The sequence below is a fragment of the Physeter macrocephalus genome, chromosome 17, assembly GCF_002837175.3.
Source record: "Physeter macrocephalus isolate SW-GA chromosome 17, ASM283717v5, whole genome shotgun sequence".
NCBI classification, from domain to species: Eukaryota; Metazoa; Chordata; class Mammalia; order Artiodactyla; family Physeteridae; genus Physeter; species Physeter macrocephalus.
This window is the reverse complement of record NC_041230.1, coordinates 298,513-365,667: the sequence shown is the minus strand read 5'-3', so window position 1 is coordinate 365,667 and position 67,155 is coordinate 298,513. Positions and strand designations below refer to the sequence as shown.

Below are 67,155 nucleotides of genomic sequence, written 5' to 3'. Positions count from 1 at the left end.
GCGGCCACGGCTCACGGGCCCAGCCGCTCCGCGGCACGTGGGATCTTCCCGGACCGGGGCACGAACCCGCGTCCCCTGCATCGGCAGGCGGACTCTCAACCACTGCGCCACCACGGAAGCCCTCCTGAGCATTTCTTATGACCAGGTTGGAGCTAATTAATGTTAGTTCATTAACTCCTGCCTCCATTCTGTGATCCCCGTTTTAGAGACGAGGAAACGGAGGCTCAGAGAGGGTAAGGGATTGGGGGTGGTGGCTACAGACAGCTCCTCGGATTTCCTGCTTGAAAATGGGTGCTTTCCCCTCGTGGTTTTATTGCCACGGGTTGTTGAACCAATGTGAGTCAGACCCACAATCAACAGGGTGAACCCTAACAAAAGTATAATAGGTTCTGAAAGACAGATCGGGGAGGGGTGGGCAAGGGTGGGAACTGGGTAAAGAGCGCTGGGAAGAGAAAAGGAAGAAACTGACCAGAGACCACCCGGCCATCATTTACAGGCATCCCCAAATTCCGCCATCACTGTATCCCGTCAAAATGGAAACTGTTCTCGCCATTTTTAGATGAGGAGACTGAGGCTTAGAGGCTTGCCCAAGGTCACACAGTTACAAGGTGAAGGGACAGGATTGGAACCCACATCCGTCTGACTTAAAGCCTGGGATACAGTGTCAAAATGATCTTGTCTGTCTCCCCAGTGAGAGGACCATGTCGGAGATATCCCCAGAGCCGGGGCACTGGGCCTGGCATGGAGTCAGTGCTCAATACATGTTTGTTCTGGGAAGGATTGAGAGTGGGATGTGTGGAAATATGGATAGGTGGATGGACAGACAGACGGAGAGACAATGCATAATTAGACGGTTGGACGGTCATATAGGCAAACGGAGGGACGGAAAGACGGGAGGGAGGGAAGAAACATAGTGGTGAAGCGATAGATATATGGATGACAAAAATGTTACTGGATGGATGGATGGTTAAATGATCCAAAAAATTTTCAGATGGATAGAGAGATGGTTGGACGGATGACTGGGTGGGCTACTGGAAAAAAAGAAGGGAGGGGGGGAGAGAGGGGGGGAGAGAAGGAAGGGAGGGAGGGACAAATAAGAGGTGAAAAAGAAGGAAGGAAAAGAAAGAAGGAAGGAAGGAAGGAAGGATACATGGAGGGAACGAGGGGGAGAGAGAAGGAAGGGAGGGAGGGACAAATAAGAGGTGAAAAAGAAGGAAGGAAAAGAAAGAAGGAAGGAAGGAAGGAAGGATACATGGAGGGAACGATGGATGGATGGATGGATGAAAGATTGGTTGGATGGGTAGATGAATGGATAACTAGACAGAACAGAGGAGGAGGAACATAGGTAGTAGGTAAATACTTGGATGGATGGATAAAAAGGTATCACAGTATGGAGGATGGGTGTAGGGGAGGGAGGAAGGGAGTGGGGAGGGAGAGAGGGAGAGAGAGAGAACAAGCTGGTCATCGGGGGCCTGGCTTGACCCATCCCATCCCAGGGATTCAAGCAAGCACAGACAGAAGGGCAGTTCGCTATGGCAGAGATCTGTCCCCGCACTGCCCTGTTTGCAGTCCTCTGGACCGGACACCCACTGGGACTCTGTGTGTGCCACTGTCCCCCACCAGGCCAGACGGGGTAACTCACAGCCCTCCACGCAGTACTCCACCAGGTACCCATCGATGCCACCTGCCCCAATCCTATCTGGGGGCCGCCACTTGAGGGTGGTGGTGGTGTCTGTCACATTCTCCACTGTCAAGTGCTGGGGTTCACTTGTGGGCGCTGTAAGAATCCAGGGAAAGGGGAGGTGGGGTAAATGAGGGCTCAGGGGTCAGAGCTGGAGTCACTGGTCAAGAAAGGGATCAATATGGTGGGCCAAAGGTCAGGGAGCAAGGATGTGGCATCACGGGTCATTAAAACAAGATCTCAAAGAATCGTGAGGTCTCCAAGGGCAGGGATAGGTGTCTGTGTGGTAGGTCAGAGGTCAATGACATATTCGGGGGACAGCATGGAGTCTAGGATCATAGAGGTCAGTGGCTGTTGTACTGGGTCAGGAAGAGGTCAGGAGGATGCATGGGGCTGGGGGGTCAATGTCTTGAGTTGTTGGATGAGAGGGGACAGAAGTCAGCGGAGTCAAGGGAGTAAAGGCCAGGGTGTAGGGTTAGAGATCAGTGACGGGCAGGCCCTGGGTCAGAGGTGGACGGGGGCTCGGTGAGGGTGCAGAGCGGCATCACCAATAGGCATGAAGGGCTTGGTGTTGACGCTGGGCTGGGAGACCCCGATGGCGTTGACAGCAAAGACCCGCATCTCGTAGAGGATGCCCTCGATCATATTGGTGGACTCATAGGTGGTCTCCGTGAAGACCTCGAAGTTCAGCTTCATCCAGTGCTGAGAGCCCTTCTTCTTCCGCTCCAGGAGGTACCCTGGAGGCCCCCACAAGCAGAGAGAAGTGGGAAGTCATGGGGAGGCCTGGGGTCCCAGGTCAGTCGGGGCAGTCAAAGGCACATCAAAAGGTCACATGACTCAGAGAGGTCTGAGGCCGTGAATCTTGAGTTGATCTCAGGGTCACAGAGCAGTCAGAGGTCACCCATCAGGGGGTCAGGGATCAAGAAGGGCCACAGGTCATGAATCGGGGCGTAAGGAGTCACAGAAAATCCTAGGCTGTTAGCCAAAGTGAGGATTCCCAGGTTGCTGGGGAGTAAAGAACGATAGGGAAGGCAAAAGGGATTGTGAGATATTGAAGACGGAAAGCCGAGTTTCCGAGGGTGGTCATTGAGAATGCTGAGGACTCTTGGAGGTCAAGGAGAAGTCAGGGGACGGGGGAGGTCAGAGGTCATGGGCACTGTGGCACACGGGCACTCACCAGTGACCACCTGTCCCCCGTCATACTTGGGTGGCTCCCAGACTAGGGTGGCCCAGTCTTCTCCAACCGATGTGACACGCACAGCCTCTGGGGGGTCTGGGACGTCTGGGGAAGGGGAGGCAGGATGGTCAGAGGACACCTCATGGCCTCGGGGAACCGCCCTGGCTCAGCCCCCTTGCTTCCATCTGCTCACCCACAACCCGCAAGAAGATGGTGGCCACGTCCTCGCCGACGGGGTTGGTGACCTTGATGGTGTAGCGGCCCTGGTCAGCTCGCTCCGTGCTCTCAATCACAAAGCTGCTGGTGTCTGCCTGCTTCTCGATGCGGACCCTGCCCTCGGTGCCTGAGAACACCTGAACACAGCCCACCAGATGGCCTTTTTCTACCTCTCTCAAAACCCTGACCGGCCTCCACCCCTCCCCTGCCCAACAGTCTCCAGTGGCTCCCCGTGACCACACAACACACAGGCTGTGGACCCAGCACAAGAGGACCTGCTGGGTCTGCCCCCAGCCTCATCAGCCCCCTGCCACTGCCCTCCTTGCCTCCCAAACACCACCCTTCATTAAAAACACCAGCCTGTCTCATCCCCAAGATTTTGCAAAGCTGATCCCCAGGGCATGCAATGCCTTGACCCACTTCTCTATCTGCTATACCGTTACCCATCCTTTAGAACCCACCCAGAAGTGGCCTCTTCTGGAAAGCACTCCTGGATGCCCTCAGCTGAAAGTGACAGCCCACTTTGACTGCTATGACAGAATCCTCATAGCTTCTGGTACCTCCCTTTCTCTCAGCCCTGATCACCCTGAACTGTGACTGTTTGGGCACGTGTCTGCCTCTCTCCAAAAGTGAAGGCTCCAGGAAGGCAGGGGCTGCATCTGATTCATGGTTGTATCCTCAATGCCTATGCAAGAGCCTGACATACAGGAAACATCAGGGGGTGTTTGCTGAGTGAAGGAATGAATGAAGATTGAGTCAAGTCTATCCGTTTTACAGAAGAGGAAACCGAAGCCCAGAGGAGAGAAGAAAAATTGAACTGTTTCAGGGCCTGGAACATACAAGATGAAAATATTTGTTGGATGGATGGATGGATAAGCGGATTGATTCATGGATAAATGAACAAGTGGATTAATTACTGGATGAATTCGTTAATCAATCAATGAACTGATGAATGGAAAGATGGTTAGATGGATGAATTGATGGATGGCTGGATTGATTGATTGATTGATTAATGGGTTAATGGATGGGCGGATGGGTGGATGGATGGATGGGTGGAGCACTCATCATGTGCTAGGCCAGAACCATGTGGACAAATATAATCTCCAATCTTCAAAACAACCCTCTGAAGAAGGAATCAAATTCCTCATTTTACAGACAATGAAACTGAAGCTCAGAGAGGGAAACCAGCTTGCCTAAAGTCACCCAGCAGAGCTGAGAGGGAGAAGTCAGGGCACAGGGGAAGCTCCACATACCTCATCCTCCTTCATCCAGGTGGCGACAGGAGGGGGCTCCCCTGTGATGGACACGTCCAGCCTCAGCTTGTTTCCAGCCACGACCACAATTGAATTTTCTGAGGTCTCCCCCGAGAAGTCCAGGTGGATCTTTGGTGGCTCTGGTGGCAGAGGAGAGATTCTGGGGAACTTGGGAGTGGGCAGCTGGGCCCTCCCAATCCCCTCCAGAGGATCTCCTGAGAAGCTGGGTTCCAACAGCCACAGAGAACCAGCGGTCCAGGTCCCCTGCCCCTCCGCCCTGAGACCCAGGAGTCCAGGCCCCCAGCCTAAGGACCACAGAAGCGTCTGGCCCCTACCTTGCTTGGGGACGTACTCCACCGTGATTTCTGGAGGACAAAGAAGACTGATGGTTGGGTCTATGGGGCCCCTTATCCCACCCTCACACCCCATCACCCTGGGACCTGGGGGGTTGGGAGGTGGATTCAGGCCCATGACTGTCCCTCCTCCCACAAGCACCTGCTGTCACTCCCAGCGTACAGTGAGGGAAACTTAATCCTGAAGGGGGTTGGGGTCTGGGAGGGTGGATGCTATGGCACCCAGGGGGGGGGAACAAGGAGGTATCGTCACCCAGGAAGTTGAGTTTGGCCGAGAGGGACAGGGCATAGCCGTCGGGCACAAATGTGTAGTCTCCCTCATCCTCAGGGCGGACATCATCAATCGTCAATCTGTGGAACCTAAGGGGAGTGTGGGGGTGCAGGGCAAAGGTCAGGCCAGGTCGCCTGGGGGCCACCACGGAGAAACACGCTCCTCAGCGCGATCCCCGCGCTCAATGCAGTGCTAGTGCCTGGACCCAAATCTCGCTCTGCCCCTTACTAGCTGTGTGACCTTGGGCAAGTCACTTAACCTCTCTGTGCCCCCGTTTCCTCATCTATGAAATAGAGGTGATGTTCCCAATCTACAAGGGGGTTGTTGTACGGCATTTAGAAGACTCCCTGGCACCTGGTAAGTGCCCTGTAAAGCATTAAGATCGGCTCTCAGCATTACTGACACCATCAGCAGGCAGGGACCTTACACAGAACCCAGAAAAAGTCTACGTCTGCCAAGAGCTATTATCAGGAAATCCACAGGGGCACGGTGTTCTGCTGGCATCACAGTGGTTCTCGGCATTCTGCAGATTACCAGGTGTTTATCTCAGGTGTCCACGTGCGACGCTTTGAATTCCAGCCCCGTTTCCCTAGCTAGACGGCCTCCCTGCCAAAGTTGACTGTTTGCAAATATAGTCACAAGTTTCCTGTCCTGTAGCCGTGACCCTCGCAAGGAGACCTTGCCGCCTGTGACCTCCTTTGCCCCATAGGATATAGTGGAAGTGACACTGGGACAGCGCCCAGCCCAGCCCTCAGAGGCCCTCTTCGCTTCTGCTCTCTCTCGGGACACCTGTGTCGGCCACGTGAATATGCCAGGACCGGCCCCCTGGGGAATGAGACGTCCCACGGACCAGAGTGGAGACAGCCCAGTTGACCCAGATGAGGGCCTGAGGGAGCCCAGGAGGATGGCCATCCGAGATCAGCCAGCCTCCAGCCAACCCGGAGACTCACAATGAAATAAACCCTTGTGTTTTATTGTTGTTGTTTGTTTTGTTTCTTGGCAGTCCTGCATGGTTTGTGGGATCTCAGCTCCCTGACCGGGGATTGAACCCAGGCCATGGCAGTGAGAACAGAGTCCTAACCACTGGACCACCAGGGAATTCCCTAAACCCTTGTTCTTTTAAACCACAAAGTCCGCAGACCACGTCCGCAGTCCACTCCGTACCTCCCGATGTGGGACATGGTGATCCTCTTGCTGGGCCGCACCTCGACCCCATTCTTGTACCACTTGCCCGTGACCTTCTCATCGGACACCTCACACTTGAACACGGCCTGTTCTGAGGCCTTCACCGTCACATCTGCGATGCCCTGCAGGACCTCCAGCTGTTTCTCTGGATGGGGAGGGAAGGAGATGGGGCCATCAAACTGCAGTCAGTCCACAAAGATTGGCGAACACCCATTATGGGCCAAGCAGTGTCGCGGGTTCTGGGATTCTGGCCGTGACACAACCCAGAAACAATCTGTGGGCCTCCTGAACTCACGTTCTAGTGGGGAGACAGACAGTGAATGGAACACACATAAACTAATAACTAGAGGGAGCGATGAGGCCTGAGGGATGGCAGGGAGGCCGCAGAAGCCTCCCAGGTAGAGGGCACAGCATGTGCAAAGGCCCTGCAGAGGAAAGCAGGCTTGTTGGTTTGGAAAACAGCCAGCAGGCTGGCGTGGAGTGAGCAAGGCAGACGGGGGAGATGGCCCAGGCAGGACACATCCCGTGGGCCATGGAGAACACTTTGCATTGACTCTGAGTGAGGTGGAAACCGCTGGAGGGTGTTGGGAACATGGCGGGATCTGACTTACATTTTTTTTTCTTTTTTTTTTTTTCCTTTTTTTTTTTTTTTTTTTTTTTTGTGGTACGCGGGCCTCTCACTGTTGTGGCCTCTCCCGTTGCGGAGCACAGGCTCCGGATACGCAGGCTCAGCGGCCATGGCTCAAGGGCCCAGCCGCTCCGCGGCATGTGGGATCCTCCCGGACCGGGGCACGAACCCGTGTCCCCTGCATCGGCAGGCGGACTCTCAACCACTGCGCCACCAGGGAAGCCCTACATTTTTTTTTAAAATTTTTTAAATAAAACAATGCACTTGTATGGCTTAAAAATAAAATGATAAGAGGATGTAGATATAGAGCGGGAAATCTCTCACCCACCCACTTCCAATCGTACCGGTCTCGATCCCTTCTCCAAAGACACTATAGCCAGTTCATAGCCAGAAAAGCAAAGATGTACATACAGTTCATTCCCTTCTTTCTTTCCTTCTTTCCTTCCTTCCTCCCTCCCTCCTTCCCTTGCTTCCTCTCTTTCTCCTCCATACAAATAGTGGCATATTTGCTTCTTCACCTAACAATATATCTTGGAAACCCTTCCAAATCACTAACTAAAAATTGTCCTTTTTTATGGCTACAGAGGGAACTATCATCATTTATCTGGCCTATCAATGACTCAGGCTTTTTTTTTTTTTTTTTTTTTTTTTACTTTTTATATTGAAAATATTACAGACTCACGGGAGTTTGTAAAAATAGCACATAGAAAAAAAGGGGGGGGGAATAGCACATAGAGTCCCATGTACCCTTCACCCAGCTCCCCACAATGGTGATATCTCTCGTAACTGTAGTCCACTATCCAAACCGGGAAACCGACATGGGTCCAGTCCTGTGAACCAGACCACAGAATGTGTTCAGTTTTCACCATCTGACATTTTACAAGGATGACTCTGGCTGGAGTCGGGGTTGAGGCGCAAGTGTAGAAACAGAGAGCGCAGTGAGGAGACTATTGCAACAGTCCAGGGTATGAGGGGGCCGGAGACCTGGGCCAGGTGAAGGCAATGGAGGTGGAGAGAAGTGGTGAGATTCAGGATATCCTTTGAAGGTGGAGCCACCAGGATTTGCTGGTGAGTCAAACGTAGGGTGTGAGGCAAAGAAGGAGCCAGGGACAGCTCCAAGATTTGGGGCTTGGGCAACTTCGAGTGGCGCGTTGAAGCATGCGCAACGCGGCTCCCTGCCCCACCGGGAGGCCCCCTACCTTCCACGATGAGCTCCGCCTCACACTGGTCGCCGTTGGTCATGACCTGGTAGTGACCGCTATCCTCCAGGGTCGCTTCCGAGTGGATGAGGATGTGACGCTTCCCATCCTTCTTGAAGCGGTACATGGCCTTGAAGGAATCCTCCCGCGTCAGTTCCACGCCATCTTTCATCCTGGGTGGAGGGGACAGGAAGGGGGGAAGTGAGGGGCCCGCTTAGGCCAGAGTCTGGATGTCAGAGGCGAGTGAGGGGCCAGACAGACAGTCCTGAGCAGGAATCAGAGGTCAGAAGGGAGATCACGAAAAGGAGGAGAGACAAAGGTTGACAGAGGTGTCTAGAAAGGATGGATCACGGGTGGGGGTTGGGGAAAGAAAGAGGAAGAAGAGGTCACAGGCCACAGGTCTCAGTTGGAGGTCAGGAGACACAAAAAAGGGTCATGGGGAGAGGTCAGAACATGGAGGAAGTTCGGGGTCACAGAGAGATGTCAAATATTGTGGCCTCAGTAAGTGGTGCTTCCCTGCTTGGGCCAGTCCTCCCACTTCACTTCTACCTCCTCATCATTCGAACCTCATCTCAATCATCACCTCCTCCAGGAAGCTTTCCCTGACCTCCTGAGTCCTCTTCTCCTATCAAAAAGTGGTTATAGGGCTTCCCTGGTGGCGCAGTGGTTGCGCGTCCGCCTGCCGATGCAGCGGAACTGGGTTCGCGCCCCGGTCTGGGAGGATCCCACATGCCGCGGAGCGGCTGGGCCCGTGAGCCATGGCCGCTGGGCCTGCGCGTCCGGAGCCTGTGCTCCGCGACGGGAGAGGCCACAATAGTGAGAGGTCCGCGTACCGCAAAAAAAAAAAAAAAGTGGTTATAGCATCAGTTATTGCTCCTCTGCAATATCAATATTTGTCAAAATAGAACTTAGATATTTATTTGTGTGATGACTTTATTAATGCCTGTTTCCGTCTCCAACACACACACACACACACACACACACACACACACACACACACACTCCGCCCCAGCAGTTTGCCAGATCATAAACTCCACAAGGGCAGGTGCCATGTTAATATATATTCTCTCCATTTTCTCTCCAATACATAGAAGAGTGCCACCACACAACAGGTGCTCAATAACTACTTGTTGGATGGGGAATAGATGTAAGAATGGACGAATGGATGGGTAGGTGGGTGAGCGGGTGGACGGGTGGGTGGATGGATGGATGAATCAATGGGGTGGATGGGGAGATGGATGGATGGATACATGAATGAATAGTCAAAGCATGGATAATTGGTTGAATGGGTGAATAAATAACTTAAGGCATCAGAAATAGCAGGGATCAGGAAAAAGACCTGGAAGAGGATGGGATGGTGAGAAGTCAGAAGTTTCAGAAAGAGCTCATGGATGAAGATCAGGATTTATAGAGAAAGGCTGAGGTCTCCTGGAAACTATCGGTTAAAGGTCTGAAATCTTCAAGAGAGGTCCTGGGGCTTCCCTGGTGCCTAAGTGGTTAAGAATCCGCCCGCCAACGCAGGGGACACGGGCTCGAGCCCTGGTCCTGGAAGATCCCACATGCCGCGGAGCAGCTAAGCCCGTGCACCACAACTACTGAGCCTGTGCCCCACAACTACTGAAGCCCACGGGCCTAGAGCCCGTGCTCCGTGACAAGAGAAGCCAGGGCAGTGAGAAGCCCGCGCACCGCAACGAAGAGCAGCCCCCGCTCGCCTCAACTAGAGAAAGCCCGCGCGCAGCAACGAAGACCCAATGCAGCCAAAAATAAATTAATAAAATTAAATTTTTAAAAAAAAGAGAGAGAGAGGTCCTAAAGATCAAGGCTGAGGCAAAGACGCTGTGGGCATCTGTATGGAGATCAGGGGTCAAGAGTCACTTACCACATGACTTGGGCACCCTCTTCTGACACCTCCACTGCCATTTCTACCCGGTCGCCCACAAACACCTGCTGGTCCTCGAGGGGGGTGACAATCAAGACTGGGGGTTCTGTGGGGTGCGGGGCGACAGGAGGTCAGTAGTTTCAGGATCCCCTCCAGAGCCCCACTCCCCAAGCTCACGCCCAAATCCCGGCCTCACCTCTGACAAAGACCTCAGTGAAACACTTCTCATCTTTGACGACGACCTCATAAGCAGCATCGTCCGCCAGTGTACACTTGTTGATGGTGAGAATTCGCTTCTTACCAACATTCTCAAACACGTGCCTGATGCAAAAGTCTCAGCTCAAGCCAGCGCATGGAGGAGATTCTGCATCCACCCATCTATCCTCAGGTCAAGCCACTCCCTCTCAGAGCCACATTGTGTGGGAGGAGATCGATGGTTCCATTTCTAGTATTTACGTAACCACAGCAGAAATACCACCCGTCCACGCATATCCGTCTTCTTCCATTTAGCAGTGACACACAGCGACCCACCTAGAAACTACATTTCCCAGCCCCCTTTGCGGCTGGGCGGGCCGCACCACTGCGCTTGGACCAACGGAATGTGAACGGATGTGATCTCTAATTTTGCGGTGCTTATTCTAGACTTCTCTCCTTCCAGCTTCCTGACTGATAGACACAGATGTGCCCATGACCCGCTTCAGTCATGCAGATGAGGACAACACCGCAGGAAATGGTGTAGCCAAAAAATATGGAACCTGCGTCTAGCCCAATCCGCCAGAAATATCTTTCTCTCTAAATTAATACGTTCTGGGGACTCTTTGTTACAGCAACTTAACCTGTATCTTAATTAACATAATTTTTATCTTATCCAAAATGCTTGTGATGAGAAATTTAGAAAACACAGCCAAGGGGAAAATAATAAAAACAGAACCCACCCATAATTGTATCACCAAGAGATAACAGCTACAAATATTTTGGCCTCTCTCTTTCCAATCTTTTTATATCTAATCTATATGTAGATTAACATTTTGTGAAGCAGAGATGAGCACTATGTTTCTGCACATAACACTAATCTTGAACAGCTTCCCATGTTAGTATAAATTTTAGAATATCTTTTTTAGTGACTGCACAGCACCTTAATATGGAATTGTATGTTTTGGTTATTTGACTTTTTGCTACAGTAGCAAATGCTCCAGTGAACATCCTTGCAGCTAAATATGCATAACCATGATCATGCCCTTACGATAAATACCTAGACTTGAACAATCTAAAGGTTTTGGGGGGACTTCCCTGGTGGTCCAGCGGGTAAGACTCCGCTCTCCCAATGCCGGGGGCCTGGGTTCGATCCCTGGTCGGGGAACTAGATCCCGCATGCCGCAACTAAGACCTGGCACAGCCAAAATAAGGAAATAGTTTTAAAATAAATAACGGCTTTTGAATACACTGCCCTTTTGGAGATTTGCCAATTTACATTCCCACCAATAACATGTGGACCTATTTCCCTATGTCTTCTCCAGCACTAGGTTTTATCCTTTTTTTGGGGGGGGGGGCGCTGCACCCCGGCATGAGGCATACGGGGATCTCAGTTCCCCAACCAGAGATGGAACCCACTCCCCCTGCAGTGGATGTGCTGCGTCTTAACCACTGGACTGCCAGGGGAGTCCAGATTTTATCATTTTGTAAAGTTTTTGCCCATTTAGAGAGAAGAAAGACCGTTGGTAGGTTTTTTTGTTTGTTTGTTTGTTAATATTTATTTTATTTATTTATTTGGCTGCGCCGGGTCTTTGCTGTAGCATGCGGGATTTTTAGTTGCAGCATGTGGGATCTTTAGTTGTGGCATGCGGGATCTTAGTTCCCTGACCGGGGATCGAACCCGGGCCTCCTGCATTGGGAGTGCAGACTCTTAACCACTGGGCCACCAGGGAAGTCCCAAGACCGTTGTTTTGACTTGTGTTATTATTATTGGTGGTGGTGGTTGTGTTTGCAAGGTTGAACATGTACTTAGTGAATTAGCTACTTGGGTTTCTTCTAACTGAATTCCTGTTCTTCATCGCCTTTGTCCATTTTCCTACCGAGGTATTTGCACTTTTCATATGGATGAGGGAGTGCCCTTTCTGGGTTAAGAGTGGCCAGCCTTATTTCTGGACTCTCTCTCTGGGACTTGGATACCCCCCAACCCGGGGACCGCCCCTCTCACATACTTGCTGCTTGGTTTGATTTCCTGGCCGTTCTTGAACCACTTGAGGGGAAGGTCTGGGTTGCTAATCTCTACCACCAACTTGATCTTGTTGCCTTTGTCCACTTGGTAGGCTGGATCCAGCTTCTTCGTGAAGGCTGGAGATCGAGGGATGCAAGAGGGATGGAGCTGAGAGGTTCTTTCTGTCCTGAGCTGTCAAGTCTCCCTCCCCAGACCACCAAGGTCAGGGAGCCTCCTGTGAACTTGGAGGCCCCTGAGAACTGGTATCTCTATTACTCCTCAGATTAGGACCTCCAAAAGATAAGTCCAGGGTCCAAACATCAGATAGCTACGATGCTGGAGTCCCTCTGGGCAGGGCCCATCTCCCCTCAGACCAGCACTGACCTGCACTCTTCTTGACCTCGACCTTGGCCTTCTTGAGCCGCTTCAGCATGCCCCGGAGGTCAGTGATGCCATACTGGAAGGCAATCCTCTCGTACTCGCTCTTCTTTGCCCCCTTCAGGAGCTCCCAAATCTCAGGCGGGATGCCTAGATCATCGTCATCTTTCTTCTTTTTCTTCTCCTCAACCACCTGCCTGAAGGTGGAGAGAACAGGCCGGGGCCACCAGGGAGTGAGGAGGTGAGGATCTCCCTCCTGCCTTCTCCACTCACTTGCTGTGTCACTTTCTCTCTCTGGGTCTGTTATTCCTTATCCTGTCCCACCTGAACCATTGCCCCAGCCTCCTCCCTGGCCTCCTGACCTCATCTCATCTCTTTCCCCTCCAGTCGGTTCCCCACTTGGCCCCAGAGGGCTATTTCTGACCCCCACATCAGATGCCATCCCTTCCCTGCTCAAAACTCCTCCATAGCTCCCCATTGCCCTCAGGAGGAAACCCCAGCAACTCAGCCTCGAAATCACAGCCTCACCCTCCGTCCCATCACACTCCCACAACTATCCAAACCACCCTACTTGCCTTTTCCGGAGCACTCTGGGCTCGCTCCTGCATCCCAGCCTTTGCACGACACCTTTCCCTGCCTGGATGACCTGTCTCCACCTGCTCTTCAATCCTACAAATGCTAGTACCAAAGTTCCCTCCTCCATGAGGCACCCCCTCTCCTGCCAGCATATCAGTTGCCCTCACTCTGAGCTCTCACAAGGCTCTTGTGGGACCTTCTCTCTGACCACACTAAACAGTCTTGGGGGCTTCCCTGGTGGCGCAGTGGTTGAGAGTCCGCCTGCCGATGCAGAGGACACGGGTTCGTGCCCCGGTCCGGGAGGATCCCACGTGCCGCGGAGCGGCTGGGCCCGTGAGCCGTGGCCGCTGAGCCTGCGCGTCCGGAGCCTGTGCTCCGCAACGGGAGAGGCCACAGCAGTGAGAGGCCCGCGTACCGCAAAAAAACCCAAAAAAACCAAAAAACAGTCTTGGTCTGTTTCTGTGTCTGCTGGACCAGACCCATCTTCCCAAGGCAATGAGCGACTCAATGTCAGGGAACCAGTCAAACTTCTCCCTGTCCCCTGATCAGGGCCTGGTAGACGGGAGGCCTCAGAAGATGTTTGATGAGTGAGAGAGAGTGAATCTCTGGAAAGAAGGAAGGAAGGAAGGGAAGGGAACAAAAGAAGGATAGATGAGTGGGTGAATTTGGGGGACATATGAATATCTGGATTGATGTACAGAGCATTAGGTGGGGAACTGGTAAATGGGTGGAGGCGTCCATGGATGGCTAAGTTGATGGATGAATGGGTCAGTGGATGGGTAGGTTGGTAGGGGATGGGCAGCATTAAGATAGGTGGATGGGTTGATGGAGGCTGGCTGGGTATGTGGGTGAATTGATGAGTTGGTGGCAGATGCTTGGGTGAATATGTTGATGGAAGATGCCTGGGAAGATGGTTGGCTGGGTAAAGACAAACAGATGAATCTATTAGTAAATGGAGCTGTTGGGGGTTTGGTTATGGGGATAGTTGAGTGAGCAGAAGGATGGACCCGTGGACCAGCAGATAATGAATAACTGAGTGACTGGACAAGCATCATGTAGAATAATATGAAATTGCCAATATTCAATCATTTTTTACCTACAGAATAGCAATTTCATGTAGATGAGTCTAACAGAGAGCTATCTGGGAGGATGGGTGTGCCGTCGAAGAGGTGAACAGTTGACAGAGGAACGCCTGGCTAGATGGGTAGGTGGATGAGTAGATGGGTGGAATGTTGGGCTCAGTTGAAAGAGAGATACAGGTGCAGACGGATACACAGGTGGGAAGGTGGATGCATGGTAGACAGATGGCTGGTGGGAAGGTGGAGAGACGGGTGCCTCAGTAGATGGGGAAGTGGATGATGCAGTAGGTGGGTGAAGGATGAATGAATGGGTTAATGAACGGGTTGGCTGTGTGTGATGGCCGACGCATGGATGGACAAGTGGGAAGCGGGGGGTAGATGAATGCATATGTGGGCAGGTGGACGGGCGGTGGGCAGGCAGGTGGATGGGTAGATTCGTAGATGGATAAATAGGTAGCTGGTTGCCTGAAGAGATGAGTGGGCAGACTGGTGAGTGGGTGGGTTGATTAGTAGACGGATAAATAGTAGCCGGTTGGATGGATGGATGAGTGGACAGCCTGGTGGGTGGGTGAATGGACAAGTGGATGGATGGATGGTTGGTTGGGTGAACAGGTGGATGAGTAGGTGAATTGGAGCCTGAGTGGACAGGAAGGTGGATGTGAGGACGATGGGTTAAAGGGTGGGTAGGTAGGAGAATTGATGGGCAGACTGTTGGTTGGGTGGGGCCGTGGGTAGGGGTGTGGGTGAATGGACAGGTGGCTGGGTGGGCAAGGAATGGGTAGATGGAGGGGAGGTAGAGTCCCCGGATCGCAGTGGGGAAGCAACGGGGGGCAGGGGGGCCTCACCCACCATCCTTCTCCTCCTTGAGCCCCCATCTCCCCTTTCTGTGCCAGGCGGGGCGGACTCACCTCTTCTGCAACAGGCTGCTGAAATCCAGCTCACCTTTGCCTTCCGGCGTCCTTTCACCCCTGTGGCCATTGAGAGGGAGTGTGAACCCCATGGAGGTCCCGACCCTCAGACTCACCCTGGGTCCCCACTCCTTGCCCTCACTGATCCTCCCCTTCTCCCACAGCTGCCCCCCCCAAGGGACACCCTCCCATGGTCCTTGGCACCAGGACATACTCCTGCCCCTCCCCAGGGTCCAGGGTCACTTACACACGCTTGAAGCTTTCTAGACTCTGCCCAGCGGAGTCCTGATGGGTCGCTGGGGAGAGGCAATGGGGGAAGAGAAGGTGAGCTTGGAGGCAAGGCCTGACCTAAGACCAAGAGCGCCCACCCCGGGCCTGCACAGCTTCCCCCAGACCCCTTTTCCTCCATCTCTTGGGCCAGCACACCCTCTCACTTGGGCCTGGACACCCTCTGCTTGTAGACGCATTTCCCTGGCTGCCATGCGCCACCCTCTCTCAGCGGTCCGTATCCCGCTCACACCTGGGCCGGCTGGCCCTTCTCCCCGGGGCTGGGCAACCTCATTCTCCGTGCCCTCCACGTTTAAGTCCCTGGGCTGCAGATGCCCCAAAACCTGTACACCCTCAGAGTTCCATACACATGCTCCAAATCTGTGTAGCCTCCCATCAATCCTGTAGGCCCTCTCCCTAAACCCGTCCGCCCTTAGACTCCCCTGAAATAAACAGTAGGCGATAAAATGGAAATTGTACTTTAAAAAACAAAACAAAACAAAAAACCTGGGACACCCTCACTTCCGAGCCCTTACTGCCACTTTCTCCAGCTTGTACACTGTGACCCTGGAATCTACATAACTCACCTCCTAAGCTCCACGTGAACATCCCCAAACCCTGAACCTTTGCACCCCCAAATCTACACCTCCTCACCCTCTAAGCCGGTAGATTGTCTCCCCAATTTTGAACAACCTGACCCCTGCCTCTGTGCTCCATCTTCCGAAAACCTGTGGCCCGCCTCATCCCCACATCAGTACACTCTCCCCACACCTGGCTGACAGATCCATCCCCCCAACCCCACCCCCGCCAGCGTACCCTCCACATCAATTTTGAAGGCACAGCTGTCGCAGATGTCCTTGGCTTTGACCTCGAGGCGGTAATCCCCGCGGTCGCCCAGTACCACCTTCCTGATGTGCAGCTCCAAGGTGTATACCTGGGGGCCAGGCCAGGGGTATGGGTGCACATGACCGACCCCCAGTGCCCCCCCACCTCCCCCAGAGCCCACCTCACAGCTGTCTCTGAGCACCCCCAGGAAGGGCCAGCTGCCTCTTCCCACGCCTGCCTGGACAATCTTGACCTCTGGGGGCCTGCGTCCCTGACCCTGAGAGCTCTCTGGGCGCGCACACGCCGTGCCCAAGTGCACCCTGCCCTGGCCCAAACACTCTTCCCTCCTGCCCGGCACAACCTCTGCCAAGGAGCTCCACACGGCCTCCAGCCCTGGCCCACAAGCCCTCGAGTCCCCACAGGGTCCTCACATTGCTGGCAGAGTCGTGGGACTCCTTGAAGGAGAATCGGGCCCCGCTCTTGCTGCCCAGCTCCAGCCACTTCCCCTTGAACCACTTGATGGCTGGTTTGTCCGGCAGCTCTTTCCCGTTCAACTTGGCCAAGATCACGGCATCCTTTCCTGGGTGGGGGTGGAGGGGTGGGAGGGAATGGCCAGGCAGGAATCATAAGACTCTACGGAGAGGACTGGGAAGCCGGGAGACCCCAGCCCCGCCTCCCTCAGACCCAGGGGCCCAGCCCCCAGCCGATCCTCTCCGAGGCACCCCTCACCAGTCTCCACCGACACAGAGTCTGGCTTCTTCAGGAAAATGCCGGTGGGCTCCTCAATGGTGGGAGACTGGTCCTCAGGTGGGGCTTCTGCTCAGGAGACAGGGTTAGGGGGTCTAAGGCCGGCCGGGGAAGGGGCGGCAGGCCACTTTGGGGGCGGGGTTGAGAGTGAACGAGGGACCCTCTGCTCAGCAGTCAAAGACCCTGGGGCACAGTGGCTTCTCCTGACCTGGGAGAGATCACGCATCATCCAGGTAGCTGCGTGACCAGGTTCCCCGCCCCTTTGGGCCTCAGTTTCCCCATCTGTGAACCGGATGGTCTTAAATGGGGCTTTGGGGTAGGAAAGGATAGACTGGGGCGTTCAGAGCTGGGCAGGACTCGGTGATGAATCAGCCAGTTGCTGGGGGCTTGAAGGCCAGGCTAAGGGGCTAGGCTCTGTCCTGGAGGCACTGGGGAGCCAGGGAGGGCTGTGAGCAGGGGAGGGCGGTCAGCACTGGAGCTGTGGGGAGGGCGGACTAAAGGAGAGAGAGCGGGAAGGTGCAGAGGGGCCAGGGGAGGCTGGGGGATAAGGTGCCAGGTTCCGCCCGGCCCTCTGGAACACCATCTCACCTCTGGGGGGCTCTGCAAGAGCCTCTTGAGGCGGGGCTTCCTTGGGAGCCGGTTTGGTGGCATCTTTGTCTGCGGGGGCACTTTTGGCCGCTGTGAGGCAGGAGATATTCACAGTTGAGCACGTGCTCAGCGTTCTCCTCTTCCCGAACCCAGGAGTGCAGGTCCCTGGGCCCCTCCTCCTTCAGAATCTGGAGTCCAGCAGTCCAGGTGTAAATTTATCTCTAATCCCAGAGTCTGTGAGATCCGGTTTCTCCTTGCCCTAGGCAGGCCATGCCCCATCCACCCAGGCCACCAGGCTCTGACCTTTTAGGTCTTGGTGGTATAATTAGCTCTTCCCCTGGGCTGGAAACTGGATCCTCACGCTGACCACAGCATCTTTCACCCACCCTGCCTGCTGGCGCCTGGCCCGCTGGGGCCCCAGCTGCAGCGAGGGGCTGGACCACCATCCCTCAGCCTGGTTGGTCTGGTGCCAGCGGACTGGACACCCCGGGAGGAGAGGTCCTCCCTGGGGGCTTGTGTCTCCTCTGTTCACTGCCTCATAGAGAGAAAGCCCCATCCCCATATAAAGAAATGCCTCCAGTCCCATTCAAAGAAGGGCCCCAAAATTGCACATAAAGAAAGGCTCTCCAGCCTCTATATGGAGAAGGTCCCCTAATTCCTACACGGGGAAACCCCAATTCCCATTGAAATGAGGTCCCCTCAACCTTGTACAGAGAAGACTCTCCTCACCACATAGAGAGGAACCTCTAATATCTACGCACACAAGGACCTCATTCCCCTGCAGCGAAAGACCCCAATCCTCACTCAGAGAAGTGACCCCGGTCCCTTCCCAGAAGACCCCATCCCCAAATGTAGAGGACCCCAAATGCCCTGCAAAGACTCCGCAGTCTACAGCCACAGGTCTCCCATCCTCAACGAGAAAAAGGGACACAAATTCATAATCAGAGAATCTCCATCTGCACCCAGAGATAAACCCCCAACTCCCTACAGAGAAAGGAACCCCTACCACCCCACAGGGAAGGGGAACCCCCCTCGCACCTAGCACAAGTATGGGACCCTCCTATCCCACACAAGGAAGGGAGCTCCTCCCCACACAGAGAAGTCACCCCATTCTCCCAAACCTATGGAGAGAGAAGCCCCCAATCCCCGTTCAGAAAAACAGAATCGCGTCTCTACATAGGCAGGGAGTCCCCAGATCCACCTGGTTTTTCCTCAGGCATGTCGGCGGACCTCCTCCCTCTCCTCTGACCGCAGCTGTGTCCCGATGGGCCTTAGGGAGGACAGGTGGGCCCCCGGGGGAGCCCTTTAAGGAGTCCAGAGACTCCCAGGAGGCCCTGGGAGGCATCAGAGGCGCCTCCCCACCCTCCCCTGCAGCCCCACTCTCCGCCAGTGTGTTCGAAAGGGCGAGAAATAACAGCTGGACAAGGAGAGATGGCTGAATGCCAGGTCCCCAGGGAGGAGGGGCTGGGGTTCCGACACCTGGGTCCGAGGGAGGACGTGCCGGAGGCGGGGACTCCCGGGTCTGAGGGAAGGGGGCCTGGGGGCCTGGAGGCCTGGACTCCTGGGCCCAGGTGCAGAAGGGACCTGGAGTCCAGATTTTTGGGTCCCAGAGAAAGGATGAGGGCCTGGACTCTTGGGTCCTAGGCGGAGGGACAGCAAAGGACTGGGGTCTGAAGTGGGTGAGGGCTCTGAGCCAGAACTCCGGCATGGGGGTTCAGGATGGTGGGGAAGACAGGGTCTAGAAAGCCATTCTTAGTATCTGCAAGTCAGGAGTTTTCGGGAAACCAGAGCCGGGAGGGAGGGTCCGGTTTCCCAGGGTAGGCAGGATGGCCGCGGGGGAGGCGGGGGGAGGTCTCTGTGCCCGCAGGGAGGGCACTGAGGGTCGGGGACTCCGGAGTCCCACCCCCGGGCGTGGGCATACGTGATGGCTTGGGGCCCCGGCCACCTGGGACCCCGGATTGGCCGCGGCCCCTCGTGGGACCGCGCCCTGCGGGCTCCCCGCGATGGTTCCCGGAGCGGGCGCGGCGGGTACCGGAGGCGGGGGAGGGAGCGGGTGCCCCAGCGGGGGCGGGTGGGGAGACCGGGAAGGCCCTGGAGGGCTGCCCAGATATTGGCGCCCTTCCCGGCAGGGGTGCCTGTGGCTTTCCGAATGGGGGTAGTGGTGGCCGGACGCCGGGTGGGAGGAGGCGAAGGAGATGAGGGGATTGCGGGAGGAGAGGGTCTCCAGGACACCAGGTGTTTCGGGGAGGAGGGCGAGGTGGGTGTGGCTTGGAGTTAAGGCGGAGGGCGGGCGGGGAAGTAACGCCGGGTGGAGGACACGGTGTTATTGAAGACAAGTCCCTCACCGTTTTCTTCCTGCCCATCGCCACCGCCCCCCCCCCCACCATTCTTTTCCAAAACCCCCTAAGAGCCGGAAAATTCCCCGCCTCCACGGAGCGCGGCGCCAACCCGAAGGCAGCCTCCTTGTGACGTCATGGGTTGCCAGGCAGACTGCTGCGCGGCTCCTGCGGGCCCAGCAGGTTGGTGGAGCGCCTGGAGAGCCGGGAGCCTCGCTCGCTACCCGCGGGCTGTATCCAGCGAGAGGGGGACAGAGATCCGGAGGAGGGCAGAAATTCAGAAAGGGGGCACAAGACCCAGACGGAAAGGGAATCAGGAAGAGGGTGGGGAAGAACTCCAATCGTCAAGAAGAGACGGAGACAAAAACTGAATCGAACCACCAGTGCCTGCATCTCAAGCCCTGACCGCGGCCTTCAAGGGTCGGCCTGGTTTGGCTCTAACTGCCTCTTGCATCTCCTCTCTTATCTCCCCCCTCGCCGTCCCAGTGTCTCTGAGGGCCAGCAGGCCCGGATGGATGGGCAGCATTGCGGTCCCTGACAAAGGGTCCTAGAAGGTCTGTCTACCTTGATTTATTTTATTTTATTCCAAACTTGGGGTGATGATGAAGGTACCTCATTCGCAAGAGGAGGCCCTCCCAAACGACATTTTGTCCCTGGCACCGCCCCAGGGAGGCGGGTGTGCTGTCCTCTTGAGGGCAGGTCCCAGCCTGGGCTCTGCTACCAGCTGCTGTGTGCCCCCCTCAAGGACCTCTTCCCTCTCGGGTCCTTGATGCTCCTTCCTCGTCTTCCTTCTGGCTACCAGTGGGTGGATCGGTGGATTTCAGGAGATGTATCAAAGGCTTGACAGGGCTGCAAGGGACTTCCGAGATCTTCCTCCTCCTCCTCTCCCCTTTCACAGAAGGGCCAAACTGGCCCAGAAGCAGCAAGTCTTTCACCCTAGATCCCCCAGCCACCCAGGCTCAAGGACTTGGGACTCTGGCTTCTTAGCCCACAGCCTCTGACACCCCCCGAGGGTTCCAATCAGAGCTCCCACAGTTCATCCGGGCTTCTGCTCAGGCTGGATTCACACGAGAATGGTTGGGGCGAACGGACAACTGAGAGAAGCCACCGCGGTATGACAGCCAGGGGCGATGGGGACTTGAGCAGATTGCAAAACAGATTCCCCACTAGAAGCGGCCACCACCCTGCTCCAGCCTCTCCACACCGAAAAGCTGGCCCACTGTTGCTGGATTGTGCAAAGTCTCTGGTTAGAACTGACATGGGGAGGGCTGCCACGGTCACCCGGAAATCAGTTGAGTGGCCAGCACCGATCCCCGGCATGGCCCTAGGGAGGGCATTACAGGAGGCGGAGGGTCCCCGGGAGAGCTCGGAGCTGTTGGTGGGGTCCACAAAAGGGCATACCAGATGAGGATCCCAGAGGGGCCTCAGATGTGATTGGAGGATTCCAGACAAACAAGGGCACCGCAGAGGTGATCGGAGAATTGCAGACATAAACAAGTGATAGCAGGGTGGTTCCAGAGAATTAGGGGATCTCAAAGATGACAAAGGGATTTGGGGGGACAGACAGAATGAGAGTCACAGATGGGCACAGAGACATGTATGCAAAGGGTTCCCAGAGGGACCCAGACATAACTAGGAGATCTCAGATGGGACAGGAGGGACTCAGACTTGACAAGGGGATCCCAGAAAGACCCTGGACAGGGCTTAGGGTTGCTGGCAGAGTCCCCCTCTTGGTGTGATGATCTGTAGGCTCACCCTCCCCTAGAGGAGACTGGGAGATCGCAGACACACAAGGGATCTCAGACATCACAAGGGGATCCCAGAGAAGCTCTTGGGATTCTGGAAGCACTGCCCTGCCCCGCCCCTCCACACAGACACATAAGTATAGTCGTCTCTGGGTCCTTCAACCCAAGACCTGAAGATCTTGGGGCCCCTGGACATGACAAGGGAATCCCAAAGAGGCCCCAGACATGACTGGGGGGATCCCAGAGGGACCCTGGGCAGGGCTTAGGGATTGTGGCAGCGCCCCGCCCCCACAGCCAGGGTGGGGGATCCGTGGGTCCTATGACCTAGGGTGTGGGGACGCCCACGTGACACAGGCGTGGAGCCCCTGAGAGCCCCCGAGAGGCCGCCCCGGGCTCAGGCCCGGCGGGCGCCGGGCAGCAGCGCACTGTCAAACTGGTAGGTGAGCTTGCGCTTGACCTTGCGGATCTCACCGGTCTTGGCGTAGTTGCGCAGGGCGCGCGCCAGCTTCTGGTAGGTCATGCGTTTGCGGTTGCCCTTCTGCTGGCCCCAGCGGCGCGCCAGGAGCTCCTTGTGCTTCGAGGAGAACTGGAAGACCCCGGCGCCCGGCTCCACCCACCACACGCACTCGCGCATGTCTCCGCGCGTCAGCAGCCCCAGCAGGAACTGGTACAGGCGCAGCTTCTTGCGGGCCCCTGCGGCGGGTGCGGGCGCGTTAGCTGAAGCACCCTTCGGGCCCCGCCCCCCCCCTCCCCGCTTCACCCCGCCCCGGAACCGCCAAGCCTCTGTCTCCCCATCAAGAGAACTGGAGTGACGAAGGCGGCTGCTAGGTACACTTGACTGGCTCTGTCTGTGCCACACCCCCATCCGGGGCAAGTTGCTCCCCTTTCCTGAAGGTGTCACCCCAGAACCCCCGTCTCCCATCCCTGCTTTATTTTTCAGGATGTGTGTCTGTCCTGTGTCTGCATGGTGGCCAGCACATATCTGTTGAGCGCATGGATGAATCTGTGAAATGGGTTGGCAATGCTCCTCAAAGGCTTATGACAGAGCTGACTTGTGGTGAAGAGATCTGGAGTGGGTTTGAATGTGGCCATTTCTCCAGCTCCGGGTCTCTCAGTGTGTCAGTCCCACGGGGACTGGGATCCTGGGAGAGGCCAAGGGGTCTGACTCCCGGGCTCCTTTAAGCAGCAAGGGCCCCACAGAGTTGGGGGGTTCATAGCAGGCATTGGAAACAAGAACCCCACCTCTGCTATTTTCCAGCTGTGTGACGTTGGGGTGGTGACTTAACCTCTCTGAGCTGGTGTTTCCTCAGCTATCAATGAGGCTTGTGTGTGTGTTTTTACAAATCTTTCTGAAGCGCTTAGTACCAGGTGCTGCGCTAGGCACTGAACAATTATGAACTCATTTAATCTTCATCATAACCCCACGAGATACGGATAATAACAATGCCCATTTTACAGATGGGAAACTGAGGCCCAGATAGGGAAAGTAACTAATAATTCCAACTTCCAGGGGTTGTGAGTAATGGAGGTCGGGCACAGGGGCAGAAGCAGGGGTTGAATAATAGATGGGAGTTGATATAGTGATGATTTCTTTTGCTATTGTGTCCATAATGATGGTGAAGATTTACTGAGTGCCAAACACTGCTATCTCATTGACACGTATGATCCCCCCATATCCTCCCAACCACCAGCAATAGACACTATTACTGTCGTCCCCACTGTACAGATAGGAGACCAAGGCACAGAGAGGTAGAGACAGTTGCCCAAGGCAACACAGCCAGCAGATGGCAGATCTGGGAACTGCCCTCGGCGCTGGAGTATATACAGTAGTTGCTTGGGAAGACACGGTTCCTCTAACCTCCCACCCCCAACTCCAGTTGGAGTCCCTCCCACCCCACTTGCGCCCACATACCTGCCTCAGATCCCCTCCCCTCGGGGCCAGCCATGAGGGCCTCATCCGACTCGCTGTCCGAGACCTCCAGGGCGGGACTGTCCAGCAGGAGGTCCTCTTCCTCTGACAGCACGGGGCTGGGGTATGGGGCGTACGCCAGGGGGCCCAGGGTCTGTGGAAGGTCAGGGTTACCTGTAGTCCCAGGGGGAGGCCCTCCTTCTCTCACTCCCTCTGCTTTCGTCCCTTGGCTTCTTCCTGGGCCCTGGCCGTGGCCCTCCCGGCTCTGCTCACAGCCTGCACTCTGGCCTCGGTTCAGATCTCCATGGCGTGGCCAGGGGATGCCCGGGCCACCTCCGTGAGAGCCTGCTCCACACAGATAATGGCCTTTGGTGCTGCCCCTGACCCACGTTTGTGCCTCTGTCGGCTCAGTGGTGCAATGGAGTAATAATGCTGCTTAACCTTAGAGGGTCCTCAGAGGGATGAAGGGGCTCCTGTGTGCACAGGTGTTGATGCAGTGCCCGGCACCTAGGAAACCTCAGTCAAATGATGGGGAGTTTCCTGCTCACCCTGCCCCTCACCTGGCTTGTGAAGTCCTCCATGGGGTATGCTGGGAAGCCAGGCCCCGGGGCCTCCAGGCTGGGGGCCGGGTCCAGGTTCCCCACAGGGCTGTAGGTTGAGGGTCCGTAACAGAGCTGGACACCCTGGGTGTGGCCGAAGGTGGCCACAGCCGGGTCAAAGGTTTCATAGGAGGCGGCTGGGACAGCTGGACTGAGGCCGTAGCTCCATAGATCTGGGGGGAAGGGCGCTGAATCAGAAGCTGAGAGGTCTGGCCTCGGCCCCCTCCCCCTCGAAGCCCCTGCACTGGCACAGAGGGGCCATTGTGGGCTGTGCAAATCTCTGACCCCAGGATTTGCATGGGCAAGCGGGTGAGTGGGAGAGGAGGGGGGAGGTCTGGGCTAACCTTATCCTGCTGTGCCAGGTGACAGCCTCCCCTGGGCCTCAGCTCTCCCATCTGTAAAATGGACCCAAGGGGCAGGTGGAGAGGGTGCTGGGCCAGGGTCACTCACCAGGAGCCCCGTCTGAGTCGGGGTAGCTGGAGTGCTTGCAGCTGTCCAGGTCATAGAAGACTCCATCTGGGTACTGATAGGGGTTGGGAAAGAAAAGGGGTCAACCCAGGCTGCAGGGCGACCCCACCCCACCCTGGACCAGCGGGGAGACTATGACAGGCTGGGAGAGGGAAAGAAAGAGAGACACAGAGACTAGGCACCAGAGACAGGGCCAAAGAGAGGGACATCCAGAGTTACAGAGTTGGGAGATAGATACAACACAGCAGAAACACACAAAGGCCCAGACCCAGACGTGCGCGCGCGCGCGCACACACACACACACACACACACACACACACACAATGAGAGACACAGGTAGGGACATATAGAAAGAGACCAGGGTCTCGCAGAGGGACACAGCAGCCAGCTCCCACTAAGACTGTGGGCTCCCGGGAATCCCAGCACCTCACCGATACACAGTTGTGACATTGTAGCAGCTGGGGAAGGTGTAGATGAATTTCCCCAGTCTTGCCTGCCCGGGGGAGGGGGAGGGGGCCGAAGGGTGAGAGGCACAGAAGTGTTTTAAACAGAGGCAAAGAAGCTCTCCATGCTTTTTTTTTTTTTTTTCCCCCCAGTACACGGGCCTCTCACTGTTGGGGCCCCTCCCGTCGTGGAGCACAGGCTCAGCGGCCATGGGTCACGGGCCCAGCCGCTCAACGGCATGTGGGATCCTCCTGGACCGGGGCACGAACCCGTGTCCCCTGCATCGGCAGGCGGACTCCCAACCACTGCGCCACCAGGGAAGCCCTCTCCGTGCTTTTTTTAATCCACCTCCATATCACTCCGATTCATCCCAAGAGTCATGTTGCTTTAGCAATTAAAGTCTAAAACTAGACATATGCCATCCTGATAAACCAGTGATCTCACTGCAAGGTATTTATCCATGAGCACTGAAAATGTATGTCCACGAAACTGCCTTGTTCAAGAATAATCAGCGCAGCTTTAGTAACAGCCCCCAAACAGGAAACAGCCCAAGTGCCCAGAGACAGGAGAATGGACACACAAACTGTGGTGTGTTCCTAGGACGGAGTACTATACAGCAAGGAAAAAGGACCAACGTCTGACACACACTTGATGTCGCGTGAGGAAACCAGACCCAAAAGGGGTCACCTTGTGTGATTCACTTTATATAAAGCTCAAAACCAAGCAAAACTAATCCGTGATGGAAACTATCAGAGGGTTGTATGGATTGGGAAGGGATGTGAGGGAATCTTCCGGAGTGATGGTAATGTTCTATATCGCGGTCTGGTTCGTGGTTACACAGGTGTGTGCCTAAGTTAAAACCTCATTGAGCTGTACACAAGATTTGTCTCTTTCTTGACTTGTAAGGCAAACCTCAATTTTTTTTTTTTTAAAGCAAAACTCTTCAAGTTGGAGGAGGGTGGGACGTGCTGGCGAAGGGGCACCCACAGGGGGTTTCTTTCCAGCACGTGAGTGGGGTTTTATTTCTTGGACTGAGCTGTGGGTTTATGGGGGTGGGGTGTAGTATTCTGCGTGTCTGAAATAGTCCAGACTCAATTTTTGAAAATACGAAGTAAAGCAGAGAAGAGAAGAAGGAATAAGTAGATTTACTGAATGCAGGATGGACGGAGGAAGGGACACAAAGTCAAAGACACAAAGACCCACCCCTCCCCATTCGAGGAAGTGGACCAGAGTCTGAGAAGGGAAGAGATGTTAGAAAAACATCTGTGATGGAGTGGGTGGGAAGAGGAGCCTTGGAGATACCGAGGAAAAGTCAGAAAGACAAAGGGACAGGAGGAAGTGGAGGGGGAAACTGAGGCAGGGAGGTCGCGATGGGACACGTGGGTCCCCCCCACCCCTCCCTGACCCCCAGGGCCCCAACTCACCAGACAGCTGAAGTGTGGCCCGTCAAGCCTGGAGGGGGAGAGACACAGGGGCATGTCAGGGGAGTCTTCAGCCTCCTGAGTCTCTAAGTGGTTGGGCAGATGGGGGATAGGCGGCTGCAGCTGTGGCCACCGCAGCGCAGCTCGCTCACTGCTGCGTGTCTCTGTGTGAGACCAGCCCCACCACTCACCCCCACCAGGACAGGAAGTGGGGGGCGGGGGCCAGGCAAATGTTTCCCCCTCCCCCTGGATTTGCATAGACAGAGGCTGGGCGGGGGCAGGGAAAGTGAGGGAGAGAAAGTCCCGGGAGAGATGTGGGCGCCCGAAGGCGGGTGGGGGCGGGGAGGGGGCCTTGGTGAGCGAGTCGGTTAAATGGGTCCATCTTGGACCGGAGGAGAGAGATGGAGAGATGGACGTCGGGGTAGAGATGGGAAAACACAGAAGAGGCTCAGCAGAGGGGAGACGAGAGGAGGGAAGGGAGAAAGGTGTGGAGAGACAATTCACACGGCATGGGATGTAGGAAGTATTTATTAAGCCCCACAGATAGATGGGGTGGGGGACAGATGGGGAGACAGAAGGAGAGATGAGACAAACTGGAGAGACAGAGAGGGAGCAAGAGGCAGAGAACAGAGACCCAGAAACAGAAAAGATGTGCTAAAAGCACAGTGAGCAGACCCAGCGAGTGAGTCGGGGATGCAGTGAGACTCCGAAGGCGACGGGGACAGAGACCGAGATGCAGGGCCACTTGGGAGAGGACAGCAGGGCAGAGAGAAGCAAGCATCCCAAGGAAAAGAGATCTTTGGGGTCCAGGGGAGACAGGGATGGGACGGAGGAAGGAATCGAGGTGGCAGAGGAAAGAGATCCAGGAAGGGCGAGAGACAGTGTGGACCTCCCTCCCCTCCCACCCACCTGCCCCCTGGGTGGGGCAGAGACCACCACCCCTGGGGCAGGCCCGGCAGAGGGGGTCAAAGGTGAGGTGCAGGGCAGGGGTCCTGAGCACCAGTTTCGGGTGGCCCCCACTTACTGTGCAGCCTCTAGGGTGAGCATGGTGGTGCTGGGCTGGGCTTGCTGCCGCCTGCAGACACCACCCCTATTTATACCTTGGCCCAGCCCCCTGGGGGGGGGCAGGGGTGCCGGCGGCTGTGAGCTCAGCCCTCCTCGAAAATCCCCTCAGGGAGGGAGTCAGGGGAGGGGGCTGGATTGCACAACCCCTTGGTCACGTGGCAGGGAGGGTGGGCCCAGGGTCTGTCTGGATTTGGGGATCCCCAGGGTTGGGATGGGGGGATTGACCCTAAGGAGTGGAGATGGGACAGGAGCCAGATTTGGGGGGACTCTGAAAAAGTAAAGGAGGGGTCAAGGGGTCCTGTGGGCAGGGGGGGCGGGGGGAGGCTCTGGACCCAGGAACCAGCGGGGAGTGGGTTGCTGGGCGCTGGGGGCATGCAGAGCCGCCGGCGGATGAGAGCACTGGGGGGTGTCAGAGGTGGGGGTGGCCCGGGCTCTCAGAGTAGACGTGGGTTGGGCTGGGGTCCCTGAGAAAAACCCGGGCCCGAAGCCGGTGGGGACCCCAAGGTGGAAACATTGTGGGTGTGTGACACGGGAGGGGGTCCCCCTGGTCGTTCCGGGGAGTGGGAGCCTCCAAGCCAGGGGCTGCCCCAGGCCTGGAGGAAACAGGTCAGCACCTGGAGGGCGGGGCAGGCGGGGCAGCCGGGCCAGAGGAGCTTGTGCCCATAGATGCTCTGCTCACTGGGGCCTCGAGGGAGGGCTCGTGGGGGTGGGGGCGAGACCCGGCCCAGGGATCTTGCAGGGAGGGTGAAGGAGTCCGGTGAGGGCCTCCTGGGGGTCAGCGGATCCCACTGAGTGGAGCTAACCCATCTGGGCCAGAGCTTACGACAGTGGACCACGACCCCCCAGGGACCACAAAGCACCGGGTAACAAAAGGCCTGAACTTTATTAATTCTCCGCCCATCCCACCCCACAAGGCCCCTGTGGGAAGTCGGCCGAGGTCAGAGGTCACCAGTCCTCGGGGCCGGGGGGCCCGAAGCGCCTCAGAAGCTGCTCCTGGTCCTCCAGGTCCTTCCGCACCTTCTTGCGCATGTAGAAGATGGGGCAGTCCCGGCTGCGGGCGAGGACGGGGGTCAGGGCCACTGCCGCTTCCCCGGGCGCACCAGAGTCCTGTTGGCCAGCCCAGCGGCGGGGCGGGGGCCGTTCCCAGGACTTTGGCCCCTGTATGCTGCCCACCCAACCCCCCTCCCACGATGGGCTGTTTGCTCAGCGGGCATGGGGGGAGCCGATAACAGCGGGTGCTCGCTCAGGCGCTGGCCCACCAGCCGTATATCACCTGGCACCTGGCGTGGGAACCCGCCCCGCCCACCCGTTCCCTGGGGAAAGGCTGGCCCCGCCTTGGCGGAGGGAGCCAGGACTGTCTGTGTGTGTGTGTGTGTGTGTGTGTGTGTGTGTGTGTGTGTGTGCGTGTGCGCGCCCGCGCGCGTGAGATACTGGGTGCCCAGCGCTCCCCACTCAGCAGCCCCCAACCCCACCCCAAGAAGGCTGGGATGGGCACTGGCCCGTTTTGCAGGCCAGGACGCCGAGGGTCGGCGATGCAGGGGGCGCCGAAGCCTGAGAGCCCGGAGCCGGGGCTTTGGTCCATAGGCCTCGGCAGCTCGGAGGAACCTGGGTAGTCCAGCGCTGGGGCCCAACAGGCGTGCCCACCTGGTGCAGATGACGTCCTCGTGCAGGCTGCCCTGACAGCGCTGGCACTGGGTCCAGAGGCGCGAGAAGCGCTCCTCCAGGGCGTTCAGGTGGGACACCTGGGGATGGAAGGGCTGAGCGGGCGGCCCTGCGCACCCCCAGCTGCCCCTCCCCGCCTCCCCCGACCCCTCACCTCCTTCTGATACAGCTCCGACTCCCGGGCTTCGCAGAACTTGCACACGGCTCCTGGGGTGGGGGAGGGGGGCAGGTCAGCCTGGGCCGCCCCACCCCTGCCCCTTCCCCACCCACTGCCCGTCCCGGCTTCTGAAAGTCCCCATCGATGAGAGAACAAGGGAGCAAGTGTGTGGAGAAAACTCCCTGGGGAACTCCCGGGGCGGGGGGCCCAGGACCCTCGTGGGGCTGCCTGCAGACAGGAGCCCTCCACCCAGGGGCCGGGGCCTATCCAGGTAGACAGGCCAGCTCGTGGGGCCGGTGCCGGGGACCTCGGGTGATGGCAGAGGTGGGAGGGCCGGGGGAACGGGGTCGGGGTCGGGGACGGCGCTCACCCTGGTGGCTGAGGACAGTGCGGCAGCCAATGCAGCAGTTCTGGCGTTTGGCGAAGGCCAGGAGGCCGCCCACCCTGCCCGTGAGCACCGTCTTGCAGCGTGTGTGGTCCCCACCTGCGTGTGAAGGCAGGCGGTGGGCCCGGTGCCCTCCCCCGACCCCCCCCCGGTGCCCCGGCTGCCCCCATCCGTACGCAGCAGCACGGCCTCGGCTCGGCCCTCGCCCAGGATGGGCTCGAAGATGCGCAGGAGAGGCTTGGCGAGCTGCTGCTCCAAGTAGTACTGCGTGTCGATGGGCAGGCTGTGCTCCAGCACGAAGAGCGGGTCCTGCGGGCAGAGCGGCCAGTGTGGTCTCCCCAGGGGGGCAGAGTGCAGGGGCCGCAGCCACACACACAGGGGGCCCGGAAGGGATGGGGGCTGCGGTTCCTGCCAGGCAGGCGGCAGGAGCTGTGGTCCCCAGCGGGCAGCCAGGGTGGAGGGCACCCGGAGCTGCCATGCGTCTTCCGGTCATGAGTGGGGCAATGGTGGGGGGGCAGTCACTGGGCCTGGACTGGGATGGGGTCCGAGGTCATGGCGGTCTCTGGCCGCGGGCCCTGTGATCCATGCTAGGGTCCACAGGTAGGAGCCCTCAGGTCACCAGGGAAGGGTCAGAGTTCATGGTGGGGACAGGAGATGTGAAGGTGGATGTGAGCTGCAGCTGAAGGTTGGAAGCCAAGATAAGAGGTAGCGGGACAGGAACTGGGGACTGACGAAGGGGTGGGGGGGGTCAGAGGTCACTGGACATCCAGGTCGGACGGGGGAGGGTATGAATCCAAGAGAATTACAAGTTGGAGAGCCAGGATCAAGGAGCCAGTAAGAGACACAGAAACAGAGGTGGTGACACAGACACTCTCGCTCTGCGGAGTGAGGCTAGGCCCCCTTCTGCAGGACGGAGCCAGGAGGGGTCAGAATAAGGGGGGTGGGGTGGGGGGCCTCTCCAGAGGGTACCGGGAGGCCCGGAGCAAAGCATCACAGAGCCAACTCCCCGGGGTGTGTTGCGGGGCGGTTCTCAAGGCCCCGTGGGGCCTGCGGAGAGAAACACCCTCCCCGCCAGGCCTGGAAAGCAGAAGTGAGAGCAGAGGAGAGCTGGGCGGGAGCGGGCAGCCCAGGTGGGCCTGACCTCGGACTTCATGTAGGCGGCCACGCCCTTGGCGGCACTGACGGGGGAGGGTATGAATCCAAGAGAATTACAAGTTGGAGAGCCAGGATCAAGGAGCCAGTAAGAGACACAGAAACAGAGGTGGTGACACAGACACTCTCGCTCTGCGGAGTGAGGCTAGGCCCCCTTCTGCAGGACGGAGCCAGGAGGGGTCAGAATAAGGGGGGTGGGGTGGGGGGCCTCTCCAGAGGGTACCGGGAGGCCCGGAGCAAAGCATCACAGAGCCAACTCCCCGGGGTGTGTTGCGGGGCGGTTCTCAAGGCCCCGTGGGGCCTGCGGAGAGAAACACCCTCCCCGCCAGGCCTGGAAAGCAGAAGTGAGAGCAGAGGAGAGCTGGGCGGGAGCGGGCAGCCCAGGTGGGCCTGACCTCGGACTTCATGTAGGCGGCCACGCCCTTGGCGGCACTGATGATCACGTAGGGGACACGGTCGCCCAGGCTGGGCGCGCTCCCGGGGTCCCGCTTCCTCATCCTGCGGGGAGACCGGGGCGGCGGGCCGGGTGAGGGCAGGTGGGATGGTGGGGGCAGGCTGGGGGGTAGGAAGTGGTGGGCCCAGCTGGTGGCAGAGGGGCTATTTCTGGCCGGCCCCGCCCCCTCCCGCGCTGGGCTGACCTCTCGGCCAGCTCCACATGGGCCTGCTTGCCCGCGTAGTCTGCGGCTGCGCGGGTCAGCTCCTTGGTGATGACCAGCTGGGAGATGTCGATGCGATTACACAGCAGGTCGGAGATGACGTCCTGCGCGTGTGCCACGGCGCCCGCGGGGTCTCTGCAGTGGGGCGGACGAAAGGACGGGCGTCACCAGTGGCTGTGCCCGCCCGGCTGGCACCTCCACTGCCCTGAGGCTGGGGGACCAGGATGCGCTCCAGGGACGGGGAGGGGCCCTGCCCGGCCGCAGGCTGCCAAGTGGCAGAGGCAGGGCCGGAACCCGCAGCTGTCCGACCCCACACTCTTTCCACAGCTCCGCCACCGACGAAGGGCTGGGCCTGACACCTGTGTCCCCAAGGGAGGAGGGGCTGGGGGCCGGGCTCCTGGGCCTGAGGGAAGAGAGGCCGGGCTCCAGGTCCGGGTGAGGGTTCCACACACCGGTCGATGAGCAGGCGGCGCAGAGAGGCGGTGACGAGGTTGGCCACTAGGGGGCAGTTGTCCCTGCGCACGGCCTCCAGGCCCTTGCAGTCCATGCGGTCATGGGCGTCGGGCCGGGAGGAGAAGAGCAGGCCCGCGTACCGCTTCTTGCTGATGAGCAGGTACGGGAAATAGACCTGGCGGGAACCCGCGGCTGAGACCCCCTGAGGCTGTGGGGGCCAGTGCCCCATCCTGAGGCTTCCCCAGAAACAGACAGGGCCAGACAGGGATGGCCTCTGGGACACAGGATTGGGACACGGGAAGATGGACCCTAAGACCCCAGCACCTCAGCTCAGGGGGACACCCTCAGCATTCCAGGGACCCCAAATAGGAAATGGGCTGGGATGAAGCTAGACCCTAAGACCCGAGATCCAGACACTGGGGTGAAGTCTGGAGAGCCCCAAATGGGGGCCTGAAACAGACCTGAGGCAGACGGGGGAGACCAGGCAGCACCCCCTCAAAGAGAGGAGACTAAGGGCAGGGAGTGAGCCCTGGGCCAGGGACCTCCCCAAATTGACAGGCTCCAAATCTGAGAGGTGTACCCCAAGGCCTGACCCCAGCTTTGAACGCGGGGGATGAATCCGGCGTGAGGGCTCCCAGACCCAAGCCTGTCGCACGCTGGGAGGCAGGAAGCGCTGGACAGCAGTGCCCCGATCCAGGAGTTGCCCCGTCAGGGCCCCTGCTGCACAGGACAGCCCCTGAAAACACCTGAAAACCAGAGACGCTCCGAGACCGACGAGGTCTTTTGGAAACAGACACCGTTCTGCGTAGCAAAGCCCAAGGCTTTTGGAGGTTTCCAAAACCAAGGTCCCCAAACTCAGGAGGATCCAGGCAACACAATACCTCAAAACTGGGGCTTGCGAAAATGATTTTTAAGTAAATAAATTTTTTAAAAATAAGGGACTTCGCTGGCAGTCCTGTGGTTAAGACTCGGCGCTTCCACAGCAGGGGGCGCGGGTTCGATCCCTGGTTGGGGAACTAAGATCCTGCATGCCGCACAGCATGGCCAAAAAAAAATTTTTTTTAATAAATAAATAAAACTGGGGCTGATGAACTCAAAAGAATAGGATACCCAGGGCACCCAGATCAGCGTACCTCGAAATGGAGACATAAGCAACAGTGGGCGTTCCTGGATGCTGATGCAGTAGGAGAACCCCACCCAAATGCACTCAAACTTTGCAGGCACCCTGAGAATCAGAGACACCCCCCCCCCCAAAACTGGCAAGACCCACGTCTGCCCACTCCAAGCGCTGGGGGGCCCCCACTTACTTTCTCAAACTCTAGCCGGATGGGTGAGGGGAAGTGGCCAGACACCCAGTCCGCAGCCTCCCGTCCCAGGGCCATGGCCTCAGCCACAGAGGAGACGCCAAATCGGCACATGACAGAGTCAGTGTCACCATACACCACCTGGGGAGGGGCACGTGTGACCAGAGGGTTGGGGAGATGCTGGTGGCCCCTGCACTTCCCACACCAGCCCCAGGCCTGTCTCAGGCCAGCAGTGGGAAGGCAGGAGGCCCCCGACCTTGGCATTGGCACTGTAGTTGTTCTCCACCGTGTACTTGGACTCCACGAGCTGCTTCGTTTTCTCAATCATCTGGCGCCCGAACCCAGTGACGCTCTATCAGAGAGAGAAGCAGGCAGAGTGAGGGCCCAGGGGCCGTCCCCAGGGAACACGGGCTTCGGGTCCCACCTCTGCTGCTTTCTGCAGGTGTGAGTATGGATGAGCCACTGCCCCTCTGGGCCTCAGTTTCCAAATCTGCAAAACGCGGCTACTGAGCTGCTCCTTAACGGTCTGTTGGAAGTAGGTCCCTGGCCCAGAGCTCTGGGCACAGAGGAGGAACTGACTGCAGCAAATAGTGGTGGAAAGGCTGGAGCCAGAAGAGGCCATCAGCTCAGCGTCTCTCTCCACGGAGGTGCTGAGAATCTGCGGACACTGCAAGCAGCTCTCCGTGGTGCAGGACCACTGACATTCTTGGTCCCATCCCCCTATCCTTGGACAATCAGAAATGTCCCCCCAAAGGTAGGGTGCTGTACCAGGGCCATGGAAAGACCATTCCTTTCCAAATAAGGAAACTGAAGCTGGGGGAGGAGAAGGGACGCACTAAGGAGAAACAGGCATGACTCTTCTGTTTTTGTTTGGATCGGCTCAGAAAACCTTTGTCTTTAACTAGAGCATTGAGGCCACTTATGCTTAGTGTAATTACTGATTGTATCTGAGCTTAAATCTACCATCCAACTGTCTTCTATCCGTCCCACCCGGTCTATGTTCCTTTTTCTTTCTAACTTCTTTCTGGAATGACTTTTTTTTTTTTTTTAATTCCACTCTGCTGCCCCCATAAGCTTGAGAGACAGAAATAGGGAAAGAGGCTAAGAAACAGAGACATAACAGAGACAGAGGGAAGGGGCTGAGAAGGAAATGACAGAGAGACAAGGCCAGGAAGCAGCAGCTGCTATGAGGAAGCCCCAGGGGAAGCAAAGCCACACCCTCCTGCCTGGCCTCCCCTCGGGGCTGGAACCTGACAGCCAAACATCCACTTCTTTCCACCAAGGAGGATGGGAGATGCCCCCAGATTATGAAGGGCCAGTAAGAGCAGTAAGGGTGGCCTACTGTAAGAGATTAACCTCGCTCAAAGAGAGGCCTGGCTCTCGGCTGGCTCCTGGGAGGGAACCTCTAAGCCAGGGGTCCCCAACCCCCGGGCCATGAACCAGTACCGGTACGTGGCCTGTTAGAAACCAGGCCGCACAGCGGGAGGCGGGCGAGCAAGTAAAGCTTCGTCTGTATTTACAGCCGCTCCCCCGCCACCCCGGTTGCTCGCATTACTGCCTGAGCTCCGCCTCCCGTCAGATCAGCGGCAGCATTAGATTCACACAGGAGCCCACGAACCAGCCCACGGACCCTGCTGCGAACTGTGCATGTGGGGGGTCTCGGCTGCGCGCTCCTTGTGAGAATCTCATGCCTGAAGATCTGAGGTGGAGCTGAGGCGGTGGTGCCAGCGCTGGCGAGCGGCTGCAAATACAGACCATCATCAGCAGAGAGGTCTGACTGCACAGAGACCATCATAATTCACTCGCTTGCAGACTCATATCAGAACCCTATCAGTGAGTGGCAAGTGAAAACAAGCTCAGGGCTCCCACCGACTCTGCATTACGGTGAGCTGTGTAATTACTTCATTATATATTCATTATATATGCCAATGTAATAATAATAGAAATAAAGTGCACAGTAAACGCAACGCACTTGAATCATCCCCCAACCATCCCCCCCCCCCCCCCCCCCCCCCCCCGGCCCCGCGTCTCCCCCCCCTATCAGTGAGTGGCAAGTGAAAACAAGCTCAGGGCTCCCACCGACTCTGCATTACGGTGAGCTGTGTAATTACTTCATTATATATTCATTATATATGCCAATGTAATAATAATAGAAATAAAGTGCACAGTAAACGCAACGCACTTGAATCATCCCCCAACCATCCCCCCCCCCCCACCCCAGGTCCATGGAAAAATTGTCTTCCACGAAACCGGTCCCTGGTGCCAAAAAGGTTGGGCACCGCTGCTCTAAGCCCTTGGCGTGTCCTGCCTGACAAGTGTCTTTGTTCATCTGGGACCTTGGGTCACATCAGGTGATCTGTGCTAACGTGATTTATGGTGGGGCCTTGGGCCACATGGTATCCAGCTTGACATCTGGAGGGACTGGAGACTGAGTAACTAAGGTCAGTCACATGGCGCTCCATGCACCTGACCCCCAATAAAAACCCAAGACACCAAGGCTCAGGGGAGCTTCCCCAGTGGGCAGTACCGTGTGTATGGTCACACATCAGTGCCGGGAGGAACAAGTACTGTCTGCAGGACTACCCTGGGAAAGGCAACTGGAAGCTTCCACCTGGTCTCCCCTGGACCCTGCCCCATGTGCCTTTCCCTTGGCTGGTTTTAATCCCTATCCTTTCACTGTAATAAATCATAACCACGAGTATAACAGCTTTTCTGAGTTCTAGGAATCCTTTTAGTGAATCACTGGGTCTGAGGATGGGCTTGGGGCCCCCTGAACTGTAAGTGGGGGTGTGCGTGCACAGGCCCCTCCCAGCATAAGGCCCACCCACTGCCAGTTCTTCCAAGAGTTCCACCCACAGCCATGTGAGGACTGACACAATGTTCAGGAAGGGAGCTCCCCGTGGCTGGAGGCAACCAAGTCTGGAATATGCAGGGACCCAAACCCCAGGGGAAGGAGCTAGACAGAAGACCTCTCTAAGAATCTCTTAGGCCATGAGCTGAGGCACTGATCCCAGCGTGGCAGAACCTGACTCAGGCGCTCTGTGGTCGTGCCATGGGTCTGTTTTTCTGTGTGAACAGCAGAGTCAACAGGCCTAGGATGCTGCTGTGGCGGGGAGGGAGGTAGTGGGCTTTTATGCCCACATTCCCTCTCAGAGCAGAGCACTGCCCTAGCACCGGCCAAGCATCTTCACTGGGATCCTCACAAGGGACAGAACAGGGGACCCCCGTGCCTGTTCCAGCTGTGACCAAGAACACACCGTGAATCAACTGCCAGAGCCTGACCGTGCTGTTGGGTGACCCCCCCAGCCCCGCCCCAACCCCCCGACAGAGACACAGCCCTGTTCTCCCATCAGGAGGAGGGAGGGAACCTGCTCTCTGCTCCCCCACCCTCATGGGGACCAGGGGAGGAGGTGGGCTGGGGTGGAGACTGCCAGGGACATAGGGGCTGTCAGGTGACTGTGTGACAGGTGGAAAGGAGGAGCAAAACTGCTTCCCTCCCTCAGTCGCTCGGCCTCTGCCTCCCCCGCCACCGCCCCGCTCCACCCAAGCCCTCCCGGAATTTATCTGTCTGCACAGTGCCAACTGCTTTCCCATGCACATTTACTGCTGTCACCATCTGTGTCCCCGCGAGGCTAGGCACCAGGGGAGGAACTCTCATCCACCGTGTCACCTGCTGGACCCACGGGGCACAAGGCCCAACCTACAGTGAACTGTCAGCAAGTGTTTGCTGAACCAACGAATGAACCAATCGCACAAGCATCCACTCTCCAAAAGGTCAGCGGGTTGGGGCGATCTGGGCCCTGACCTCTACTACACTGAGCCCTGGTTCTCCCCAAGGGGTGGTTGTCTGTCCCCTACCTGCCGCCGTGCACTCACCTGTGAGATCTCCAGGCACGGCAGCTTGCCCACCTGGGCACCAGTGAAGCCGTACACAGAGTTGGCGCTCACTTTCAGCGCCAGCTGCCGCCCGTCCAAGACCTGCCGCCGTAGGGGGTCTGTCTCCTTGGCCAGCTCGGCCTTGGCCCTGGGAGGAGAAGGAGGAGGGGGAGGCAAAGGCCACTCAGGTGGCATCTCAGGCCTCAGGGGCAGACGAGAGGCCCGGGCCTGGGCACTGGTCAGGGTGCCTTTCTAGAAAGGGGTGCCACATACACTCGTGCAGGTTGCACGCTGCACAGAGGTGCCCAGCAGAGGGGCTGCAGGGAGGTGCCTGCAGGGGGCGCCTTGTTCTAACTCAGACACAGCTGCAGCTAAGTGCACCCATGACGGACAGGGATCGCCAGGCTGCCCCAGCGAGGCTGAGCTCTGAGCAGCGGCGGGCAGGGCGGGGGTGGGCGGCCGGGCTCAAGAGCCCACCTCTTCCGGGCGCCGAGCAGGTTCTCCAGGATCTGGGGCAGCAGCCCCTTCCGCACCGCCGCCTTCACAAACTCGTCCCCCGTGGGCGTCTTGATGAACTGATCCTCGGTCAGGCTGGGTCGAAGGTGGTGGGGGTGACGCCTGGCCTCCCCGGCTCCTCCTCCTCCACGCCCTCCCAGGACCCCCCCCCCCCACCTCTTGCCAGTCCCCTCCCCTCCCCACTAGCTCTGGATCGCCAGCCCCAGCCCTCCTGAGGCCGGCCCCTGGGGGGCCTCGGGGTACACGTGGTGAGGGGGGCCACCATACCCCAGTTTCTGGGCGGCCCCGGGCCGCAGGAGCGTGGTGTAGCACAGGTTGTGGGCCATCATGATGGACGGGTACAGCGAGGAGAAGTCCAGGGTGGCGATTGGGACATCATAGTACCTGGGGGGCCGGGCGGAGTCAGGGCGGGGAGCCCCCCTGTCCCCGCCAACCCCGCCACCGGGCCTTACCCTTTGAGGGGCTCGATGACCGTGGCGCCCGTGTAGTCCTCGCCGCCCTCTGTCTTCACCACGGGCATCAGCAGCCCCTCGCGCATGGCCTGGGAGGGGAGAAGGCGGGAAGCGTGGGTGGGCGCGGCCAGGGCCCCTCAGCGGGGAGCGTGGTGGCCGGGGCCCGCCCTGGGCTCCGCCCGCTGACCTGCCGCAGCAGCTGGGACACGACCTTGACCTGCTGGCCGCGGCTGAGCAGGTAGCTGAGGGGCACGCCGGTGACGCGCGCCATCTCCATGGCGTTCACCAGCACCATGAGGCGCTCCAGCAGCCGCAGGGGCAGGAAGGCGTCCTTGAGGCAGTACACGGCCAGGCGGCGGCGCGTCTGCTCGTTCCCGTTCTGGGGACGGGGCGGGGATTAGGCGACAGCGTGGGACGAGGGAGGAAAGGGGGGCACAGTCCGAGGACCGAGTGCGGCCCGGGGGTCGGGGCAGGGTAGCGGAAGGAAGGTCGCCAGGGCGGAGGTCGCGGGAGTGGGGGCAGAGGTCGAAGGTGGGAGCTCAGGGGGAGGCGGGGGAGCGGGCGGCGGCGGCGGCGGCGGCGGGCGCGGCGGCGGCACCTGCAGGTCAGCGATGATGCTGTGCTGCACGTCCTCCTTCTGCTCGCCCAGGAAGTGGAAGCTCACGGCGTTGAGCGTGTACGACCGGAGCCGGTACTCCCGCAGCAGCACCTGCGGCGAGCGGGGGCGGGTGGGCGGCGGCCCCGCGGAGGCGGCCCGGGACGGCGGCCCCCTCCCGGCCCGGCCGTACCTGCAGCATGTCCATCTGCACGCGGCCCGCCATGCTGACCACCTTGCTGTCCCGCCGGCCGGTCTGCCTGGACTGGAAGGACGAATCCCGGGTGCTGGAGCGGAGGCCGGACACGCGGCCCAGGAAGGGGAAGGCCTGCACCTGGGGGCACAGCACGTGGGGAGGGCGGGGGCTGCGGCAGCGGGATCCACAGGGCCGAGCCACAGGAACGGTGACCAGACAACCCACGCCACGACACCCCCTGCGGTGCCACCCTCTCTTCCTGCTGGGAGCCCCGTGGGCAGGGGCAGCTCTGGGGCAGGACCCTCTGCAGCTGGGCAGGCACGGGTGGGAGGCTGGGACAGGGAGAGTCAGGGGCCTGAGGGCTGTGGGCGTGAGGGGGCAAGGAAGAAAATAATACAATATACCCCGTTAGGAGTTGAACCGGGGCCCCCCCAAAAGATGCCGAAGTCCTAACTCCTGCACCTCAGAATGTGACCTCATTTGGAAATGGGGTCTTTGCAGGTGAGCAAGTTAAGTTGAGGTCATTAGGGTGGCCCTGATCCAATATGACTGTGTCCTTAGAAAAAGGGGACATTGGAGCACAGAGACATGCACAGAAGGGAGAGTCAGGGAGAGTGCCATGTACACTCCAGCAATGTCTGAGGCGACCGGAAGCTAGGAGAGAGGCCTCAGAAGGAACCAACCCTGTGACACCTCGACTGGCCTTCCAGCCTCCACACTGAGAGACAACACACAACCGCGGGGCTTTGTTACGGCAGCCCTTGCAAGCTCATACGCCCCCCCAGGCCCACACCAGATTCAAGCATCAAGGTTTTGCCACCTACTTCAAGGACACCCCCTTTTTTCCTTATTTTTTGTTGACACATTTTAAAGCCCGAAAAACAAGGCACTGCACCCCTGCCCGCTTCAGTCTGCCCCTCGAAATACACGAGCCTTTTCTCGCTTAACCACAAACGCTTCCTCGCCTCTGCAAAAGCCACAGAAACCTTCTGGGCTCTGAACGGGGCCGGGACGGGGCCAGAGCCAGGGTTTCGGGGAGGCCTCTGGAGCTGCTGGGCAGCCGCCCACACCCTGAGCCCTCAGTGGGGTGTCTGAGGGCAGCCCCATGCCCCCACCCGCCTGCCACACCTTGAGGATCTGGGCCCGGGAGATAAGGTACGGAAGGTCGAAGTTCTGGATGTTGTAGCCAGTGATCACGTCGGGGTCCAGGATGCGGACGAAGGTGGACCAGGCCTGGGGCAGGAGCACACCGGGTCACCCAGGCTGTCGGCCTGGTCAACCCCCTGCCGTGGATCCTCCCCACTCCTGGAATGTTCTGGAAGCCCCCAAGAGCAGCCCGAGAGCCCTCCCACCCGTGGAAGAAAGACTGGGAAGGTGCTTCTGAAAATAACGAATCCAGAGGGGAGAGGGCTCAGAAAACGGCCTCGCGCCTGGGAGGTGCAGCGTGGGGAGCTGAGGAAAGTGGGGGTCGGGGGGCGTGGAACGAGAGCCACCTGGAGCAGGTCCTCCTCCCGCTCGTAGCTCTGCACCTTGGCGCCCAGGATGGGGGCGCAGGGCCGCAGGGTGAGCGCCAGGCGCAGGAAGGGCTCTGGCTCGCCCCAGCGCAGGCCCAGTGAGCAGATCTGGATCACGGGGTCCCGCTCGGGCTCCGGAAAGATGCCTGCGAGGGGAGGGCGGAGGGGGAGGCGGGGACCTGACCCCTGATGCTCCCTCGTGGCACATGGGGTGGGTGCCCCTCTAAATCTCACCTGGCCCACCCACTCCTTTCTGTCCCCACCGCCTGCAGACCCTGCACACTCCACCCTGGCTCCCCCGCCGCCTGCAGCTCCCGGCCCTCTTCCCCATCCCTCACAGACTGGGCCCTGCTGCACCAGCGCCTCTGCACGTGCTGCGCTCTCTGCAGGGAGTGCTTTCCCCGCCCCACCCCCCGGCCCCTCCCTCTTCACTAAGCTGCCCACCCGTCTGAAGCAGCCCCGTCTGTCTCCATCACCTTCCTCCTCTGCGTTGCGAGTCTTTTAATAACCTGTCTGCCTGTGTGTCTACTCCCTTCTCCCTGAGTGAGCTTGAGGAGTGCAGGGACTCCCGGGGCGGGACTGGCGCATCGCTCCCATCCGGAAGCGGAAGCGGGGAGGGAGGAGCGGGGAGGGAGGGCCGCCAGGCCCGGGACACACCTTTGCGGCCGGCGCACTCGATGTCAAAACTGAGCACCCGCAGAGGTGCGATTCGCTGCCACCGCCCTTCTGGCGGGTGACTGGCCACATCCGACCACCGCACGTCCGCCTCCAGCTGACACAGTGTGGCCTGTGGGGACAAGGTGGGTCGGCGCCCGCGGGTCCCGGCTCTGTGTCCCCCCGCCCCGCCCCGCCCCGGGGACCCACGCACCTTCCCCTCCGACCTCAGGACGTATTTCCCAGCCGGGAGTTCCAGCCAGTTGCAGCCAACGATGTCCGCGTCCACCATGAACCTGCAGGGGGACGAGGGTCAGCGGGCAGAGGCTGGCTGGGGGGGTGAGGGGAAGGAGGCGAAGGTGGGAGAAGCGAGGCGGGGGCCATACCGGATCTCAAAGTCGACGTTGGCCTCGTAGGGCGCGAAGCTGGGGGTGCCCAGGCCGGCCACGCGGATGCCCTGCTCCAGGACGCGGCGGGCGGGAGCCACGAGGCGGGGCAGCGCCAGGGTGATGCGCAGAAACGGGGAGGGGCCGTGGCCGTGGTACCCAAACATGCCTGCAGACGGAGCGGGTTGGCGCGGGCCCGGAGGGACCCCCACCCACCTGGCCCCTGGGGCGGCACTCACTCTGCCGGGAGCACAGCTCCGTGGCCAGCACGGCCGGCCCCGTGAGCCCCTTGCCCCCACGCTGGTCCCGGCTGATGGCCGCGTCCAGCTCCCGCTGCAGCTCGCTCAGGTGCTCAGGCCCAAACCCTGCGGGGGGGGGGAGGGTGGTCAGAAGTGCAGGGGGCCTCCAGGCGGTAGGGGCGAGGAGGGGCCTTCAGGGTCGGGGCCACTCACCAGGGGGTGCCGGGGTGTAGAAGTAGGGCGCGAAGCCGTGGATGTGGCAGCAGACAGAGACGCCCTCGTCGGTGACCCCAAAGGCGCGGATCACCGGCACGGAGTCCTGGGACGGCGGGGGCACCCCAGGCAGGGGCCGTGCTGGGCCTGGGGGTGTCATAGGGTAAGGCAGGGGCTGCTCTCTCGGACACCTCAAAGGTGTGCCTGCCTCCCTCCTGGTTTACGTGTCCACCCTTGGCCTCCTTACAGCCCTTTTCCCACTGCACAGCTAGAGGCAGCACCCAATTTTTTCTGCAAATTTCAAAAGCAGAATCAACTTTGTGTGGGCAGCATCGTGAGCTTTAACGTAGGGATAGATTCGTGTAACCACCACCAAACCGGGGTACAAGACGGTCCTGTCACTCCAAACAGCTCCCTCATGCTGCCCCTTTGTAATCACACCCGCTTCCACCCCGCCCCCTGGCACCACTGGTCTGTTCTCTGTCATCCTGATTTTGTCTTTTTGAGACCATCCACGGAATGGAGTCAAACAGTACATAACCCTCTAGGTCTGGCTTCCTGCACTCAGCATGGCACCTCTGGTATCCATCCATGTCGTTGCGTTTGGCAAGTTTGTTCCCTTGTATTGTGGAGAACCGCTGTGTGATATGTTATCCATTCACCTGCTGCAGTGAGTTGTTCCTGGTTTGGGGTGGATATGAATAGAGCTATCAACATCCATGGATTTTGTTTGAATGTAGGTGTCTGTTTCTCTAGGGTAAATATCTAGGGGTGGAATTGCCAGATTCTATGGTAAGAGCAGGTTTAACTCTTACATCTCAATAAAGCTTGGGGAAAAAACCAAAAATCCAATTACCACCAGAAAAATAAAAAAGAGTCGGTTGAACTCTGTAGGAAACTGCCAGGTTGTTTCCCAGAGCGGCGGCATCAAACTGCGGCCCCGCCGAGCACAGGAGCTCCTGGCACTCCGCAGCCTTGTCCGCACTTGGTGTTGGTGTATTTTACTTTAGCTTTCCTCGCAGCTGTGCGTTTGTGTCTCATGGTGGCTGTCATGTGCATTTCCCTGATAGCTGATGACGCAGCACATCATCTCATGTGCTTACTTGCCATCGTAGATCCTCTAGCGAATTGTCCAAGTTTTCTGTCCACTTTCGAACTGGATTGTTTTCTTTCTCTTGAGATCTGAATGTTCTTTACTCGCAGCACTGGTCCTTTGTCGGACATATGGACCACAAACGTTTCCTCCCCGCCTGTGGCTTGTCTTTTCATTCTCGTACGGGGGAGTCTTCGAAACACAAGTCAGGGCTTGGAGGGGCTCTCTCCATTGCCAAGGACTCCCCAGCTTTCTCAGAATGGCGCCCCGAGGTCCTCACTGGGCCAACGGGATCTCCCGCGACCTCCCACCTTCACCTTCACCCCTCGCTCCCGCCTCACTGGTCTCCTGGCTGTTCCTTAAACATACCAGGCCTGCTCCCTCCTCAGGACACTCTGCCAGGAATCCTGCTTTCCCAGACATCCCTAGAGTTCCTCGCTGCCTCCTCAGAAGGGCCTTCCTGCACCTCCATGACGCGAGGTCCAGCACCGCCGCCCTACTCGATGCTCCTTGGTTACCCTCACCACCACCTCACGTTCCGCTTCTTTTTTTTTCTTTTCCTGGCCGCACCGCGCGGCTTGTGGGATCTTAGCTCCCCGACCAGGAACCGAACCGGAGCCCTCGGCAGTGAAAGCAGAGTCCTAACCACTGGACCGCCAGGGAATTCCCTCCACCTCCTTTCTTATTCTGCCTCTCCTTCTAGAACGTGAGCCTCTGAGCGCAGGGACCTGGTCTGCCTGGAACAGGGCTGCCTCAGTGCAGACACTCATTTGTTCCCGACTACCTGGACGGATGAATGGATACCACACCACACACCTCTCCCCTCTGCGAGGAGCCAGCTCCTTCAGGCCTCATTTAGAAGATGTCCCCCTCCTCCAGGATGCCCCCACCCCAGCCCTGTCCCTCCCTCTCGCAGCCCTGGTCACCTGGGCAGGGACTATCTGTGTCCATCTCCTCCCACAGAGCCAGAGGGGCTGCCCTGACCCAGCCTCCACCCGGGTGCCCAGGGCCCCTCCTCCCACCCACCAGGCCTCTGTCCCCCAAACTCACCCACGTAATGGTCGATTTCCAACTGCTGGAAGATGAGGGGCTCCGCCTGGGGGTCGAGGGGGGGCGGGGAGGGCCGAAGCCACCGGGCATCTACGGCTGTCGGGGAGAGCTGCCCTGGATGCGGGAGAGGGAAGCAGGGCTCCATGGAGTTGTGGTCCTGCTTCGGAAATAAGTACTAACTGCCTTCCCAGCCCTGCCAGTGATCCCTCAGGTGGCATCAGATTTGTGAAAAGAAAGTCAGGTGGAGGTCGTGGTCTGGATCAGGCCGGAAACTCGAGAGAGATTGAGGAGTCAAGGGTCAAAGTTAGACTGGAAGTGACAGGAAACAGAGGTGGCCTACTGACATGGGGTCAAAGGTCGGCCCCTTGTGGAGCTCAAAGTGAGCCGGGGGCTGGCAGTTAGAGGTTACAGGTCAGCTCCATGGTTCAGAGGCATGACAGGTGTGGGGTGCAAGGGGCTCCTGCTCTAGGTCTCACCGTCCGCAGCCCCCTCCAGGGCCGACTGCAGCTCCTCCTCCTCCTGTTCCTGCAGCCTGTGCTCTGCCTCCATCTCCTCCATCAGTGCCAGCTCCTCCTCGAACTGCGATGGCTGATATGCCTCATCCTCATCCCAGAGGCCCCCACGGGCTCGCTTTGGGGGCACCCCAGGCCCTGGGCCTTGTCGCCGCTTACCATCCATCCTGTGGGGCAAGTTGGAGCGGGGTGAGGGTGCCCATCCTCTCCATGGCCTCCCATGCACCCACCATGACGGTGAGCTTTTTAAAAAAAAAATCTCCAGAGTGGGGAATTCCCTGGGTCCAATGGTTAGGACTCTGTGCTTTCACTGCTGAGGGTGTGGGTTCAATCTCTGGTTGGGGAACTAAGATTCCACAAGCCGTGTGGCGCAGCCAAAAAATAACTAAATATAAATCAATCAACCAATCTCTGGAGTGCTTGAAGAGTAACATGACTCTCCATCCCCCCACAAACACTCTCCCCACCCCAACCCCCGCCACAGGCTCAGGCGGTGCTGGCACCTTCCAGATGCTCAACAGTCATCAGCAATGCCCAGCTCAGCTTAACCCTTTCCTCACATGCTCAAGCCCTCCACATAGTTTTTGTCCTTGTTTGCTTGCCCCTTGCCAACCCCTTGGCACCAGCCCTGCACACCCTCCACCCTCTCTCATCACAGACTTGGTCCTCAGCTCATCCCTTTCCTTCCCATAAGCCCCTGTCCTCAATGCCCTCGCCTGCCCTTCTCCCCACTGGCCCAGGCCTTCCTTCTACAAACAGCTGGGAAGCGCCTCCTTCAGGCCTGTAATTTGAAATTATTAAAAATGAAAAAATTTTAAATTAATTATTTATTTAGAAAAACAAGTTGTAAAAAAGTACACTTCTCCTAGCATCAGTCCAGGACGGAGGGGATTATGAAAACTAAGAGCAGACCCAGACCCAGCTGGGAGAGAGTAGGGGAGGGGACAGGTCAGCTGCCCTAGGTTCAAGGGAACACCTCTGGATCTTATAGCTATCCCCCCACATCCAGTCTCCCCTTAGTCCTTTTTGCAACAGACCCCTTGCCTTGGAGCTGCCACAGGCAGCCCTGCCTGAGACTACAGTTCCCAAAGTGCATTGCGAGGGGGTAGTCACATGATCGTGTTCTTTCTCATGGAATGGGGGTGAACGTGAGGTGTGCAACTTCTGGGACAGCCTGAAAAGAAAGCCTGCCTTCCAGCCTTTTCCCCCTTCCCCATGGCTGAAGCGTGGATGTGGCGGCAGTGCGCCAACCTTGACGACGGGGACAAGGACAACACTGAAGGGAATGCAGAGTTCCAAGATGGAAGGAACCTGGGCCCTTGACAACCTTCTGGAGCAGAGCTGCCTACCTTTGGATGGTTATGGGGAGACATAAACTTGTATCTTGCCTGGGCTACTGTGCCTTGGTGTTTCTTTGTTATAGCAGCTTAGCCTAGATCTTAACAAACACAGCATGGAAAAATTCTGAGCTGACTGGGGACGTGTTACGGCAAATGTTGGTGGTATACAATGGTACGTTTCTCAGCATTAAAAAGGAGGTGGCCGCTGATATACTCACAGGATGACCGAATTTCAAATAGATAGCTAATGGGAAGCAGCCACATAGCACAGGGAGATCAGCTAGGTGCTTTGTGACCACCTGAGGGGTGGGAGGGAGATGCCAGAGGGAAGGGAAGAGATATGGGGATATATGCATATGTATAGCTGATTCACTTTGTTATTAGCAGAAACTAACACACCATTGTAAAGCAATTATACGCCAATAAAGATGTTACCAAAAAAATGCATAAAAGAAGCCAGACACATGAGTACATGCTGGGGAAATGCAGAGTTACTTTTGGGGTGATGAAAATGTTCTGAAACTAGACAGACAGAGGTGGTGGCTGCAGAAAATTGTAAATGCACTAAATGCCACTGACTACACTTTAAAATGGTTAATTTCACCTCAATTTAAGAAAACAGTATATATTGTATGATGCCATTTACACAAAGTTACAGAATAGACTAAGCTCACCTATGGTACTAGAAATCAGGCTGCTTCTGGGGTGGGAGAGATTGACTGGGAAGGGGCAGAAGGTTGTTTTGTGGTGTGATGGAAATGTGCCGTACATCCAACTGTATGCTTGAGACCTGTGCATTTCACCATATGTAAATTGCACCTCAAGTAAAAGCAATAAAAGTGGGGAGGCTGCAATTCCACATCTAGGGGTTTATGCTACAGATACACTATCACATAATGAAAACCTGCGTTTACAAGGTTATTTCCGACAGCATTGTTTGCAGTCGCAAAAGACTGGAAACCACCTAAATGTCCTCCCCTGGGGGACTGTTTAAATAAGTTACATGAATTCCATTCCATGGAATATTATGCAGCTCTATAAAGGAATGAGGAACCTCTCTATGTACTGAGACAGAGGACTCTCAAAGACCTATTGTTAGGCAGAGAAAGCAAAGTGCAGAATGTTGTACGTAAGAGAACTTTTGTATATATATATATACATATATTTTAAAAAGGTGTCTAAGAAAATGAAGAAAATGTTTACCCCGATTCTAATCATTAGGAAACAATCAAACCAAAGACAAGACTGGCCCGCAAGATGGAATCTTCAAAAAATGTCAAAGTCACGAAGGGGGTTAAAAGGGCCAGGAAACTTTTAGATTAAAGGAGAGACTACGTAGTCATGACAACTAAATGCAAGGTCAGATCTTGGATTAAAAAAACAAAAATAGCTCTGAAGGGTATCACTGGAAAAACTGGGCAAATTGAACAAGGACTGCCTATGAGATACCAGTATCTGCCTCATGGTAAATGGCCTGATTATAATTATCCTGTAGTATCACGATGATTACCACTTGCAAATAGTTCAGCCAAAAAAAAAAAAAAAAAAGTGTACATGCATCAAGATAAAGCAAATGCGGCAGCACATTCACAACTGGCAAATCCAGGCAAAGGGTACGTGGGCGTTAATTGTTCTTGTCTTGGGACTTCTCTGCAGGCTTGGAATTTTTCAGAATTAAAAGTTGGAGGGAAACACATAAAATAAAGGTAACATTTCACAAGGTGGGTGGGAGAATATATCTAAAGATGTTGGCTTTTCATGCATAGTTCTGGCAGGATGGGTAATAAACTGGCAACACTGGCTCCCTGGGGGGCTGGGGTGGGAAGACAGTCTGACCAAGAGCTAATTCATATACCATATGATTCACGCATTTCAAGTGTATAGTTAAATGGTTTTTAGTATATTCAGACTTGTGCAACCATGACCACAGTCCATTTTAGAACACCTTCAACGCCCCAAAAAAAGACCCTCTGGAGTCAGCCCATCCCCCTCCTCCCCCTCCCCGAAAGCACCACTGATCCACTTTGTCTAGATGGATTTGCCTATTCTGGGCATTTCCTAGAAATGGGCTCTTGTGTCTGGCTTCTTTCCCTGCGGACGATGTTGTCAAGGTCCACCCCCGTAGCACGGGTCAGTGCTTCGTTCCTTTCAATGCCTGAGTATTTCCCCACCGCGTCGCCATCTCACATTGTTCATCCACGAGGGTTGTTTGCACCTTTGGGCTCTTGTGAACAGTGCTGCTATGACCGTGCAAACGCGGGTTTTGTATAAGGAGAAAGAATCTGGACCAGCTCTCCTTTTGTGCCCTCTGAAGTAACTGTGAGAGATGCAGAGAGTCAGGACCTGGGGGAGAAACCCGGGTGAGGCAGAGGAAACTGAGGGTTTCCAGGAGCCTGGAGGAGTGGCCAGACCTGGCCTGGCAGAGGGAGCCGAATGGTAGACGGGGGCCGAATGGCAGCCCTGGGTCACTGGGCTGTGGCCGGGGGGGCACGATGGGAGGGCAGCTGTCACCGGAGCAAAATCTAGGGTCCTGGACTAGTACCCTATCCCAGGCGCTGCCCTTAGCGCAGTCAGGCGAGGCAGCATCAGAAGGAAGGAGGCCCCGGGGTGTCCCCCCTCAGGGGCCCCGGCGCAGAGCAGGAGTTTGGCAAACGCTGTGAGCTTCTCCCTTTCTAGACGCTTCAGTAGCAAATACTGAACAGCGAGCGAATCCAGCAGCAACACAACGATGAGCGTCTGCTTCGGGTCAGACACCAGCTTCTCTGTGACACTCCCTCCCTCGAGGTTGTCATCCCATCCCACCCAACCTCACGGCTTTAAATGCCACCTCTACGCTTTTGTGTCTCCGAGCCAGACTTCAGCCCGGGCTCCAGACTGACAGATCCACTGCTCACTGTGAGCAGGTCCCTTCAGGCACCCCAGACTCCAAAGCCGGTCTCCTGATCTCCCCACAACCGTGCTCCGCGTACCACACCATCTCCCCCGATTCAGTAAGCGGCAGCTCCCATCAAGCCAACAGCCTTGGAGTCACCCCAGCTTCTCTCTTCCCCTCAGACCACACGCTCACTCCATCTGCAAACCCCATCAGGTCTGCCTTCCAGCGGATAGGAGTCCCACCACCTCTCAGCCTCCCAGTCTGGTCCTTCTGGCTCCCTAAAATGGTTGGCCTCTTTATTTTCTGCATCGCTGTTTGTCTGGCTCCCCCTGCTGGAAAATGAGCTCCTAGCGGGCAGGGATGCAGTTTCCTTTACTGAAGTATCACAGGTGTCAATAACAGCGTTTGGATCATAGAGGGCGCTCAAGAAATATCTGTTGGGACTTCCTCGGCGGTCCAGCGGTTAAGACTCTGCACCTGCAAGGCAGGGGGCGCGGGTTCCATCCCTGGTCTGGGAACCAAGATCCCACATTCCCTACCACAAGGCAAAAAAAAAAAAAAAAAAAAGGGGGGGAGGTGCTTCCTGCCATCAGCATCCTCAGACCCCCCGCCATCCCCCAGACTACTGCAACGGCCCTGATTCCCGACCTCTCCCAGCCGAACCAGCTTAAAAAGCCTCCTCCCCCACACCTGGGGAATTTGTCTGCAGGGCTCGCATTCCCCTGTGAAAGAATTAAAAAATTTAAAAAATTAAAATAAAACGACTATGATGAAAAAAAAAGAAAGATCTGTTGAATGAATGAATGGCTTCTTCCCCCACCCCACCTCCATCTCCGTCCTTGCACCCTGCCCCCTCAGTGTTCTCCACCCAGGAGCCAGAGGGATGCCATACAAGTGTGTCAGATCATCCATCCCTGCTCTGCTCCGACGCTGCCCCTGGCTCTCATCTCATGCACAGTTAAAAGCAAAGCCCTCATCTTGGCCCACGAGACCCTGCACAACTGCACCCCGCCCTTCACGGACACCACCTCCGCCCTCTTTCCCTTGCTCACTCCAGCCACTTGCCTCCTCTCTGTTCCTTAAACACCCCAGGCTTGGTCCTATCCCAGGACCTTTGCACAAGCTGTTCCCGCTGCTCTGCAAATGCTCTTCCCCAGATCTTCCCATGGCTCCCTCCTTCCCTCCTTCGGCTCTTGGCTCGAGTGTCCCCTACTCAGTGAGGCCTGTTTAAAAATACAGCCCCCCGCCCCATCCTGATACTCTCCAACCCCTTCCCTTGCTTTACTTTTCTTGCTGGCCTTTGTCGCTGTCTGGTGCACTGTACCAGGTCTTAAGAGTTCTCAAAGTGTGGTGCCCTGGACCTGCAGCATGAGCTTCTGGTGGGAACTTGTCTGAATGCTGACTGTCAGGCCCCATTCCAGGACTACTGAACCAGGGCCTCTGGGGGTGGGGCCCAGCAATCTGTATATCGAGCCCTCCAGGGACTCCGATGCTGCTCAAGTCTGAACACCACTGCTTATTTATTTTGCTTACTGTCTGTTCCCCACGAGGAGAACGGAAACGCTGTGAGAGCGGGGATTTCATCTTTGTTTCCTGCTATATCTCATGTCCCCGGGAGAGTGCCTGGGACTGAGTACGTGCCCAATAAACATTTTCCGAATGAGGAAGGAAGGAAGGAAGGAAGGAAGGAAGGAAGGAAGGAAGGAACTCACAGAATTTTCACCAAAACTTCTGAGGGTTGTGTTGCTATTAACCCTCCAACACAGCGACTGGAACTGAGGCCCAGAGAGGTGAAGCCACCTGCCCAAGGCGGCACAGCTAGCTCAGAGGGGCAGAGCCAGGGTTCAAACCCAAGCAGGCTGGCTCCAGAGCCCCACCGGAAACCAGCGCTCCAGACTGCGGCCTCCAGGTGTGCCAGGAGAGGTATGGGGGTGACCTGCCCTCTGCCCAGCTGGGGAGACAGAATGAGGACAGACTCATCAGCCTGCTCACCCCCGTATCCTGGCTCACGCACATCTGCTGAGGGATTGATTAAATAATGACAGGTGGACCTATTCACTCCTGCCCCCCAGAAAACTACACACTTTTCATTCTTTGGTCTTGTCCCGCCTCTGAGCCTCCCTGATTCCCGCTGCCCTTGGCACAGGTTGGGGACCACGTGGGCTTGTGTCTGACTCCCTCACCAGGCAGAGAACCTTCGAGAGTAGGGCAGGGCTGATGCTTCTCTGGGTCCCCAGCATTATCCAGCATGGAACGTGGTCTTGGGAAGTATTTGCTGAATGAAATCCTCCTTTTTCTTGGCCACCTAACTCCTCTGCATCCTCTGAGACTCGGCTCTGGTTCAGCTCCTCCACGCTGACCAGCTGCCCCTTGGGGTTCTCAAAGTGCCTTGGAGCACTTCCGTTACTGTACAAGCCACGATGGCTTTGGGCTGGGAGGTCCTCAAAAACAGGGGTCAGGGGCTCACTCCAGTCTGGGTCCCCAGCATCACCCAGCATGGTGCCTGGAACACAGGCCACTTCAAGTTGTGTCCGTTTAGACTCCTCTCCAGCGTCACCGACTCCACAAGTCTGCACTGAGCCCTGGCCTTCTTCTCTTGGCTCCCAAAGACTAGCACTACCTCTTTATAGCTCAGAGCGCTCTGGCTTGAGGGTTCCTGTCCTTCCCCCAACCAAACTGAATTATCACTGGCTCCCCAGGGCCTAACAAAGGCCCTGCCACACGAGCAGCTGGCTGAAGGAATGAAGAGAGGAAATAGCATTGCAGGAGGAGGGAAGGGCATGGCAAAGGCCCTGAATGGGACAGCAACCTGAGGGGCCTGGGTGGGGAAGTGCAGGAAGTAGGGGGAGAAAAGGCAACAAGAGGTTCCTGGAGTGGGTGTGGCCATGAACCTGAGACACTGACATCACCCTGCCCACTCACTCCACCTAAGCTCTGCCCTCAGGGTGGCACCCCCAAACTCGTCCCCGCTCAGCCTTCTCTCTCCAGCCTGCTGCTCAAACCGCAAACCGCAGTAATCTTGGGCTCCCCTTTCCTACCCTACCCCATCGTGCGGGCTCAACCCCAAACACAACCTACGCCTGACGGATCCTCCCCACCTGCACTGCAGGCGGAGCCACCTACGGTGGCCTCCTGCCTCCTAACTGGCCTCCCTCCTTCCACTCTTGCTCCTGCTACAGTCTTATCTTCAGTCAGCCGCCAGGGACTTTTTTTAAAACGCAGGGGAGGGTCATGTTGCTGGGACGTTTAAAACCTCCCCCGGCTCCCTACCGAACCTAGAATAAAAGCTAACCGCACACCGAGATTCACAAGGCCCTGCAGGATCTGGTTCTCTATCCCGTCTCCAGCCCCACCTGTTCCCTCCAGCTACAAGCACTCCAAGTTCCTTCCTACTTCGAGGCTTTTGCCCTGGATGATCCCCTGCCCGGATCGTTCTTCACGTGGCTGACTTCTCTCTCAAATGTCACTTCCCCAGAGAGACGATTCCTGATCACTCTAGTTAAAGAAGCAGGCTACTATGTTTTACTTCACTTGGGATAACGTATCACAGGCTTGAAAGCATTGCTTTATCGTTTATACTTATTACTTGTCTACTGTCTGTCTCCCCCTGAGACAGGGACCTTTTCTGACCTGTTCCGGTTGTAGCGCCTGCTTCTAGAACAGTGCCTGGCACAGAATACTCAATATTTAGTGAATAAAAGATGACGCTATGCCCCCACGTGCACCATTCAGTCCCCAATGCCTCCGGAACCGGTCGCCCCAAAGACCCTCCAGGGTGAGTCCACGGAGCCCAGCGCATGCGCCCCCCGCACGCCGAAGGGGCGCCCCACCCTCTTCATCTTCCCGCGCGTCCCCGTGCACGCGCCCACAACAGGCCCTTGCCCCTCTTCCGCGCGCCCCCAAGCCAAGGGCATTCCTCTCGCCGTCACAGCCATGCGACCCCTCACAACCCTCTCTCAGACTCACGTGCCCGGCTCCTCAGGCCCCCTTCCCCGCCAGGCCGAACCTCCTGCAATTTCCCTTCTCCCGTAACTCACCCGCTTCAAACGGCGTTTCCCGCCACAGCCCACGCCGCCGTGACCCCTGACTCCGGCGCGCGCAGGCCCAGAGTAGAGGCACGCCGAGCCGGGCCACGCCCCTACCGCCCGAATACGGGAAAGCCACGCCCTGTTTCCCCCGCCTCTGGGGCACAGGCCACGCCCCCTCTTTCAGCCGCGGGCTGTGGTCTAGTCCCCTTGCTGACGAACCCTCGCCGAACCACGCCCCTTCTGACGTATGCGGCTCAGAGCCACGCCCACTCCTTGCCGAAGCGTCGCGACCCAGTGTTATCTGAGCGCGCGCCCGGGCACCGTTCATTCTTCAGCTCGCGCAGCCAGACTTTTTCCCTCTCCGTAGAGGCTGACCGGTTCGCGCTCAGATCCTGGTCTGGTCGGTTCTCCTGTCTCACAGCCACAGTTTCCGCATCTGTAAACTGGACTCAGCGCAGGGCGGGCACACCTGTAAGGCGAGAGGCACATTGTTTGGGATGGGACCGTCTCTTGTAACTACTCTCACTTCCGCTGTTCCCTCTCCCCCTTCTAAAAAACACATAATGTTTTTCAGTACCCAACCCATCCCTCCAAGCAACACCCTCTTCACCCTCGACCAGGACTGTCCATCCAGCTCTCCTCGGTGTCCCATCAAGGTATGGCTCAAGAGAAGGAGACATTAGGAGAACTCCACTGCCCTTCCTTACTTTGAACTCATCTGGGCCTTTTGTGAGGCCTTGCCGGACTTCCTCTTCCAGCTCCCACATTGCCCCGTGCTGACCCCATTAAAGCCCCTATTCCCTTACCTTCTAGCAGTCCTTGCTCAGCCCCCCCATTACCAGCCCTGACTGGTAGGCAACTCCAAGGAGGGACTTGATCTTTTGATTTATTTGTTTTATTTTATTTTTTAAATTTAATATTTTTGGCCGTGCTGCCCAGCTTGCGAGATCTTAGTTACCCGGCCAGAAATCGAACACGGCCCCCGGAAATGAAAGCGCAGAGTCCTAACCACTGGACCGCCAGGGAATTCCCTAATATGTATTTTAGAGGTTACTTTCCATTTACAGTTATTACAAAATATTGGCTATATTCCCCGTGTTGTACAACACATCCTTGAGCCTATCTTACACCCAATAGTTTTCACCTCCCACTCTCCCACTCCTGTTGCCCCTCCCCCCTACGGGTAACCACTAGCTTGTTCTCTTTATCTGTGAGTCTGCTTCTTTTTGTTACATTCGCTAGTTTGTTGTATCCAGATTCCACATATAAGTAATATACAGTATTTGTCTTTCTCTCATTTCACTTAGCATAAAGCCCTCCAAGTCCACCCAGGTTGCGGCAAATAGCAAACTTTCATTCTTTCATGGCTGAGTAGTATCCCATTGTGTACATACACGCCACATCTTCTTTACCCATTCATCTGATGGACACTTAGGTTGCTTCCGTATCTTGGTAATTTAAATCATACTGCTGTGAACACTGAGGTGCATGTATCTTTTCGAAGTAGTGTTTTTGTTCTTTTTGGATATATACCCAGGAGTGGGATTGCTGCATCCTGTGATAAGAGTTCTAGTTTTAGTTTTGCTTCCGGTTTTGTTTTTGTTTGGCCGAGCCGCGTGGCTTGTGGGATCTTAGTTCCCCGACCAGGAAATGGAACCCGGGCCTTCAGAGTCCTAACCACTGGACCACCAGGGAATTCCCCTAGTTTTAGTTTTTTGAGAAACCTCCATACTGTTTTCCACGGTGGCTGCAAGGAGAGACTTTATCTTGTTCACTGATGTTTCCAGTGACTAATATTGTATTTGGCACATAGTAAATGCTCCATACATTTTTATATTTATTTATTTATTTATTTTTAGCTGCGTTGGGTGTTCGTTGCTGTATGCGGGCTTCCTCCAGTTGCGGCCAGCAGTGGCTACTCTCCCTTGCAGTGCGTGGGCTTCTCACTGTGGTGGCTTCTCTTGTTGCGGAGCACAGGCTCTAGGCGCATGGGCTTCAGTACTTGTGGCACGTGGGCTTCAGTAGTTGTGGCACACGGGCTCAGAAGTTGTGGCGCGCGGGCTCTAGAGCGCAGGCTCAGGAGCCGTGGCGCACGGACTTAATTGTTCCGCGGCATGTGGGATCTTCCCGGACCAGGGTTCGAACCTGTGTCCCCTGCACTGGCAGGCGGATTGTTAACCACTGCGCCACCCAGGGAAGTCCCAAAATGCTTCACACATTTTTGCCGAATGAATGACATCTGTGACCCCAGGATGGCCAGCACAGTGCCTGGCCCACAAGAGACTTCGGCCAATACGTGATTAAATGAAAGCCCCTTCTCCTCATCCACTTAAACCCTCCTCGTCTTTCAGGAGCGGGCTCCAACCACCGGGAGGTGACCGGGAGGTTGTCAGGGGCCCCTCCTGGGCACCCATGGCGCCTAGTCACATCTCACCCTGAACCCTTCCCAGCTCAGCACCAGGTCCATGGGGGTTGGTGTCCATGAAGACCCTGGCAGCCCCTCCCCACCTCAGACTCACTCTGGCTCAGGGCAGGTTTCTATTCATACTTTATTTTCCTGTTTTTGTTTTTTTTAGTTTTTATTAAATAAAAGGAGCAGAGGAAGGGGGGCCTGTGTCTCTCAGGCTCTGGGGGAGCCACAGGCCCTCCCCTGCCTCCCAAGGTGCACTGCGTGGTAGGCTTGAGGTGTAAGCTGGGCAGGGAGGGCAGCTGGGAGTGCTGGGAGAGGTCGGGATCTGTGACCCATCTACCCTCCCAGGAAGACTCAGTGGGCGGGGAGAGAGGCTCCCGGACCCCGACTGGGGCTCGTCCTGAGGGCTGAGGGCCGGCAGGGCCAGGGCCTGAGCTCCAAGCCACAGGGCGGGACCCCAGGCCCGGCCGGGCCCCTCCCCACCCCAGCGTTCATTCACTGGAGGGCGCAGGGTGGTGGGGCAGGGTGGCCGGGCCCCTCACTCGTGGACGTCCCAGATCTCGGATAGCAGAGGTGGCAGCTTCTTGTCCTGGAGCCGCAGGGCGAAGACCTGCTCCGAGTGCACGGAGCTGAGCGTGCGCAGGCTCACGAGCTTCATCAGCATGCGGGGGAAACGTAGCTGGTCCTGCGGGGGGACGGGAGCCAGTGGCGCGGGTCAGCCCCCTCAGACCACCAGGAGGCCCCTCCGTGGGTGGAGCCAGGAGAGACAGTGCGGCGCCCCGTGCATGGACTAGGCCTGGCTCCTTGTGGAGGGGACAGGGGCTTGAAGACACACTCTTGCTGAGAGGACGCTGACCAGAGCTCAGAGTGCTGTCAGGGGTGCCGGGGGCGGCGACAGAGCTGGGCTGGGACTAGGCAGCCGGCCCCTGGCCCCAGGCTGACCCCACACGGGTCTGGACTTCCTGTCCCTCCCCAAGCCGGAGGGGCTGGGCTCTGGCACCTGTGGCCTCTTGATGCGGGTGTAGGACAGCAGCGCGTCCACGTAGGGCTGCTGCAGCGCCTCGACTCGGCTCGGCTCCTGCACGTTGGGCCGGTCGGCCGAGAAGATGTTGATGGCGATGAGGAGGGCGTACTCGGCATCGTCCAGGCCCAGGCGCCTCATGGCCCGCGAGAACTCGAAGATGGGGTTGATGAATTCCACCTGCAGGCCTGCGGGGGTGGGAGGCCCGGCCCGATGAACGCCCCGGCCCTGAAAGCGGCCCCCACGCCTGGCCCCTGGCGCTGCCCGCCTTCAGCAGGGTGAGGGGCACAGCAGCAGGGAGAGTGCTGGCCACGCTGTAACCCCGCCGCCTGTCAGGCACGCCGTAGGCGTGCCGCACCTCTCGCCCGAGTGAAGGAACGAGTGAGGAGCGTGAACCCCTAACTCAGAATTTTCTGCCACCCCATCACCCCCCTTCCCTTCCCTCCTGCCTTCCCGGTTCCTCTCCTCGGGAAAACGCAAGAAGTTTAATCCTAGGTCACATTATGTCACCCCCTGCAGTGGCTTCCCCTGCTCTCGGAGTGAAGCCCAAACTCATTCCCAGGCGTGACTCGTCCATTCATCAAACTTGATTGAGCACCTACTGCATGCCAGGCCCCAGGGTAGAGATGTTTATAAGACAAAGCCCCCTGCTCCCGTGGAACTTACCTTCGGGGCTTGAGGGGACAGATAGTAGACGAATATGTAAGGAAACTATCCGCCCTGTGAGATGATTCTGAGCTCTACGGATCAAGGTAACACGGGGAAGGGTAATCGGGGCCCACGAGAATCGTGTCAACATCTTAGACAAGATGGTCACTGTAGGGCGACATTGCACGCAGGCCTCCCTCCGTGCAGGGTGTCTGACCCCAAGGAGGGGAGGGAGCAAGTTACCAGGATGTGTGAGTGTTCCAGGTAGGGCACCGCCTGTCTGTTTTGCCTGGAGCTAGACTTCCTGGGCCCTGAGACTTTTAGTATTAAAGCTGGGAAGGTCCCAAGCAAACTGGGATGAGTTGGCCACCCTAGTTCTGGACAGAGGGACCAGCAAGTACAAAAGCCCTGAGGCGGGAGCACATTTGGTGGGTTCCAGTCAGAGGGAGGCCGGTGTGGCTGGAGGAGAGTGGGTGAGAGGAGAGGGTGGGAGAGGAGGGCCGGGAGGGACGGGGCCACGCCCTGCAGGGCCTGTGGGCCACGTGAGGACTTTGGCTTCTCCCCCAGTGAGATGGGAGCCACGGACAATTCTGAGCACAGGAGGGACATGAGCTAACTTGGTTGTTAATTGGATTCTTCTGACGACTGTGTGAACAAACACACTGGGTTGGGGTCGGGGTAGAAGCCCAGTGAGGGGCCCCTGCAATGGTCCGGGGAGAACCAACTGAGGCCCAGACTGCGGTAATGGCAGAGGATGTGGGGGATGTGATGTGAACCAACCTCCTCTCCAGCCCCATCTCCCTGTGCTCCAAGCCTCCTTGTGGTTCCTCAAAACCGCCCGGCTCTTTCCCACCTCAAGACCTTTGCACATGCTGACCTCCCTGCCAGAAACACTCCCCCACAACCCACTGCTCCCCTGCCAAGCTTATACTCAAAGGGTTACTGGGACTCTCCTGGGTGTTGGAAGGGCCAGGTGTTAAAGGGAAGATGAGGTTAGGAGCGGATGTCCAGGAGTACAGAGAGGTGCCCCAGGGAGAGATAATGGGAGAGAACAAGACTTACTGAGAAAGCCCAAAGGCCGAGGGAGCGGGGCCTTTGCACGTGCATTCCCTGGTGGCTAATGCTACTCCTCACCCCCCTTCTCCTAGGTGATCTTTCTCACTCCTCTAGCCTCAGTTCAACTATGTTTCCTCCGGAAGGCCATCGCCTAGGTTACATCCCCAAGGAAGCGCTCTTGGAGGGCAGGGACCAGGGCTGCCCTGTACGGTTGGGGAGGTTGCGCATTTCCTGATGGACTGAGATCCAGCCTCCCTCACGTGAGACCAGGCTTGAGGAGGAGAGAGTGTCTTTTCTTAATTCTTACCCAGATGCCCTACGTGACAGCAGAGACCCCTCTGTTTCATCCTGCGCTATGTCCCACTGTGCAGAGTTGGTGCTCAACAAACGTGCTCTTGTCTCACTGCAAGGTGGGCTCAACCCTCACCCCACTTGGGAGGTAAAGAAAACAGAGGCTCAGACAGGGACGAGAGGGCCCCGCGCCTCCCAGCCAGCAGGGACCCAGCAGGGGCGCCACTTGTGCCCCCGCCGCCCAGCCTGCACTTGGCCTTACCTGCGCGGTGGAAGTCATCCTTGCTGTAGGTGAAGTCTTTCAGGAAGGTGATGCACTCGGTCTCGTGGTTGTAGCGTCTGGCTGTCTCCAGCAGCATGATCTGAGAGCGGTGGGGAGCGGGATGGGCAGGGGTTTGAGGAGCCCTGTGACCCTTTAGCCACTGTCCTTCCTCTCCTGGCCGGAATGGGGGGCCTGATCTTGCTGGGATCATCCCTCACCTCCCCCCACCCCCGCCCCGCCGTTCTCACGGCCACACGGACTGCGGTCAGCGTGTTGGACACTCCGAGCTCTCTCCCTCCTCCAGGTCGGCACCCCCAGCCTCCTCCACTCAGGACACTCTCCCCGGGTGGCTCGGAGGCACGGGGCAGAGCTCTTTGTTTTGTTTACTACCACGCACCCAGCTCTTGGAGTAGGGCGCGGCATACACTAGGCACTCGATGCTTATTCATTACCATTGCGTGGTTCAAATGTCAACTCCCTAAATAAGCCTTCTCAGCACATTCCCTACAGTGTGTCCCTCCAGCCCAATCCTCAATTACTCTCAGCCTCAGGCCTGTTTCCTTTCTCTCCTTGCCTCGTGGGAGGCTCTGATGACTTGTTCAGTATTTTGATCCTCTCCTGTAGAATACCATCCCCACCAAGGCAAGGACCAGAGTCTGCCTTGTCACTATGCTCCCAGCATCTGTCCTGGGGCTTATCTCTGGGGTTCCTTGAGGGCAGGATGGAAGGGCCTCCCTGAGGCGGGGCGGGCCGGCCATTACCTCAATGGTAGATGCCTTCAGGAGGGCGATCTGGTCCTCACGACCCAGCTGCAGGAAGCCAGGCACCTGCTTGGCGAAGTCCACGATCTCCTGGACTGAGATGATGGCCAGCTCTGTGAAGTGGGCAAAACGCTGCTGGCGAGCATCACGGGACTGCGGGTCTGCACCCAAGGGCCAGGGCTGGGGACACAGGGGACCGGGTTACTCTCAGGACTTCTCCCATAAGCCCAAGGCTATGGGGGCCCCTTGAGGCAAAGCCTACACCCTAGGAGGCCCCCGTTTCAAAGCCCCTGCCCTCTGGAGCCTCACTCTCTCCCCGTGCCCTAGACTGTGGCCCTCTCAGCTTGACCATCCTGGGCCCATCGCCCCTCAAGGCTGTGGCAGGGGCCGTACCGTGACTTTAGGCTGGTCAGAGAAGGAGCGTTTATTGCACTGCAGCTGGGCCGCCACCAATTGCTGGATCATTAGTTCCTGAGCGGCTGTTAACTGGACACCCTCGCCTTCCCCGGAGCCCTGGCCACCCCCGTCAGACCCTCCAGGGGGGGCCCCAGGCCCAGAGGCTGAGCTGTTGCTGACCCCCAGCCCTGTGGGTGACGACTGCTGCTGCTTCCGAATCTTCTTCTTCCGGATCTGTTCTTTGGAGAGGACGCCTGTTGGGGAGACACAGGCCTCAGTCGAGGCCCCAGGCCTGGGCAGGGGCCAGGCTGGCACTGCCCCCTCCCTGGCACTCACACTGCTCCCGCATCCCAGCCTCCTTGCATTTTCGCAGCCGGCATTGCTGGCACTTGCGCCGCATGAAGGCATCCATCTGGCAGGTTCCACCGCCCCGGCAGGCGTAGCGCCCGGCCCCGCCTCGGATCACACTTCGCCTGAAGAAGCCCTTGCAGCCTTCGCAGCTGAGCACGTTGTAGTGGAAGCCAGAGGCCGTGTCCCCGCACACCTGGCACAGCTCGTCGCCCAGCATCTTTGGAGCCGGGCCCTTCTTTCGCTTGCGCTCCGGCTCCTCTGCTGTGTCTAGGATGACTGGCGTTGGTGGACAGGAGCCACGAGAGACACAGCCACCGGGATAAACGGCAGCCAGAGGGACAGGTCCGTGAGAGATCGGAGGCAAAGAGTCAGTGTGGAGAGTGATCCAGGGAGATGGCAATTCACAGGGAAAGATGTGTATGTCAGTGAATCCCAAAGAATGGGTCAAAATAAGAGATGTCAAGGACTAACAGAAGAAAAAAATCAACAAGAAACTGGGGTTGCCCATCCCCATTTCTGATCTTTCTCCCTGTCTAGATCCCTCCCTAAGCCTCCATACCAACTCCCAGCCCATGTCCCTGGACCCCGTCTCACCCACGACGGAAGCTGAGTTGGCCCCATCAGTGCCTGGGACATCAGGATCCGCCCCTGGGCACGGCTCAGGGCCATCCTCCTTTCCATCAGGTGAAGAAGAGGGGGTGCTAGGGCCATTTCCTGGGAGAGGGAGGCACAGTGAGTTTCTCCTGACAATAATCTGCTGGCGGGGGGATGGCTGGGTTGGGAAAGGGGTCACTCACCAGGCAAGGGGGTGTCCAGGGAACTCGTGGCGGGGGTGGACATGGTGGGGTCACGGAGCAGCCTGCAGAATACAGGGGAACTGAGAGCCTTGAGGGGCCAGGGAGGGTCAGGTTAGGCCAGCCATAGGTTTTCATGGGGCTACCTCTCTTTCCTCCGTCTCTCAGACTCTTCCCCTACTGCATACACACCCCACCCCCAGTCCCTGCCAGTCTACTTACCCTCCCATCCAGTTCCAATAGGGCCTGCCCCCTTCTGCTCCAGGACAGCCTTCAGGTGGGTCTCAAGCCCCTCCCTCCTCTAGACTCTGCCCCTCCTTTAGGCTCCCTCCACTCCAGATCCCGCCCACCGGCTTTTTCCAGATACTGTCCCTTCTGCTTCAAGTGCTCCGCCCTCACTTCCTCACCCCACCTCTGCCGAGGAAGCACCCCTACCTCTCATTCTGACCCCATCTCCTCCTATTATGCTCCGCCCACATATCGTTTCCTTCTAGGTCCTTCCCCATCCCTTCCAGGTCCCGCCCCACCTCCTCCCATCATACTCCGCCCCCACACCTCTCTCCAGGTTCCGCCCCTCTCCGAACACCAGTGGGGGGCGGAGCTCATGGCTGCGCGCGAGGGTCTCGTGGGCGGCCTCTCGTGGGGTCCCCTACTCCCGTTGCCCTGGAAACAGCCGGGGGCTGCGCGAGCTACGGAGGGGAGACGGTGGAAGGAGAGAAGGGGGCTGAGCCAAGCAGCGCGGGGAACATCGGGAAGCCCCAGGCCCAGGGGTCCTCCCGCGTCTCCCCACACTCGAGTGCACCTGCTAGCGTACCCTTGGTCTGCTTCTCTTCCTCCTCCTCTGTATCCACTGGCACGCTGCCGCGACTCGGATACCCTCAAAACTAACTTCGCCACTTCTTCCGGCAACCCCACCGTGCGTCACTTCCGGGAGTGGGCGGGGAGTCAGGGTGACGGAATTCCGGTCGCTCTAGGGCTAGCCTAATCAGCTGCCCCGCACGGAAGTCGTGTACCCACCGGAAGCTTACCTTTCCGGATGGTTCCACTGAGGTCTGGCAGAAGAGTTCCGGGCCCGTTCAATCGAGCGCTGGGCAAGAGGGCGGCATGGCAAGACCCAAACCTTCCCGCCCCGCCCTGCGTGGCTTTAAACTCTGCCCTGTGCGTCTCTGGGCTTGCGGGCCAAACATTTACTCTGCATCATCTCCACGGCTACAGATCCTTTTCGCACACGGCTGATTAAAAGCATGTTTGTCCTTTCTGGGTTGTTATAAGTTTTCTGATTTTGGAGGTGCGCTGCTTATTGGTTTTAAATAAGTTAAATTCCAAACCTAGACCTGGAAAAATATATTTTAAAAATAATTTGGTGATAGAAAGAATTCTTTTAAAAAGTAAACTTCCTCTACGAAAAAGATAAAAATAATAGCTTTTAAAGAAAACTGGGGAATTCCCTGGAGGTCCAGTGGTTTGGACTGGGCGCTTTCACTGCCGTGGCCCGCGTTCAATCCCTGGTAGGGGAACTAAGATCCCGCAAGCCCCACAGCAGGGCAAAAACAAACAAAAAACTCAGAATACTTGAACAGGTAGAGATGGAGATTGTTCCAGAGTCTTTCCACCGTGATAATCAGATCTATGTTGAGCGTATATGGATTTTTTTTAAATGGGGATATATGCTCCATACTCTTTTGTAGATTGTTTTGTCCATTCCAGCGTGGCCTTCAAGCTGTGTAAATTTCCATCCGAGGATGTTTCCCAGTAAAACGAGTGGCTAACATGGGCATGGGGGATGACTGAATGGGTGTCTCTGCCACTTCCTCAATGTGTAATGTTGAGCCAAGCTATTTACTATCCCTGCACCTCAGTTTCCTCATCTGTAAATTGGGACCAACAAGAGTTTGTTGTTGCATTGTCATTATGATTAAATGAGGTAAAAACCGTGAACCTGGCCAGGCTCAAATAAGGAGCCCAGTATGTGTGAGCTACGTTTATTCTGGTGAAAATTATTTTTAACTTTTCACTGTTAGAAAAGTGCAAACGGCTGAAATAGACTGAAGATGGACAACAGTTTTGGGGCAAGTCACGTCACTCTCAGTCTCAGTTTGTAACCAAGCAGGACCCTAACGGGCCTTCCCATGACAGAGCCCTCCACTATATCCTCTGCTGTAGATTCTCTCTGAAGTGAAACAGGAGGGAAGGGGGCAGGGCATAAGCTTTAAAAGAATGACATAGCCCGAGGACACGACATAAACCTGATTAGAACCAAATAGGTCCAAGATGGCGGACAAGTCGACTTCCACTAGACCGTGAGCCTCAGTATACGCTCATTGTAACACATCAGCAAGCTAAATGACACACCCACAGGCGCCATGACAGTTCCAAGTCCAACCATAAAGGTCAGAAAGTGGGCAATGGCTTAATCACTGGAAATCCCCACCCCTTTCCAAAAATAGCTGGAATACTTCTCCCACTCATTAGCCTATGAAATTACCCACCCCTATAAAAACTGACAACCCCATATCCTCGTGCCACTCTCGCCTTCTGAGATGGCCCACACTCTGTGTACGGAGTGTGTTTCTCTCTAAATAAATCCACTTCTTACTATCACTTTGTCTCTCACTGAATTCTTTCTGTGATGAGACATCAAGAACCTGAGCTTCATTAAGTCCTGAGACCAGGTGTGTGATCTCCGTTAAAAGACCTTGGGTTCAAGTCCCAATCTAGGTTTTGGCTGGGTTTGAGTCCTGGCCTGTGGGTTCAAGTCCCAATTTGAGTTACACAGTTTCAGAAGTATAATAGTATCTCGTGATACTATACACAGATAATAGTATCTCATGCATATTTCCTGCGTTTTTCAGATGCTAAGAACCATCACCAAATGTAAGAAATTAACTACTTGATGATCATAGCCCCCAGATCTACTGGCACCTAAGGACTGATAGTGTTAACTGCCCTGTTACCTCAACATCAACCAAGCAGAGAACTATGCACGAGCTGATCACATACCCTGGGGTGCCCCTCCCTCAACTTGCCTTTAAAAATGAGGCGGGGCGTAGGACTTCCCTGGTGGTGCAATGGTTAAGAATCCACCTGCCAATGCAGGGGACACGAGTTCAAGCCCTGGTCCGGGAAGATCCCACATGTTGCGGAGCAACTAAGCTTGTGCACCACAACTACTGAGCCTGTGCTCTAGAGCCTGCGAGCCACAACTACTGAAGCCCACGTGCCACAACTACTGAAGCCCATGCGCCTAGAGCCTAGAGCCCGTGCTCCCCAACAAGAGAAGCCACCGCAATGAGAAGCCCGCCCACCGCAACGAAGAGTAGCCTCCACTCGCCGCAACTAGAGAAAGCCTGCATGCAGCAATGAAGACCCAACGCAGCCAAAAGTAAATAAATAAATAAATTTATTTTTTTAAAAAATGAGGGGGGAGGGATAGATTAGGAGTTTGGGATTGACATGTACACACTACTATTTAAAATAGATAACCAACAAGCACCTACTGTATAACACAGGGAACTCTGCTCAATATTCTGTAATCACCTAAATGTGAAATGAATTTGAAAAAGAATAGATACATGTACATGTATAACTGAACCACTTTGCTGTATACCTGAAAATAACACAACGTTGTTAATCAACTATACTCCAATATAAGATTTTTTAAAATTTAAAATACTTTGCTGAAACCCTTTGGGGAGTTCAGGGTTGGAAGATGAGCCACCTGTTCTTGCATTGCCCTGCAATAAACCTTTCTCTGCTCCAAACTCCCATGTTTTGGTTTGTTTGGCCTCACTGTGGTCTGTGGGTTCGGGGGTAACATCTAATCTGTAACAAAATGATATTTACATCAACAAAGGTAGATGACAGAAAAAATATGGCAGCCAAATCTTACTTCAAAATATAGAATTACTGTGAACTTGAAAGCTACAGGGCAGTCTGACGCAGGAGTGCTATATCATCAACTCAAATGTCTCTGACAGTGTTGTAGTGGGTGATGCGATTTTTCCAAAATTATGACCAAGTCTTTTTTTGTTTGTTTGATTGTTTTGGGGTTTGTTTTTTTTTTCATTTTGACAGCACGGCTTGCGGGATCTCAGTTCCCCAACCAGGGATTGAACCCTGGGTCACAGCTGTGAAAGCGCTGAATCTTAACCGCTAGACCACCAGGGAAATCCCCTGACCGACTCTTAATAAACTTATCAATAAGACAAGGTAGGAATACTTTTGGCTTGTTCTAAAACAGGCAAAGAAGGCCAGAATGGCTGGAGCTGTGTGGGATGGGATGAAGATACAAGATCAGATCATAGAGAGAACACAGATCCAATCATGAGGATCTGTGGGCTAAATGTATTCAACACTGGCTGAGAATTCACAAAAAACGGTCCCTTGTCCAGGGTGACACAAGTGGACTACATTTCCCACCTGCCCTTGCAGCTAGGTGTGGTCACGTGACTCGGTTCTGGCCAGTGGAACTCCAGCAAAAGTAACAAGGGCAGTGAGCGAAAGCCAGGCCTGGAGGCCGACTCCAAGGTGTCTGGAGCTTCAACCTACGCCCGCCCCCCCCCCCCCCCCCCCCACCGCACAACCCCCAAGTACAGCCTGCACCGCAGTTTTTTCCCCTCTGTAAAATGTGGAGAATAATCCCTCTTTTACAAGGTTGCTGGATGATTAAATAAAATGGTAGGTTGAAAAGTCTAGTAGGGACTTCCCTGGCCGTCCAGTGGTTAAGACTCCAGCGTGTCCACTGCAGGGGGCGTAGGTCCCATCCCTGGTCGGAGAGCTAAGATCCCGCATGCCACGCGGCGCAGCCAAAAAAATTAAAATTAAAAAAAAAAGTTTTAACCAATATTCTTATTTTTTGTAATGAGCCTAACTTGATGGTTAGATTAAAATGCTATTTTCTTTCTTCTTTTAACTTTTAAAAAAATATTTATTTATTTACTTATTTTGGCTGTGCAGGGTCTTTGAGGCAGCACGCAGGGATAGTTGCAGCATGTGGGATCTATCTCCTCACCAGGGATCGAACCCGGGCTCCCTGAAGTGGGAGTGAGGAGTCTTACCCATTGGACCACCAGGAAGTCCCCTAAATGCTATTTTCTAATGCTGCATAAATGCAGTATGTACACAATTGAGCCCAAATAAAATTACCGTTTACATTTTCATCAAATGGTGAACAAGCTCATGAAGACAGTTGAAATGTATTTATGATTATGTAAATTAAGCTACCTTCAGGACACTAATACGTAGATAAAGGAGACTTTCATTATTGTGAATCAATATGTCATTAACCTTGAAAATTATATACAATTGTCACAACAAACATTCCTTAAAAAGTAAAAAAAAGGGGGCTTCCCTGGTGGTGCAGTGGTAAAAAAAAAAAAAAAAAAAAAAAAGGACAATCTCCAAAAAGAAAGAAAGAAAAGAAGAATCTAGTAACTCTTTATCCAGTCAAATCTTGAGGCTTGATTGTTCTGAGTCTGGAGGAAGGTGTAAGACCTGAGACTTACCTTGAGGGCTCCTGGTCTGGTGTTGGAGGTCGACCCGGTTACAAACCACTATTTGACAGAATAGGGGTGATCCAGGTCTCGTTTGCTGAGTGTGTTCCGAAGACATCTCCCAGCTACCTTAGGCAGGGGGCAGTCAGAGAGGACTAACTTACCTGACTTCTTTGTGTCGGCATTTCAGGCAATGGGAAACACAGGGACAAAAGCAGGGAGGCTTGAAAGAGACCCATGTGTTCCAGGATTTCAGCTCAAGGAACCAGGGAGGGGGGTTAAGTTTAAAAATTAAATTTTTTTCAAAAAAAATTGCTGCCTTGGGGAAGGTGCTTAATAAATACTTGTTGGATCTCAGTAAATTAAGTTGAATTAAGAGACTGGTTCATAACTACAAGAAAGCTGATCAAATATTATTGTCAATGTAAAAACGATGTGTGTAGAGTCAACCATTTTTGTAGCGTGTATACTAATTTTAAAAAACATTTTCGGGAAATTTATGTGGAAAAACAAATGAAACTGTATTATCAGAATTCATGTAAAATAGACTGATCAGAAAATATTTTTCAAAAAGGAAATATTTTTCCCCTTACTGAATAGACAATAATCACAAGGCTTTACATTTCTAGCTGTTAGGAGTATCATTCCTAGAGTTTGACTAAATCACAAACTAGAACTCTTTAAAGAAAAAAATAAGAAAAAGAAAAGACACTGATGGGTGGGGGGAGCGGGTTGGGGAAAGAGCGGATCTTGGCTGAGAAAATAGGCCCATACCACCACTGTGTGAGCATTTACAGATTTGCAGGCAAGACCTTTCAGAAACCACTTAATCTTAGAGAGTAAGAATTGGGACCGGGGACTTCCCTGGCGGTCCAGTGGGTGAGACTCCTGGCTTCCACTGCAGGGGGCACGGGTTCGATCCCTGGTTGGGGAACTAAGATCCAGCATGCCGCGCAGCACGGCCCCCCCCC

General features: G+C 56.4%; 4 protein-coding genes across 10 annotated transcripts in view; all 4 read right to left on the bottom strand.

The window, feature by feature from the left end:
- MYBPC2 (myosin binding protein C2) overlaps positions 1-18,789 on the bottom strand; it is a 26,393-nt gene extending 7,604 nt beyond the window's left edge. Inside the window, exons 1-20 of the mRNA XM_007104262.3 lie at positions 18,609-18,789; positions 17,408-17,497; positions 16,802-16,888; positions 16,504-16,652; positions 16,064-16,181; positions 15,228-15,276; positions 14,981-15,040; positions 12,424-12,614; positions 12,044-12,176; positions 10,039-10,163; positions 9,843-9,948; positions 7,964-8,136; positions 6,116-6,281; positions 4,934-5,040; positions 4,663-4,692; positions 4,328-4,467; positions 3,052-3,211; positions 2,859-2,963; positions 2,230-2,418; positions 1,643-1,777 (exon numbers count right to left, since the gene is read on the bottom strand). Of these exons, the coding sequence (XP_007104324.2) occupies positions 1,643-1,777; positions 2,230-2,418; positions 2,859-2,963; positions 3,052-3,211; positions 4,328-4,467; positions 4,663-4,692; positions 4,934-5,040; positions 6,116-6,281; positions 7,964-8,136; positions 9,843-9,948; positions 10,039-10,163; positions 12,044-12,176; positions 12,424-12,614; positions 14,981-15,040; positions 15,228-15,276; positions 16,064-16,181; positions 16,504-16,652; positions 16,802-16,888; positions 17,408-17,497; positions 18,609-18,627 (2,332 nt within the window). The 5' untranslated portion in view covers positions 18,628-18,789. The remainder of the gene's footprint in view (positions 1-1,642; positions 1,778-2,229; positions 2,419-2,858; positions 2,964-3,051; positions 3,212-4,327; positions 4,468-4,662; positions 4,693-4,933; positions 5,041-6,115; positions 6,282-7,963; positions 8,137-9,842; positions 9,949-10,038; positions 10,164-12,043; positions 12,177-12,423; positions 12,615-14,980; positions 15,041-15,227; positions 15,277-16,063; positions 16,182-16,503; positions 16,653-16,801; positions 16,889-17,407; positions 17,498-18,608) is intronic.
- Positions 18,790-21,025: 2,236 nt separating this feature from the next.
- SPIB (Spi-B transcription factor) lies at positions 21,026-27,681 on the bottom strand. Of its 3 annotated transcripts, XM_055079185.1 has the most exons (6): positions 27,354-27,681; positions 26,333-26,360; positions 24,447-24,519; positions 23,958-24,169; positions 23,401-23,551; positions 21,026-22,181 (listed from the first exon to the last, which is right to left on the bottom strand). In XM_055079185.1, the coding sequence occupies exons 1-6, from the start codon at positions 27,374-27,376 to the stop codon at positions 21,883-21,885; spliced, it is 786 nt and encodes a 261-aa protein (XP_054935160.1). In that variant the 5' UTR covers positions 27,377-27,681; the 3' UTR covers positions 21,026-21,882. The 3 variants fall into 3 exon arrangements, with proteins under 3 accessions (XP_054935160.1, XP_023988166.1, XP_023988167.1); XM_024132398.3 differs by lacking the exon at positions 27,354-27,681 and having other exon boundaries at positions 26,333-26,520; XM_024132399.3 differs by lacking the exons at positions 23,958-24,169; positions 26,333-26,360; positions 27,354-27,681 and having other exon boundaries at positions 24,447-25,617.
- Positions 27,682-28,192: 511 nt separating this feature from the next.
- On the bottom strand, positions 28,193-52,838 carry POLD1 (DNA polymerase delta 1, catalytic subunit). 4 transcript variants are annotated; one of them, XM_028477737.1, is made up of 27 exons: positions 52,712-52,838; positions 44,424-44,626; positions 43,948-44,061; positions 41,805-41,951; positions 41,592-41,717; positions 41,353-41,521; positions 41,181-41,262; positions 40,970-41,099; positions 40,292-40,458; positions 39,927-40,031; positions 38,796-38,936; positions 38,606-38,716; positions 38,219-38,386; positions 38,008-38,096; positions 37,823-37,939; positions 37,517-37,630; positions 37,040-37,187; positions 33,420-33,515; positions 33,167-33,304; positions 31,859-32,034; positions 31,389-31,541; positions 31,146-31,248; positions 29,775-29,907; positions 29,584-29,697; positions 29,211-29,263; positions 29,039-29,136; positions 28,193-28,445 (listed from the first exon to the last, which is right to left on the bottom strand). In XM_028477737.1, exons 2-27 carry the CDS (start codon positions 44,623-44,625, stop codon positions 28,340-28,342), a joined length of 3,300 nt encoding a protein of 1,099 aa, XP_028333538.1. In that variant the 5' UTR covers position 44,626; positions 52,712-52,838; the 3' UTR covers positions 28,193-28,339. The 4 variants fall into 4 exon arrangements, 3 of the variants coding, with proteins under 3 accessions (XP_028333538.1, XP_028333539.1, XP_023988147.1); XM_024132379.2 differs by having other exon boundaries at positions 28,194-28,445; positions 38,195-38,386; XM_028477738.2 differs by lacking the exon at positions 37,517-37,630 and having other exon boundaries at positions 38,195-38,386.
- Positions 52,839-55,236: 2,398 nt separating this feature from the next.
- Positions 55,237-61,626, bottom strand: NR1H2 (nuclear receptor subfamily 1 group H member 2). Of its 2 annotated transcripts, none has more exons than XM_007104260.3 (10): positions 61,507-61,626; positions 61,248-61,381; positions 60,696-60,757; positions 60,493-60,612; positions 59,884-60,174; positions 59,545-59,801; positions 59,152-59,331; positions 58,391-58,490; positions 56,113-56,321; positions 55,237-55,797 (listed from the first exon to the last, which is right to left on the bottom strand). In XM_007104260.3, exons 3-10 carry the CDS (start codon positions 60,736-60,738, stop codon positions 55,651-55,653), a joined length of 1,347 nt encoding a protein of 448 aa, XP_007104322.1. In that variant the 5' UTR covers positions 60,739-60,757; positions 61,248-61,381; positions 61,507-61,626; the 3' UTR covers positions 55,237-55,650. The 2 variants fall into 2 exon arrangements, with proteins under 2 accessions (XP_007104322.1, XP_007104323.1); XM_007104261.4 differs by having other exon boundaries at positions 55,486-55,797; positions 59,728-59,801.
- Positions 61,627-67,155: the final 5,529 nt, after the last annotated feature.

Bases quoted from the DNA above. Each gene is read 5' to 3' on its own strand.
- SPIB (XM_024132398.3), bottom strand. From the start codon at position 26,386: ATGCCCCTGTGTCTCTCCCCCTCCAGGCTTGACGGGCCACACTTCAGC. The intron at 24,520-26,332 runs GTGAGTTGGGGC...AACCCCTATCAG, and splicing joins GGCCACACTTCAGCTGTCTG to TACCCAGATGGAGTCTTCTA. The intron at 22,182-23,400 runs GTATGTGGGCGC...CACCCGCCGCAG, and splicing joins GGGGAGGGGATCTGAGGCAG to GGGCCCGCAAGAAGCTGCGC.
- POLD1 (XM_024132379.2), bottom strand. From the start codon at position 44,625: ATGGATGGTAAGCGGCGACAAGGCCCAGGGCCTGGGGTGCCCCCAAAG. The intron at 41,100-41,180 runs GTGCGTGGGTCC...TTGTCCCCACAG, and splicing joins TCCTGAGGTCGGAGGGGAAG to GCCACACTGTGTCAGCTGGA. The intron at 37,188-37,516 runs GTGGGCTCTTGA...TTCTCCTCCCAG, and splicing joins CTGCTCGGCGCCCGGAAGAG to GGCCAAGGCCGAGCTGGCCA.
- NR1H2 (XM_007104260.3), bottom strand. From the start codon at position 60,738: ATGTCCACCCCCGCCACGAGTTCCCTGGACACCCCCTTGCCTG. The intron at 60,175-60,492 runs GTGAGACGGGGT...CACCAACGCCAG, and splicing joins CAACTCAGCTTCCGTCGTGG to TCATCCTAGACACAGCAGAG. The intron at 59,802-59,883 runs GTGAGTGCCAGG...TCTCCCCAACAG, and splicing joins GGCTGGGATGCGGGAGCAGT to GCGTCCTCTCCAAAGAACAG.